At 34.9% G+C, this 72,089-nt stretch overlaps 5 protein-coding genes across 25 annotated transcripts; 2 read left to right on the top strand and 3 right to left on the bottom strand.

Annotated features, from left to right (window-relative positions):
• Positions 1-24,853: 24,853 nt before the first annotated feature.
• Positions 24,854-39,001, bottom strand: LOC105180001 (Galactose oxidase/kelch repeat superfamily protein). 4 transcript variants are annotated; one of them, XR_849446.3, is made up of 12 exons: positions 38,577-39,001; positions 37,593-37,742; positions 36,847-37,008; positions 35,395-35,547; positions 35,128-35,280; positions 33,830-33,994; positions 33,555-33,743; positions 32,982-33,168; positions 32,661-32,871; positions 31,910-32,057; positions 25,781-26,220; positions 24,854-25,182 (listed from the first exon to the last, which is right to left on the bottom strand). XR_849446.3 is itself a non-coding variant. In XM_011103662.3 (11 exons), the coding sequence occupies exons 1-10, from the start codon at positions 38,740-38,742 to the stop codon at positions 31,911-31,913; spliced, it is 1,680 nt and encodes a 559-aa protein (XP_011101964.1). In that variant the 5' UTR covers positions 38,743-39,001; the 3' UTR covers positions 24,854-25,182; position 31,910. The 4 variants fall into 4 exon arrangements, 3 of the variants coding, with proteins under 3 accessions (XP_011101964.1, XP_011101963.1, XP_088739706.1); XM_011103662.3 differs by lacking the exon at positions 25,781-26,220 and having other exon boundaries at positions 31,910-32,054; XM_011103661.3 differs by lacking the exon at positions 25,781-26,220 and having other exon boundaries at positions 38,577-39,000.
• Positions 39,002-40,249: 1,248 nt separating this feature from the next.
• On the bottom strand, positions 40,250-43,860 carry MEE50 (ARM repeat superfamily protein). Of its 12 annotated transcripts, none has more exons than XR_016066587.1 (6): positions 43,687-43,845; positions 42,389-43,063; positions 41,380-42,280; positions 40,909-41,294; positions 40,747-40,818; positions 40,250-40,635 (listed from the first exon to the last, which is right to left on the bottom strand). XR_016066587.1 is itself a non-coding variant. In XM_011103665.3 (4 exons), the coding sequence occupies exons 2-3, from the start codon at positions 42,996-42,998 to the stop codon at positions 41,403-41,405; spliced, it is 1,488 nt and encodes a 495-aa protein (XP_011101967.1). In that variant the 5' UTR covers positions 42,999-43,063; positions 43,735-43,860; the 3' UTR covers positions 40,250-41,294; positions 41,380-41,402. The 12 variants fall into 12 exon arrangements, 3 of the variants coding, with proteins under 3 accessions (XP_011101967.1, XP_011101965.1, XP_011101968.1); XR_849453.3 differs by having other exon boundaries at positions 40,250-40,818; positions 40,909-40,929; positions 41,144-41,294; XR_849454.3 differs by lacking the exon at positions 40,747-40,818 and having other exon boundaries at positions 40,909-40,929; positions 41,144-41,294.
• A 1,335-nt stretch (positions 43,861-45,195) lies between these two features.
• Positions 45,196-47,723, top strand: LOC105180003 (eukaryotic translation initiation factor 5A). Its single transcript, XM_011103667.3, has 5 exons — positions 45,196-45,424; positions 46,287-46,409; positions 46,511-46,567; positions 46,645-46,719; positions 47,400-47,723. Exons 1-5 carry the CDS (start codon positions 45,302-45,304, stop codon positions 47,499-47,501), a joined length of 480 nt encoding a protein of 159 aa, XP_011101969.1. The 5' UTR covers positions 45,196-45,301; the 3' UTR covers positions 47,502-47,723.
• Positions 47,724-49,313: 1,590 nt separating this feature from the next.
• Positions 49,314-64,405, top strand: LOC105180004 (formin-like protein 20). 7 transcript variants are annotated; one of them, XM_088883398.1, is made up of 17 exons: positions 49,315-49,986; positions 50,685-51,391; positions 51,470-51,691; positions 51,774-54,403; positions 54,691-54,811; positions 55,061-55,132; positions 56,059-56,157; positions 56,268-56,309; positions 56,958-57,038; positions 57,114-57,164; positions 57,245-57,326; positions 57,960-58,054; positions 61,562-61,633; positions 61,714-61,830; positions 62,713-62,781; positions 63,232-63,298; positions 63,417-64,405. In XM_088883398.1, the coding sequence occupies exons 1-17, from the start codon at positions 49,914-49,916 to the stop codon at positions 63,425-63,427; spliced, it is 4,611 nt and encodes a 1,536-aa protein (XP_088739524.1). In that variant the 5' UTR covers positions 49,315-49,913; the 3' UTR covers positions 63,428-64,405. The 7 variants fall into 7 exon arrangements, 4 of the variants coding, with proteins under 4 accessions (XP_088739525.1, XP_088739524.1, XP_088739522.1 ...); XM_088883396.1 differs by having other exon boundaries at positions 49,316-49,986; positions 63,379-64,405; XM_088883397.1 differs by lacking the exon at positions 61,562-61,633 and having other exon boundaries at positions 49,316-49,986; positions 63,379-64,405.
• Positions 64,406-65,899: 1,494 nt separating this feature from the next.
• LOC105180005 (uncharacterized) lies at positions 65,900-67,446 on the bottom strand. Its single transcript, XM_011103669.2, has one exon. It carries the CDS (start codon positions 67,188-67,190, stop codon positions 66,213-66,215), a length of 978 nt encoding a protein of 325 aa, XP_011101971.1. The 5' UTR covers positions 67,191-67,446; the 3' UTR covers positions 65,900-66,212.
• Positions 67,447-72,089: the final 4,643 nt, after the last annotated feature.

The following is a 72,089-nucleotide window of genomic DNA, read 5'->3' as shown; positions in this document are numbered from 1 at the left end:
TATTAGCAGGAAGGAAATCAAAATGGCTCAACACACCAAAGTCAGGGTTCAAAACTACAACATTTTGTAGTGGCCGCTGGCAACCAATTCAAGAATTGGTTAGCAGATCATAACCACCCAAGACATTTATCAGATTTTATCAATCCTCCACTCATTTTCTCTCACTATATCCTCTCTAGTAAAGTAATCAATCCAAAAACACTCTTGCTAACGAGATATATTGAAAGGAAAAAAAAAAAAGAGGGACAATGCACTCTCTCCTGTCCTGTTATTGCTCTTCGTTTCAATAAATACTCTTTCCTATCACGTAAATAAAAATGAGAATACACATCTATGCAAGCATACAAAATATTACAAAGGCCATAAATATACCACAAAGACACACAATACCCATAATGAACATAACATATTGGAAAACTAAGATAACATCCTACACGAGAAAAAAAGGGTTGTGTAGATAGAAATTAATACTTAGATATTAAAGGAGAACGGTAAATATAACAAGATGTAGATGGTATTCGTTGGTGTAGAAGATAAATGCAACACCTCTCTTCTTCTATGTTTAAAATAGAAGTAAAACATGTCTTAACGTGACACACACATACCCACACACATACACACCCTACACAAACACACACACACACCACACACACACACACACCCTAGTCAAACACACACACACACCCCACACACACACACACTACACAAACACACACACACCAACACACACACACACCCAAACATACACACACACACACACTACACAAACACACACACACCCCACATACACACACACGCCACACACACACACACCACAAGCACATACACACATACACACACACACACACACCACACACATACACAAAAAAGAAGACGCATAGATAAGGAAATGGAAAAGCCGGAACAAGAAGGGGGATCATTCAGCAAAACTTCTCAAATTTGTGGTCGATAAAATTGAAAAAGAAATGTAGTACCTGATTAGAACATATAAATTATATTCCTTAACATCATGATCTCATCAGAAACCTGCTACACCAGATCATGATTTTCAGAAAGGTTGATCCAGAAACTGGATAATGTTAATCACAAAATCATTGTCCTAATACAATTACATATATAAAAGATATTTGGAAATGCTGCAACCTTCTTTGCTCCAATAATAGCATTGGTTCAAAAGAGCAATAATAGTTAAGCTCTTCTTGATGCCTATAGGCAGGCTTCGTTCAAAGCGTCGAACAACAACCAACAAGTTAAACAACTTTAAACTCAAAAAAATCCAAAGCATTACTGCAATATTTCAACTAACATGATTGTCACATGTCAAAACTGCACATAGCATACTCAGTAAATATCAGAATTATTACAACCATAAGAACAAAGCAATTAAAATGATACATTACATCAAACTAAAAACAACAAATGCACCAACCTAATGCATTGTCCATTAAGCTAAAATGTTACCATTCAAATATGTATGAAACTGTCTATAAGTACATGATGGCAGAAAAATAACAAAAACTTGGGCAGGTGAATGATTAGTTCTTTACCTGATAAACAGTAAGCCACATGTAAGCACAAACATGTGTCAACCATCAACTACAACATACATAACTGATTAATTGTTCCTGAGCAAAAGGACCATTTTCACTCTTCCATGCGAGTACGCAAAAATCAAGGTGATGCTACAGAAACTACCATGTGATTCAAAGGTGAAAATTATAGAGACCGGTATTAGCAGGAAGGAAATCAAAATGGCTCAACACAACCAAAGTCAGGGTTCAAAACTACAACATTTTGTAGTGGCCGCTGGCAACCAATTCAAGAATTGGTTAGCAGATCATAACCACCCAAGACATTTATCAGATTTTATCAATTCTCCACTCATTTTCTCTCACTATATCCTCTCTAGTAAAGTAATCAATCCAAGAACACTCTTGCTAACGATATATATTGAAAGGAAAAAAAAAAAGAGGGACAATGCACTCTCTCCTGTCCTGTTATTGCTCTTCGTTTCAATAAATACTCTTTCCTATCACGTAAATAAAAATGAGAATACACATCTATGCAAGCACACAAAAATATTACAAAGGCCATAAATATACCACAAAGACACACAATATCCATAATGAACATAACATATTGGAAAACTAAGATAACATCCTACACGAGAAAAAAAGGGTTGTGTAGATAGAAATGAAGACTTAGATATTAAAGGAGAACGGTAAATATAACAAGATGTAGATGGTATTCGTTGGCGTAGAAGATAAATGCAACACCTCTCTTCTTCTATGTTTAAAATAGAAGTAAAACATGTCTTACCGTGACACACAAAACACACACACACACACACACACACACACACTACACAAACACACACACACCAACACACACCACACACACACACCACAAGCACATACACACATACACACACACACACACCACACACATACACAAAAAAAAAAGACGCACAGATAAGGAAATGGAAAAGTCGGAACAAGAAGGGGGATCATTCAACAAAACTTCTCAAATTTGTGGTCGATAAAATTGAAAAAGAAATGTAGTACCTGATTAGAACATATAAATTATATTCCTTAACATCATGATTTCATCAGAAACCTGCTACACCAGATCATTATTTTCAGAAAGGTTTATCCAGAAACTGGATAGTGTTAATCACAAAATCATTGCCCTAATAACATTACATATATAAAAGAGACTTGGAAATGCTGCAACCTTCTTTGCTCCAATAATAGCATTGGTTCAAAAGAGCAACAATAGTTAAGCTCTTCTTAATGCCCACAGGCAAGCTTCGCCCAAAGCGTCGAACAACAACCAACAAGTTAAACAACTTTAAACTCAATAAAATTCCAAAGCATTACTGCAATATTTCAACTAACAGGACTGTCACATGTCAAAACTGCACATAGCATACTCAGTAAATATCAGAATTATTACAACCATAAGAACAAAGCAATTAAAATGATGCATTTACATCAAACTAAAAACAACAAATGCACCAACCTAATGCATTCTCCATTAAGCTAAAATGTTACCATTCAAATATGTATGAAACTGTCTATAAGTACATGATGGCAGAAAAATAACAAAAACTTGGACAGGTGAATGATTAGTTCTTTACCTGATAAACAGTAAGCCACATTAAGCACAAACATGTGTCAACCATCAACTACAACATACATAACTGATTAATTGTTCCTGAGCAAAAGGACCATTTTCATTCTTCCATGCGAGTACGCAAAAATCAAGGTGATGCTACAGAAACTACCATGTGATTCAAAGGTGAAAATTATAGAGACCGTTATTAGCAGGAAGGAAATCAAAATGGCTCAACACACCAAAGTCAGGGTTCAAAACTACAACATTTTGTAGTGGCCGCTGGCAACCAATTCAAGAATTGGTTAGCAGATCATAACCACCCAAGACATTTATCAGATTTTATCAATCCTCCACTCATTTTCTCTCACTATATCCTCTCTAGTAAAGTAATCAATCCAAAAACACTCTTGCTAACGAGATATATTGAAAGGAAAAAAAAAAAAGAGGGACAATGCACTCTCTCCTGTCCTGTTATTGCTCTTCGTTTCAATAAATACTCTTTCCTATCACGTAAATAAAAATGAGAATACACATCTATGCAAGCACACAAAAATATTACAAAGGCCATAAATATACCACAAAGACACACAATATCCACAATGAACATAACATATTGGAAAACTAAGATAACATCCTACACGAGAAAAAAAGGGTTGTGTAGATAGAAATGAAGACTTAGATATTAAAGGAGAACGGTAAATATAACAAGATGTAGATGGTATTCGTTGGCGTAGAAGATAAATGCAACACCTCTCTTCTTCTATGTTTAAAATAGAAGTAAAACATGTCTTACCGTGACACACAAAAACACACACACACACACACACACACACACTACACAAACACACACACACCAACACACACACACCACACACACACACCACAAGCACATACACACATACACACACACACACACACCACACACATACACAAAAAAAAAAGACGCACAGATAAGGAAATGGAAAAGTCGGAACAAGAAGGGGGATCATTCAACAAAACTTCTCAAATTTGTGGTCGATAAAATTGAAAAAGAAATGTAGTACCTGATTAGAACATATAAATTATATTCCTTAACATCATGATTTCATCAGAAACCTGCTACACCAGATCATTATTTTCAGAAAGGTTGATCCAGAAACTGGATAGTGTTAATCACAAAATCATTGCCCTAATAACATTACATATATAAAAGAGACTTGGAAATGCTGCAACCTTCTTTGCTCCAATAATAGCATTGGTTCAAAAGAGCAACAATAGTTAAGCTCTTCTTAATGCCCACAGGCAAGCTTCGCCCAAAGCGTCGAACAACAACCAACAAGTTAAACAACTTTAAACTCAATAAAATTCCAAAGCATTACTGCAATATTTCAACTAACAGGACTGACACATGTCAAAACTGCACATAGCATACTCAGTAAATATCAGAATTATTACAACCATAAGAACAAAGCAATTAAAATGATGCATTTACATCAAACTAAAAACAACAAATGCACCAACCTAATGCATTCTCCATTAAGCTAAAATGTTACCATTCAAATATGTATGAAACTGTCTATAAGTACATGATGGCAGAAAAATAACAAAAACTTGGACAGGTGAATGATTAGTTCTTTACCTGATAAACAGTAAGCCACATGTAAGCACAAACATGTGTCAACCATCAACTACAACATACATAACTGATTAATTGTTCCTGAGCAAAAGGACCATTTTCATTCTTCCATGCGAGTACGCAAAAATCAAGGTGATGCTACAGAAACTACCATGTGATTCAAAGGTGAAAATTATAGAGACCGTTATTAGCAGGAAGGAAATCAAAATGGCTCAACACACCAAAGTCAGGGTTCAAAACTACAACATTTTGTAGTGGCCGCTGGCAACCAATTCAAGAATTGGTTAGCAGATCATAACCACCCAAGACATTTATCAGATTTTATCAATCCTCCACTCATTTTCTCTCACTATATCCTCTCTAGTAAAGTAATCAATCCAAGAACACTCTTGCTAACGAGATATATTGAAAGGAAAAAAAAAAAAGAGGGACAATGCACTCTCTCCTGTCCTGTTATTGCTCTTCGTTTCAATAAATACTCTTTCCTATCACGTAAATAAAAATGAGAATACACATCTATGCAAGCATACAAAATATTACAAAGGCCATAAATATACCACAAAGACACACAATACCCATAATGAACATAACATATTGGAAAACTAAGATAACATCCTACACGAGAAAAAAAGGGTTGTGTAGATAGAAATGAATACTTAGATATTAAAGGAGAACGGTTAATATAACAAGATGTAGATGGTATTCGTTGGTGTAGAAGATAAATGCAACACCTCTCTTCTTCTATGTTTAAAATAGAAGTAAAACATGTCTTAACGTGACACACACACACCCACACACATACACACCCTACACAAACACACACACACACCACACACACACACACACCCTAGTCAAACACACACACACACCCCACACACACACACACTACACAAACACACACACACCAACACACACACACACACAAACATACACACACACACACACTACACAAACACACACACACCCCACACACACACACCCCACATACACACACACGCCACACACACACACACCACAAGCACATACACACATACACACACACACACACACCACACACATACACAAAAAAAAAGACGCATAGATAAGGAAATGGAAAAGCCGGAACAAGAAGGGGGATCATTCAGCAAAACTTCTCAAATTTGTGGTCGATAAAATTGAAAAAGAAATGTAGTACCTGATTAGAACATATAAATTATATTCCTTAACATCATGATCTCATCAGAAACCTGCTACACCAGATCATGATTTTCAGAAAGGTTGATCCAGAAACTGGATAATGTTAATCACAAAATCATTGCCCTAATACAATTACATATATAAAAGATATTTGGAAATGCTGCAACCTTCTTTGCTCCAATAATAGCATTGGTTCAAAAGAGCAATAATAGTTAAGCTCTTCTTGATGCCTATAGGCAGGCTTCGTTCAAAGCGTCGAACAACAACCAACAAGTTAAACAACTTTAAACTCAATAAAATCCAAAGCATTACTGCAATATTTCAACTAACATGATTGTCACATGTCAAAACTGCACATAGCATACTCAGTAAATATCAGAATTATTACAACCATAAGAACAAAGCAATTAAAATGATACATTACATCAAACTAAAAACAACAAATGCACCAACCTAATGCATTGTCCATTAAGCTAAAATGTTACCATTCAAATATGTATGAAACTGTCTATAAGTACATGATGGCAGAAAAATAACAAAAACTTGGGCAGGTGAATGATTAGTTCTTTACCTGATAAACAGTAAGCCACATGTAAGCACAAACATGTGTCAACCATCAACTACAACATACATAACTGATTAATTGTTCCTGAGCAAAAGGACCATTTTCACTCTTCCATGCGAGTACGCAAAAATCAAGGTGATGCTACAGAAACTACCATGTGATTCAAAGGTGAAAATTATAGAGACCGGTATTAGCAGGAAGGAAATCAAAATGGCTCAACACAACCAAAGTCAGGGTTCAAAACTACAACATTTTGTAGTGGCCGCTGGCAACCAATTCAAGAATTGGTTAGCAGATCATAACCACCCAAGACATTTATCAGATTTTATCAATTCTCCGCTCATTTTCTCTCACTATATCCTCTCTAGTAAAGTAATCAATCCAAGAACACTCTTGCTAACGATATATATTGAAAGGAAAAAAAAAAGAGGGACAATGCACTCTCTCCTGTCCTGTTATTGCTCTTCGTTTCAATAAATACTCTTTCCTATCACGTAAATAAAAATGAGAATACACATCTATGCAAGCACACAAAAATATTACAAAGGCCATAAATATACCACAAAGACACACAATATCCATAATGAACATAACATATTGGAAAACTAAGATAACATCCTACACGAGAAAAAAAGGGTTGTGTAGATAGAAATGAAGACTTAGATATTAAAGGAGAACGGTAAATATAACAAGATGTAGATGGTATTCGTTGGCGTAGAAGATAAATGCAACACCTCTCTTCTTCTATGTTTAAAATAGAAGTAAAACATGTCTTACCGTGACACACAAAAACACACACACACACACACACACACACTACACAAACACACACACACCAACACACACACACACACACACCACACACACACACCACAAGCACATACACACATACACACACACACACACCACACACATACACAAAAAAAAAAAGACGCACAGATAAGGAAATGGAAAAGTCGGAACAAGAAGGGGGATCATTCAACAAAACTTCTCAAATTTGTGGTCGATAAAATTGAAAAAGAAATGTAGTACCTGATTAGAACATATAAATTATATTCCTTAACATCATGATTTCATCAGAAACCTGCTACACCAGATCATTATTTTCAGAAAGGTTGATCCAGAAACTGGATAGTGTTAATCACAAAATCATTGCCCTAATAACATTACATATATAAAAGAGACTTGGAAATGCTGCAACCTTCTTTGCTCCAATAATAGCATTGCTTCAAAAGAGCAACAATAGTTAAGCTCTTCTTAATGCCCACAGGCAAGCTTCGCCCAAAGCGTCGAACAACAACCAACAAGTTAAACAACTTTAAACTCAATAAAATTCAAAAGCATTACTGCAATATTTCAACTAACAGGACTGTCACATGTCAAAACTGCACATAGCATACTCAGTAAATATCAGAATTATTACAACCATAAGAACAAAGCAATTAAAATGATGCATTTACATCAAACTAAAAAATACAAATGCACCAACCTAATGCATTCTCCATTAAGCTAAAATGTTACCATTCAAATATGTATGAAACTGTCTATAAGTACATGATGGCAGAAAAATAACAAAAACTTGGACAGGTGAATGATTAGTTCTTTACCTGATAAACAGTAAGCCACATGTAAGCACAAACATGTGTCAACCATCAACTACAACATACATAACTGATTAATTGTTCCTGAGCAAAAGGACCATTTTCATTCTTCCATGCGAGTACGCAAAAATCAAGGTGATGCTACAGAAACTACCATGTGATTCAAAGGTGAAAATTATAGAGACCGTTATTAGCAGGAAGGAAATCAAAATGGCTCAACACACCGAAGTCAGGGTTCAAAACTACAACATTTTGTAGTGGCCGCTGGCAACCAATTCAAGAATTGGTTAGCAGATCATAACCACCCAAGACATTTATCAGATTTTATCAATCCTCCACTCATTTTCTCTCACTATATCCTCTCTAGTAAAGTAATCAATCCAAAAACACTCTTGCTAACGAGATATATTGAAAGGAAAAAAAAAAAAGAGGGACAATGCACTCTCTCCTGTCCTGTTATTGCTCTTCGTTTCAATAAATACTCTTTCCTATCACGTAAATAAAAATGAGAATACACATCTATGCAAGCATACAAAATATTACAAAGGCCATAAATATACCACAAAGACACACAATACCCATAATGAACATAACATATTGGAAAACTAAGATAACATCCTACACGAGAAAAAAAGGGTTGTGTAGATAGAAATTAATACTTAGATATTAAAGGAGAACGGTAAATATAACAAGATGTAGATGGTATTCGTTGGTGTAGAAGATAAATGCAACACCTCTCTTCTTCTATGTTTAAAATAGAAGTAAAACATGTCTTAACGTGACACACACATACCCACACACATACACACCCTACACAAACACACACACACACCACACACACACACACACCCTAGTCAAACACACACACACACCCCACACACACACACACTACACAAACACACACACACCAACACACACACACACCCAAACATACACACACACACACACTACACAAACACACACACACCCCACATACACACACACGCCACACACACACACACCACAAGCACATACACACATACACACACACACACACACCACACACATACACAAAAAAAAAGACGCATAGATAAGGAAATGGAAAAGCCGGAACAAGAAGGGGGATCATTCAGCAAAACTTCTCAAATTTGTGGTCGATAAAATTGAAAAAGAAATGTAGTACCTGATTAGAACATATAAATTATATTCCTTAACATCATGATCTCATCAGAAACCTGCTACACCAGATCATGATTTTCAGAAAGGTTGATCCAGAAACTGGATAATGTTAATCACAAAATCATTGTCCTAATACAATTACATATATAAAAGATATTTGGAAATGCTGCAACCTTCTTTGCTCCAATAATAGCATTGGTTCAAAAGAGCAATAATAGTTAAGCTCTTCTTGATGCCTATAGGCAGGCTTCGTTCAAAGCGTCGAACAACAACCAACAAGTTAAACAACTTTAAACTCAAAAAAATCCAAAGCATTACTGCAATATTTCAACTAACATGATTATCACATGTCAAAACTGCACATAGCATACTCAGTAAATATCAGAATTATTACAACCATAAGAACAAAGCAATTAAAATGATACATTACATCAAACTAAAAACAACAAATGCACCAACCTAATGCATTGTCCATTAAGCTAAAATGTTACCATTCAAATATGTATGAAACTGTCTATAAGTACATGATGGCAGAAAAATAACAAAAACTTGGGCAGGTGAATGATTAGTTCTTTACCTGATAAACAGTAAGCCACATGTAAGCACAAACATGTGTCAACCATCAACTACAACATACATAACTGATTAATTGTTCCTGAGCAAAAGGACCATTTTCACTCTTCCATGCGAGTACGCAAAAATCAAGGTGATGCTACAGAAACTACCATGTGATTCAAAGGTGAAATTATAGAGACCGGTATTAGCAGGAAGGAAATCAAAATGGCTCAACACACCAAAGTCAGGGTTCAAAACTACAACATTTTGTAGTGGCCGCTGGCAACCAATTCAAGAATTGGTTAGCAGATCATAACCACCCAAGACATTTATCAGATTTTATCAATCCTCCACTCATTTTCTCTCACTATATCCTCTCTAGTAAAGTAATCAATCCAAGAACACTCTTACTAACGAGATATATTGAAAGGAAAAAAAAAAGAGGGACAATGCACTCTCTCCTGTCCTGTTATTGCTCTTCGTTTCAATAAATACTCTTTCCTATCACGTAAATAAAAATGAGAATACACATCTATGCAAGCACACAAAAATATTACAAAGGCCATAAATATACCACAAAGACACACAATATCCATAATGAACATAACATATTGGAAAACTAAGATAACATCCTACACGAGAAAAAAAGGGTTGTGTAGATAGAAATGAAGACTTAGATATTAAAGGAGAACGGTAAATATAACAAGATGTAGATGGTATTCGTTGGCGTAAAAGATAAATGCAACACCTCTCTTCTTCTATGTTTAAAATAGAAGTAAAACATGTCTTACCGTGACACACACACACACCCACACACAAACACACACACACACACCACACACACACACACACACACACCCTACTCAAACACACACACACAACCCACACACACACAAAAACACACACACACACTACACAAACACACACACACCAACACACACACACACACACCACACACACACACCACAAGCACATACACACATACACACACACACACACCACACACATACACAAAAAAAAAAGACGCACAGATAAGGAAATGGAAAAGTCGGAACAAGAAGGGGGATCATTCAACAAAACTTCTCAAATTTGTGGTCGATAAAATTGAAAAAGAAATGTAGTACCTGATTAGAACATATAAATTATATTCCTTAACATCATGATTTCATCAGAAACCTGCTACACCAGATCATTATTTTCAGAAAGGTTGATCCAGAAACTGGATAGTGTTAATCACAAAATCATTGCCCTAATAACATTACATATATAAAAGATACTTGGAAATGCTGCAACCTTCTTTGCTCCAATAATAGCATTGGTTCAAAAGAGCAACAATAGTTAAGCTCTTCTTAATGCCCACAGGCAAGCTTCGCCCAAAGCGTCGAACAACAACCAACAAGTTAAACAACTTTAAACTCAATAAAATTCCAAAGCATTACTGCAATATTTCAACTAACAGGACTGTCACATGTCAAAACTGCACATAGCATACTCAGTAAATATCAGAATTATTACAACCATAAGAACAAAGCAATTAAAATGATACATTACATCAAACTAAAAACAACAAATGCACCAACCTAATGCATTCTCCATTAAGCTAAAATGTTACCATTCAAATATGTATAAAACTGTCTATAAGTACATGATGGCAGAAAAATAACAAAAACTTGGACAGGTGAATGATTAGTTCTTTACCTGATAAACAGTAAGCCACATGTAAGCACAAACATGTGTCAACCATCAACTACAACATACATAACTGATTAATTGTTCCTGAGCAAAAGGACCATTTTCACTCTTCCATGCGAGTACGCAAAAATCAAGGTGATGCTACAGAAACTACCATGTGATTCAAAGGTGAAAATTATAGAGACCGTTATTAGCAGGAAGGAAATCAAAATGGCTCAATACACCAAAGTCAGGGTTCAAAACTACAACATTTTGTAGTGGCCGTTGTCAACCAATTCAAGAATTGGTTAGCAGATCATAACCACCCAAGACATTTATCAGATTTTATCAATCCTCCACTCATTTTCTCTCGCTATATCCTCTCTAGTAAAGTAATCAATCCAAGAACACTCTTGCTAACGAGATATATTGAAAGTAAAAAAAAAAAAGAGGGACAATGCACTCTCTCCTGTCCTGTTATTGCTCTTCGTTTCAATAAATACTCTTTCCTATCACGTAAATAAAAATGAGAATACACATCTATGCAAGCATACAAAAATATTACAAAGGCCATAAATATACCACAAAGACACACAATACCCATAATGAACATAACATATTGGAAAACTAAGATAACATCCTACACGAGAAAAAAAGGGTTGTGTAGATAGAAATGAAGACTTAGATATTAAAGGAGAACGGTAAATATAACAAGATGTAGATGGTATTCGTTGGTGTAGAAGATAAATGCAACACCTCTCTTCTTCTATGTTTAAAATAGAAGTAAAACATGTCTTAACGTGACACACACATACCCACACCCTACACAAACACACACACACACCACACACACACACACACCCTACTCAAACACACACACACACTCACTACACAAACACACACACACCAACACACACACACACACACAAACATACACACACACACACACACACACACTACACAAACACACACACACCCCACATACACACACACGCCACACACACACACACCACAAGCACATACACACATACACACACACACACACACCACACACATACACAAAAAAAAAGACGCATAGATAAGGAAATGGAAAAGCCGGAACAAGAAGGGGGATCATTCAGCAAAACTTCTCAAATTTGTGGTCGATAAAATTGAAAAAGAAATGTAGTACCTGATTAGAACATATAAATTATATTCCTTAACATCATGATCTCATCAGAAACCTGCTACACCAGATCATGATTTTCAGAAAGGTTGATCCAGAAACTGGATAGTGTTAATCACAAAATCATTGCCCTAATAACATTACATATATAAAAGATACTTGGAAATGCTACAACCTTCTTTGCTCCAATAATAGCATTGGTTCAAAAGAGCAACAATAGTTAAGCTCTTCTTAATGCCCACAGGCAAGCTTCGCCCAAAGCGTCGAACAACAACCAACAAGTTAAACAACTTTAAACTCAATAAAATTCCAAAGCATTACTGCAATATTTCAACTAACAGGACTGTCACATGTCAAAACTGCACATAGCATACTCAGTAAATATCAGAATTATTACAACCATAACAACAAAGCAATTAAAATGATACATTACATCAAACTAAAAACAACAAATGCACCAACCTAATGCATTGTCCATTAAGCTAAAATGTTACCATTCAAATATGTATGAAACTGTCTATAAGTACATGATGGCAGAAAAATAACAAAAACTTGGGCAGGTGAATGATTAGTTCTTTACCTAATAAACAGTAAGCCACATGTAAGCACAAACATGTGTCAACCATCAACTACAACATACATAACTGATTAATTGTTCCTGAGCAAAAGGACCATTTTCACTCTTCCATGCGAGTACGCAAAAATCAAGGTGATGCTACAGAAACTACCATGTGATTCAAAGGTAAAAATTATAGAGACCGGTATTAGCAGGAAGGAAATCAAAATGGCTCAACACAACCAAAGTCAGGGTTCAAAACTACAACATTTGGTAGTGGCCGCTGGCAACCAATTCAAGAATTGGTTAGCAGATCATAACCACCCAAGACATTTATCAGATTTTATCAATCATCCACTCATTTTCTCTCACTATATCCTCTCTAGTAAAGTAATCAATCCAAGAACACTCTTGCTAACGAGATATATTGAAAGAAAAAAAGAAGAGGGACAATGCACTCTCTCCTGTCATGTTATTGCTCTTCGTTTCGATAAATACTCTTTCATATCATGTAAACAAAAATAAAAATAGACATCTATGCAAGCACACAAAAACATTACAAATGCCATAAATATACCACAAAGACACACAATACCCATAATAAGCAAAAAATATTGGGAAACTAAGATGACATCCTACACGAGAAAAAGAGTTGTGTAGATAGAAATGAAGACTTAGATATTAAAGGAGAACGGTAAATGTAACAAGACAGAGATGGTATTCGTTGGCGCAGAAGATAAATGCAACACCTCACTTCTTCTATATTTAAAATGGAAGTAAAACATGTCTTATCGTGACACACACACACCCCCCCCCCCCACACACACACACCAACACACACACACACCCCACACACACACACACCCCACACACACACACACCCTACACACACACCACACACGCCCCACACACACACCCTACACACACACACCACACACGCCCCACGCACACACCCCGCACACACACACCACACACGCCCCACACACACACCCTACACACACACACACCCCCACACACACACACACCCCCTACACACACACCACACACGCCCCACACACACACACACCCCCTACACACACATACACACCCCCCCACACACACACACCATACACATACACAAATAAAAAGACGCACGGATAATGAAATGGAAAAGTCGAAACAAGGAGGCGGATCATTCAGCAAAACTTCTCAAATTTATGGTCGATAAAATTGAAAAAGAAATATAGTAGCTGATTAGAACATATAAATTATATTCCTTGACATTATGATCTCAACAAAAACATGCTACACCAGATAATGATTTTCAGAGATGTTGATCCAGAAACTGGATAATATTAATTACAAAATCATTGCCCTAGTACAATTACATATATAAAACACACTGGGAAACGATGTAACCTTCTTTGCTCCAATAATAGCACTGGGGTTCAAAAGTGCAGCAATAGTTAAGCTCTTCTTGATGCCCGCAGGCAGGCTTCGTCCAAAGCATCGAATAGCAACCAACAAGTAAAACAACTTTAAACTCAATAAAATTATAAAGCATTACCGCAATATTTCAACTAACAAGACCGATCACATGTCGAAATCACACATAGCATACTCAATAAATATCAAAATTCTTATAATCAGAAGAACAAAGCAATTAAGTTGATACATTACATCAAACTGAAAAACAACAAAGGCACCAAACTAATGCATTGTCCACTAAGCTAAAGTGGGTTTCATCAAGAAACTCATCAACCACCAAATTAAAGATTCAATAGGGCACACTTAGCAGCAGTTTAGAGGAACCTTAAAAGCGCAAGACATATCACCTATTGTAGAAGCTAGTTCTCTTCATGGCGATGTTTCCTGCTCTTCTTCTCAAACCGCTTCTTGCCCCTACCCACTCGCGAATCATCTGAAGCACTGGCGTCGGAATCAAAGTGTGAATATGCATTCATGCTCGTCCTTTTATGCCAGATCAGAAGAATCATCATCTGAATGATGGTGACTCCTCCTCCTCCTCTTCTCTTTCCTACACTTCCTCTTTCTTCGCCTGCGCTTCAATTTCTACCATTTATACATGCAATTTACCTAATTCAAAAAAATGCGTTCAATTCCTTAAAAAGAAAAACAAAAAAAAATAGAAAAGTACCTTCAAGGTCATCCATCTACCCATACTGCTCAAAAGCAACATGAGATCAGAAAGTAAACCAAAATCCAAAATGCTATGAATACATGTGATGGTTAACAAAAAAAGCAACTAGCACTGGGTTAGCTTTGTATTTACTAAGCTGCGTAGGGAAATATTAGATGATCGAAGCACAAGAAAATTCTTTTTCCCTGTAGTGTTCCTTCGCCACCATTCTTCACTGCATCATCATCAGATACACCAACAATGGTTCATGGATCTATTGTATTCTAGTTAAAGACAACCACCTCTTCCTATAGTTTTTATTTAGATAAGCCATTAGGATAAACCAAATATTGATAAGATAATAGATTTGTGAAAAAAAATTTAACAAAATTTACTAAGTATTATTGGTTATAAAATTATGCATATATAAATTGTAGGTATAAACAAATTTGGGAAATATGAAGTGCAACAAAATAAAGTTATATAATTATGCTTAAGTATGTACAAGATTAATAAAGTTATATAATTCTGCTTAAGTATGTACAAGATTAATGTGGAGCCGAAAGTATTATATCAAACTTCAAGTAATTATGAAGTCAAAACAACAATATTTCCATTGTTTAAACATCTCAACCCATAATATTGGGATTTCCACTCGTACCGCACGGATCTTAATACTCTTCATAAGTCTTAATATATATATGTCATATAATCATTTTATGGTAGTTGTAATTAATCCAATTAAAAATATAAATTGCCTCACTTTATCTAGGATATATATCAACTTAAATATTTTATTTTATTTTGCTAGAATTAAATTATCAAGACTAACACGTATATAACCAATTTCTACTCATCTATCACGAATCTTAATACTATTCATGAATTATAATTTATGTCATATAGTAACCGTGTGGTAGTTGCAATTAATTCAAGTGAAAGTATAAGATGTCTCAGTATATCTAGGATAGATATCAGCTTAAAATAATTTTAATAGAATTTTGCTAGCAATAAGTGACCGGGATTAGCACGTATATCACTAGTTAGCTACTAAATTCAGTTAACTTAATAACTGTACTTAACATTATACTAAAGATGCATAAGAAGTTTAGAAAAAATATTAATTACATATTTTTTTTAATTTTCTGATAATTGAACAAGTCGGGTTCAAATGCAGCGGACCAACCAAGAGTAGAAGGTACATAGTAAGTAAGAAACTTGAGGTCTTCGTAAAATATCTATTTATGAAAATCTTCTTTATTTCATAAATGTTAATATATCTCGGAATAATTAATATTTTGATATAAACGATTGTATAAAATGTATAGGGAAATTTAAATAATCGAAAAATTAGTGTTACTCCGCCACCATTCTTTGTTGCATCGTTGGATATATACCCGAACATTCTTCCATGAATTCCAATGCAAGTCAACCACCTTACCCCTATGGTTTTGTTTAGATAAGTTATCATGGTAAGAAATATTGAGAAAATAGTAGAGTTGTGAAAAGTTTAATAAAATTAACGAAGTACTTATTGGTAAGATTATTCATATATATATGAGTTATTAATATAAATAAAATTGTGAAATATGAAATGCAACAAAATAAAATTTATAATATGCGGAAGTATTTAAAAAATTAATTCAGGTCAAAAACTTTATATCAAACCTCAATTAATTATATATCAACGCAAAAAAAAATTCTTTTCCTTTGTATAAACATCTCAACCTAGAATTGCACTAGTATTGCACGGATCTTAACACTATTCATAAATTATAATTGACGCCATATAATGACTTTATGGTAGTTGCAATTAACCCAAATAAAGATATAAATCTGTTTCTGTACGTATATCTAGGATAGATAGTAATGTAAAATAATTTTAATTTAATTTTGCTAGCAACAAATGTCCGGGATTAGCACGTATCACTAGTAAGCAAGTAATTTTAATTAACTAAATAATTATGCTCAACATTCTACTAAAGCAATTAATAACTACTAAAGATGCATAAGATGTTTTGAAAAAATAATTATTATTTTTACTTTTTGATAATTGCAATGGACCTACTAAGAACAATGGGAGGTACCAAGCTAGAAACTTGAGGTCATTGTAAAGTACTTATTTCTGAAAATGTTCTTTATTTCATGAATGTGAATTTATCTCAAATTAACAAATTATAATAGATTTTCTTATGTAAATGATTAAATAAAATGTGTAGGAAAATTTAGATAATTGAAAAACTAGTGTTCCTCGGCCTCCAATCTTTGTTGCATCGTAGGATACACTAACAATCTTCCACGGGTCTGATGCATTCCAATGAAAGTCACCCACCTCACCCCTATAGTTTTATTTAGATAACATGATATACAAAATATTTGAGAAAACGGTGAAGTTGTGAAAAGTTTAATAAGATTTTTGAAGTACTTATTGGTAAGCTTCTTCATATATATATATATATATATATAATATTTATTAATATAGATAAAATTGTGAAGTATGCATAAGTACTTCAAAAACTACTGCGGGTCAGAAATATAATATCAAACTTCAATTAATTATGAGGCCAAGAAAAAAAATGCATTTCCTTTGTTGAAACATCTCAACCCAGAACATATACTTCGATTATCACAACTATCGCACGGATCTTAATACTGTTCATTAAGCATAATTTAAGTGATAGAATGACCTTATGGTAATTGCAATTAATCCAAATGAAAATATAAATCTACATAGTATATCTAGAATAGATATCAACGTAAAATAATTTTAATAAACATTTGTAAGCAATAAATGACCAGAATTAGCACGTATCCTGTTCTTAGTAGGTTTGCTGAATTTGAACCTAATTTGTTCAATTATAAAAAAATTGAAAAAAAATATACAATTAATTTTTTTTCTAAACGTGTTAGGCATCTTTAGTAGTTCTTGCTTTACTAGAATATAAAGTAGAATTATTAAGTAAATTGAATTTACTTGCTAACTAGTGATGCACGTATCAATTCCGATCATTTATTGCTAGCAAAGTTTTATTGAAATTATTTTAAGTTGATATCTATCATAGATATCTTTATTTTTTCACTTGGATTAATTGCAACTACCATAAGAGGATTATATGGCATAAATTATGAGTTATAAATAGTATTAAAATCCATGAGATACTAATGAAAATCCCAGTATTATGGGTTGATGTGTTTAAACAATGGAAAACATTGTTGTTTTCACTTCATAATTACTTGAGGTCTGATATAATACTTTTGGTTCCGATTTTATAAATACTTAAGTACAATTATATAACTTTATTTTGTTGCATCTCATATTTCGCAAATTTATCTATATCTATAATTCATGTATGCATAATCTTATAACCAATAATACTTAGTAAATTTTATTAAACTTTTTACAAATTTTGATGGCTTATTTGAATAAAAACTATAGGAAGAAGGTTGTTGATTTGAACTAGAATGCTGCAGATCCAAGCATGTACTAGTGTTAGTGTATCTAATGATGATGCAGTGAAGAATGGTGGCAGAGGAACACTACAGGTAACGAGAATTTTCTTGTGCTTCGATCGTCTAATTTTTCCCTATACATTTTATACAACTGTTTAGCTATTGGGAAAATTGCATTATTAGCTTATAAGGCTATATTCTAGTGCTATCCAACATTATGCGATCGGCCCATCAATTTGCAAATGAAGCTTAATAGGTCGTGCATTATGAATAGCATAAACAAGTAATATCATGTTAGTATAACTTCATAAACCAGTCATACATAAGTTTTCTTTATATAATAAATCTACGAATTCTTTCTTCTCATCAAAATTTGGTAGGACTTTCTGTTCAGATATGGCGAATAATTGAACTTATAAACAAGGCAAAAAACGACGTGGTTAATGAGCTGGACACTTAGAAATCTCATATACTATCATGCTCTTCCTAGGAGAAAGTGAATCTTTATTGTCTTCTTAAACTATCAGACATCTAAATTAGATGTTTATGGGATTCTCCTCGAAGTTGTTGAAGATTGAATGTTGGCTTTTGTGTGTTGACAAAGCAGCTAACCCCTCTCTCTCTTTCATTTGCTCTGTTTTTTGAGTAAATGTATGAGTTTATCTTCAGTATGCATGAAGAGTCTGTAGGCCTATATATTTCAATTCTTGTAGGAAAATAATGGAATGAATATTTTCATGCGTAAATAGAGATTACATAATTGATTGGATCAATTATCTTATCAAAACTAAGTCTAAGTTAAGATCCATGCGATACTCGTGGAAAAATATTCATGTGTTATGGGCTGAGATTTTTAAATATAGGAAGAAATAGTGGTTTTGGCGTCCTTTATTTGATATAATGTTTATGTCTCCACCATGATTTTGTGAATACGTAAGCATAATTAATTATATAATTTTATTTTGTTGAGTGCCATTTTGGTTGAAATTAAGGTTATCTAAATTTGTTATACATCTTTTATATTTATTCATTTAGTAGATTGTTGAGAACATAAAAACAAAATCATATTTATTATACTTGCATTAGATGTCATAGTTCTCAAATATATCTATATATACTTCAAATATGAAGAATTTTTATGCATAAGTGTGCCATGAATCTCAATAGTTTGTTTATGTTCATTTTCAACATCAAGCCTAATTGTAATTAGATTAATTAATTGAATTAATTACCTTATCAAGCTGTCTAATTATGTTAACATCTATAGGATATGGGTGGAAATCCATATGTTATGGGTTGAGACATTCAACTATATATAGGGGCAAAATGGTTGTTTAGCTTAATAATTATTTGAGGTTTGATATATATATATATATATATATATATTAATTTGTAAATAATTTAGCATATATAGTGGTATTCGTTCGATTAATTTCTAGCAATTTTTTTTAATTATTTCAAGTTGATATCTCAATCAAATCCTCTTTTTTGACGATTGAATGCATTTATAGAGTCTCATATTTAGTAATGCCCAACTCTTTCTTCTGTATCGAGGATCGTCGAAATAAGCAAGAATACTATTTCTACGGAAAATGCCATTGATGGGAATTTCAATTGAGATACCTGATGGGGGCATTAGTTCGTTTTGTCTTAAGTACGCTAAAGTAGATTTTAATTTCACTTGGATTAAAACTACCATATTATATGACGCAAATTATGAGTCTATCTATACTTGCCAATTGAATATAAGAGTTTCTAACATTATACATTTAACATGAACATATTGTTGTAATAGATTTCATAGGTTTAAAATTTACCTATATATATACTTCAAATATGAAGAATTTTTATCAAATTTACCTATAATCTCAATAGTTTGTTTATGCTCATTTTCAACATCAAGCCTCATGGTGATTAAATTAATTAATAGAATTAATTATCTTATCAAACTGTCTAATTACGTTAACATCCGTGCGATATGGGTGGAAATCCATGTGTGTTGAGACATTCGACTATAGGGACAAAATGGTTGTTTAACTTTATGATTATTTGAGGTTTGATATGTATATCCGCATTAATTTTGTAAATACTTAAGCATAGTTATATAATTCTATTTTAACTGCTGCTATAATTTTTATAAAAATTAAATAGCTTTTACCGACACACAATAAAGCACATTTGAGAAAATTAATAGTAAGTCAATTTAGAATTCTCATTTTCTTTTTAAGAAAAGCTTAACAAAAATTGACTTGTTATCTCATTTCACTTAATGTGATTCCAAAAAGTTAAAGAACTTGAAATTTATTTCACCAGTAAAAAACTAAATATGAAATAACTTATATATATATCACAAGTTTTATCCTACAAAATTATTTTAAGTTGATATATTGATTTTATATTTTCACTTGGACTAATTGCAACTACCATAAGGTGATTATATGATATAAATTATTTTTCATGACTTGTATTATGAGTTATGATTGAGATGTTTAAACAACGGAAAAATATATAGTTTTGGATTCATTATTACTTGAGGTTTGATATAATATTTCCGGCACCAATTAAGTGTTTAAATTCTTTAGCAAAATTATATAATTTATTTTGTTGCACTTCATATCACTCAAACTTATCTATATTTATAATTCATATATGAATCTTATTAATAAGTACTTGGTGAATTTTGTTAAACTTTTCAACTCTGCTACCTTCTCTATATTTCATCTATCACGATGGCTTATCTGAATAAAAACTTAATTACAGTGATAAGGTGGTTGACTTTCACTTGAATGCAACGTGTCCATGGACGATTGTTAGTGTATTTGATGATGCAACGAAGATGGTGGCGGAGAGACACTACATGTAACTAGAATTTTATTGTGTTTCGATGATTTAAATTTCCCTATACATTTTATACAATCCCTTATAATTTGGTTGGAGTGTTTTTGCAGATATGGCGAATAATTGACCTTATACATGGGGTTGAAGATGAGTCGGATATTTACAAATCTCATATACTATATATTGCACATCATGTTCTTCCTGTAGGAGGAAATGAATCTTCTTATCTTCATAAATTCTGATACATCTAAATTTGAAGTTTATGGGGAATTGTCCTTATAAAAGTCGTTCAAAATTGCATGTTGTAATACTTAAATATCTTTTAATAGAAAGTCAATTTGGATCACAAGTAATTATTTGAAATTTTCATGTATATATCACAATTTTTATACTATAAAATAAGTAGTATATATATCTATATATATATTTTTAATCTCGCATTTATATCCATTAATACTATTAAATAACAAATTCACTATAAAAATTATTAAATAATTCCTTCCCTTATATAATTACGGAATCCTAGCAATTAATTATCCCATATCCAAAAAATGAATGAACCATAATGAATTGTTTGAGGTGTAAAATGACATAAAGTGATTATTTTATTGAAAAATAATGTACCTTATGCAATTAATATGAATTGTCACGCGTGGGCAATTCTTGCACTTAAGTTGCACATAAATAGCATAATTCATATAATAACGTAGAATCCCAAATAGTAGGTTTTCACGAATTTTACTTTTTTTTAGATAGCTACAGTCACTAATTATGTTTTAATTTTCAGTCAAATTGTTAATTATTTTCGAGCAAGATTTTTCGTACAAATTTTCTTACTTAGCCTACCAGTTTACTTTTTCATAAGAGAGCGCTAAATTTTAGCCGCTCTGAACTACACTTAAGAAGAAACATTTATATAAAGTTGCATTTATTTTGATGGATTGGGTCCGATATTCCACCTTGTTCAGCCCAATTCTGTGTTTACTTGCAAATTTCATAGCCTTTGATTATTACCTAAGGCTGGACAATATATGTGATAAAGATTGGATTGTTATCCTAGCTGAGCTAGTACCTATCCTAGCTTGATATGATAAGAAGTAAATTGACTATACTCGCCTCATATAAAAGTGAAAAATAACCAAAGAGTATAATTTTCATACTATTTAAATCATAGATTTTTTATTTCTTACCTTTTCTTGCCGACATTGCCTGCAACCACCTCCGCCACCCAGTTCCTGATGGATCCTGTTAGTTAATCGCCCATGTTGACCTTTTTTCATACTCTGATCGAGCCTCCTCTATCTTTGATTCTCCTGATTGCTAGGGCATTTTTGTGGGTGTTGGCCAACTCTTCCTTTCCCCTCAATCAATTGCATGTTGTTCACTCCTCATCAAATGGGTTGATTTTTTTCCCCCATTTTGGTCTATTGCTCTTTACATTATTCCTCTCTTTAATTGAAATAGAACGGCATGAGCCCTACTTTTATAGCTTCTAGCCCTAAGGGGATAAAAAAATGTTTCATTTATTCCAGAGCCTAATAGCCAATTAGATTGCTTCATTTGGTTCTACCTCACTCTTTTTTAATGTATTTTATCCCCTAAAAATCCATCAAAGGCGTAGTTATATTCTTGCAAGGACAAAAAAATAATAATCTATTTTTATTCATTTAAATAAGGGTAAATTACAATGACCTTTCCTGAATTTTGGCATAGTTATAAATACCCCTTGTTATTTGAAAAATTACGAATACTCCCCTGATATTGATGAAATTATGTAATCCTTGAATAGAAGTATGAAATTGTCAACTTTATCCATGTTATTTTTTTAAAAAATTAAAAACTTATAAAAAAAATCGAACAGGATAGTGAAAAAATTTTAAAAATTATAAAATAAATTATTCACTTAGTCCATAAAAAAATAATTTTTTACAAAAATAGATAAAATTTTTAATTCATAAGAGCATTTTGGTCAGTTCACCATAAAAATGGATAAAAATCTAACGGATTAGGCTAATTGTTAAACGACCGTTAAAATCAGGAGGATACAGGTAATTTTTCAAACAACAAGGGGTATTTGTAATTATGCAAAATCTCAAAAGAAGTCGTTGTAATTTACCCTTTAAAATAAATATAAAACTATATATAAATCAATATAATTAAAAAAATATTGTCCAAATATTATCCATCCTAATTTAATCTCATCCGTCACCTAATCACTCATTTATCAATTTCACATTTATTCCATCTATCAAGAAAAATTAGGCTTAAGAATATAAACACAAACACTTCCTCAGTTTAGACAGCTCTATCAACTAATAACTATACATTAGCTCTGTTTATTTGGTGGGAATGGAATCTCACGTAAATAATAAAATTGTATGGAATTCAATTACTATCCACTTGAGGAGGCCAATGTATAAAATATTAAGTAGGAGATCACGTTTAATAATCAAGTTTTGGTATCAATTTTTCTCACTAAAACTTTTTACTTACGTGTTCTTTTTCTTTTTTCAACTCTACTAATGGTCATACATAAATATTTAGAGTAATTTTTATATAACATGCAAATTCCAAATAACCATATATTTATATATTATCTTAACAATTGTTTAAGAATTGAATGAAAACAAAAACTGCAATTTACTACATCAAATGTACAGTACAAGGTAACTAATGAATTCCATTCTGCGTATAAATTGCATTGGCAACAAGTCAAGAACAACGAACAGCAAGTTCCCATAAACCAAATATATAGTAAAGAAAACGAGCTCACACGACCCTTAGCGAAACACTACCTCAAAATTGTGATTCCCTGACAAATAGTCCCATATAGGCCACGACAACATAATACCAATGCTGAGGACCTAAATGCAAGTGGTATGAGCAATCAGTAAATTGAAGTTTTACATTTCTTAATGTTGGTTGCTTTACAAGACAATGAAGCAAGGCTTTTTCTCGACCAGCTATCCGAAACAAGAGCATTGCAGTTTTCGATCACCAGACGAGGATTGTCGTAAAACCAGAAAATCAACACAGGAATACAATGCCATCGCACAGAGAATAAATTTATAATAATCTATTTTGAAGAATTAGAATGATCATATTGTAGCAAATGACAATGCCACATAAATAGCCAACGTCAGTATCTTGAACAGCTATCAACAAAACCCGAGCATTGCCTTTCCATCACCTGTCGGAGATTGTCCTAAAACCAAGAAATAAACACAGGAACACACAGGAATACAATGCCTTCACACAAACAAGAAATTTAGAATGATCTTTTTCAAGAAACTAGAATGACCATATTGCTGCAAATGGCAATACCACATAAATAGACAACATCGATATTCACAAGTAGTACAGAGACTAAACATTCGCTAGTATACAGTTTTCACATCTTGATGTGATAGTATCCTACATAACTGTACGAGAGCTCCCGAGAATGCAAAATTCGTGGAGGCAAATCCACTGGACAAAAAGGGACACTCACAAGTCACGGCCATTTTGTGTATTTCATAGTTAGGAACTGTACAAATTTAAGGGTGCAAGAATTTTCATGTGGAGACGGGGTTTGCAAGATTTCAGCCAACCTGGTCCTGCAAAAGTGAGAGCAAGTTGTCACAATGATTAGATGCATTGGCTGGTTTCTATGGAACTCTATACTGTAAAAACTTTCAGAAGGAAAAGGAGACTAGACTCATCTAAAATGCAATGGAACATAAAAGTGGCATTGTTCCAATAAGTTTATGACGTATGTAACACAAAGAGTTTGAGTATAACATAAGAAAAGCTGAAAGCTCGAAATGCAACATTGGGAACATGGTACGACATTCAACAATCAAGTTTTATATGGCATAGAAATAGTAAGAATAAAAAAAATGGCAAAATAATCTCAACATGTTTTCTATTAGATTCTTGATTTCTTTGGTTTATTCTTTATGCAACAAATATGGAGTATCACCATGCAACATATCAATACTTTTTGTATGTGAAACATTGATATCATTACATTTCTGTTCATTCATTTGTCCACTAAATTCATTTCCAGTCTGGTTCATTGCTTGTCAAAATTAATCCCTAACCTTTAGATTGTACTGCACATCTAATCCTTGCCGCTAACATGATTAAATGCTAAGTAGTTGCAAGTGTGCAAGCAACTAAAATCGTATTGATTTCAAATTTAAGTGATCAAACCTGTAAAACATTCAGATGCAAGGGACCAAAGTGGTAAATATTCCCAATGCTCGCATAGCACTCCACTAGGGCTTGGAAGTTCAAATAGGTAGAGGAACAGATTGAACCATTTGAATCAGCAGTAAACGTGAGCGACCAAAGATGAACTTATGTTTAGATCTTCCAACACATGGATGGAAACAAAAGAAAAAGCATAATTCTTCACCTTACAAGTCCAATATCCATACTGAAATTTGTAATGTTGGTGGTTTGAGAGCGAATTTTCTCATTTACAGTAGGAGCTCTAAGCCTACCATCACTATAACTCAACACCACCCAAGCCTCTGAATCAAAGTGTCTGACCTCCACGAAATCTCAGTTATAAGTAAGATCTGACATCAACTTTGCTTCCACTGGTGCAAACAGTCAAGGTGCATAGTTTTCTAGCCCACTTATGCAAACTGAAGGACACACATAGTTAAACTAAAGAAGTTTCTTTTCATTTAAACAAATAATGATGAAGTAAAAATTTCCCCCAGAGTTCAAATCCACGATAAAAAGGTTGCAAAACCTGATCGAGTTGATGATTTTGATTCTGTTGTACTAATATACAAATACTAGCTCCACAGTGCCACAGAGGAGAAGACATATGAAGCAGTTCATGACATGATAAAGGTCAGCGTACTAAGAAAAAACATACACATCTGCAACTGATGCACTGCTGAATAGATTTCTATAGCATATATAGCCAGCCGGCAAAAGTTACTTGTTCGGAAGAACTTTATACACCGAAACGATACAGTCCAAAACAGTATCTATTAAAGCTGAAGCCAGAGAACTATGACAGCAACCAGTATCTATATCATTAGCAATGATGATTTGCCAGTATGAGGTGTCTTCATTGAACATGTAAATAGTATCTAACTGGTATGCACAACTGCCCCAGACATTTTTATGGCATATTCAACCCAGTCAACAGAAGATAAAAGTTCTGGAAGATTTTATAAACCAATAACTGTAGTCACAAAATGTAATTAGTAAAGCAGAAGCCACAAAACAATGACATAAGTGGTAGCAACGAGGATTTTTTTATTAAAAGATTCTTCATTGAACACATTGTATGGATGTCCAAAGGCAAGAACAGTTTGGTTCTAATACAAATACTCTTTTTTGTTTTTTCTTTTTTTTTCTTTTCCCAACTATTTTATTTGAAAAGGAAGGTCAAATTTAGAGATGTTTGGTTACTTTCTAGTTACTCTGCTGGCTCACAACTATGATGCGAGGATTTTTTAATTAAAAGATTCTTCATCCAACATGTCTTATGGATGTCTAAAGGCAAGAATTGTCTGGTACTGATACAAAAACGACAGTCTTAAACATCATAGTTATGAGTCAAAGAATAACTGGAAAATAACACCAAACATCTCCAAGACCTTCTTTTTCAAATAAAATGATTCGGGAAGAAAACAAGGAAAAGAAAAAGAAATAAGAGTAACATTTCAGGGGGAGAAGTCAATAAGCTAATAGATTCATCAGCACTAATACTATTTTGACTACATAGTATTCAATCTTGCACTTAGTTTCAAATTACTTTTATCATACAAATAGGTTCTCCAACTTTCAGGAAACAAGCCACTTATGGAATGTTGGAGGACATAAAAAATATCCACAACCATATGACTATAAGAGTTATAAGCACTAAGTATTTCAGAGGAAACTTCCAGATAGAAGGATACATGCCGAAGTCCAGTGCAGATAAAGAAGATACTACCTAAAAGCATTTAAAATAAGAGTTTTAATTGACATATTTGTATTGAGCAATTAAATCTTTAATATAGATGCTCCAAGTTTGTATGAATGCTCAGAGACGAATGGTTGAAATAATTCCAAGAATGCTGGGAAATATTGAACTACGATGGTGAGGTCAACAATGCGGTTCATTCTTTACAACAAAGATAAGCTAGTTGCTTCACAAGATTCCGGAAAACAGCATTTTAGGAGATGGAATATATAAATATAGAAGTGTCAATGCTCAGCAATAAAGTTAACCAGAAAACAATTCCTGGAAAAACATGTTTGTTTGTTGATTTCTGTGGGTACAATATGTCTCCAAATTTTATAAGAGCAAGAAAACAAGTTCACATGGCAAAATCAGGACTGGACAAAATTTTCTTCACTGGGAAGCACCACGTCTTACTAAAACAAGAAACTATAGTCATCCAGATTTAATCTGAACGTCTCACCCCCATTTTATGAGAAACAATTTAACATCATTATCCTTTAACTCATATAGCATACTCCATTTGGCCTTTTGCACTCATCGGAAAAGACAAACCTCCATTTGGACCTTGTGAACACCCTTTGAAATGTTATATCACCAAAATTGTTTGTGACCCAGCTTTGGACACACCAGTCTTAAAATATACCGTGCTTCCAACTTGTAACACTCACGTGCCAGTCACATTAAATTCGGTATCACAATGTCAATGTTCAAAAGTCAGGAAAAAGGAAAAGTCAATTTTTACTGTTCCCAAAGTGTAATATAAACTCTTCATATGGAATGTTTTACAGATTAATAAGATAATCACACCAACTACCATTATTTCTATAATTAATTCATGCCTAGAATTAGTTAGGTCGACAAGACTTCAATTCTTTGTTTGGATGTTTAATACAACTTCTCTTTACATATTTGAAGTAAATATGGACAACTAATAATCAATGATCTCAAGTATCTCTCTTAACCTTGGAATAAAGACATTTATCACCTAAGAAATATACTAGACCTCAGACAAAGAGAGAAATTTTATTTGACGGAAACGTTTTCATATATATATATATATATATATATATTATGTAACAAGGTCAAGTGTTTGATTATGCTTGACACTTATATCTGTGAAACCCATCACAAAAGGAATTTTGAAAAGGCTTCAAAAGTTATAGCAAGACATTGGTATAAACGACTTTGGAAGTCGTTTACACCACTTAAAAACTCTACCATTTTTTAATTTCATTCTCTTTTTAAATTTTTATTTCTTTATACGGAAAAGGCCAAGTTTTTCACGTCATAAGGACTCCACCTTATTTATTAATTAGAACCTTAAGATGTTTCAATTTTGGAATTTATAGCAGTAGTTGTTTCTGCCAGAAACTACTCGAGTCAGTTCCTTCTTAGTACATAAGTTTTGTTACGAATCTTTTATTTTTCCTTTTCTTCTTTCTTGCTTTACCACCTGCACACAGGTGTTGCACTAGCCACTTTCCTCTCCCTGTTTCCAAATTCCAACCTGCAAAGCTGCAGCGTTGCAGACTTTTAAGTGCAAACATGCATCACAGGTAGAAAGATGCACAAAAATCTTCACTCAATTTGAGTAAAGAGTTCATACATTTCTCCACCATTATCATCTTCTTTCTTCCTCTTTTTCTCTTCACTTAGCTTCGTCTGCATAATGACACCGTCTTCATTTAAGTATAAGGTGTTTCTTTTCATTCTCTTTATTCTCATAGCGGCTTATCTCTTTATAGTCTTTCATGCTATCATTTACTAATACCTCACTTCAACGATAAATACTCGTCTTGTGGATTACTTCGGCGTCCAGATGAAAAACATCTAAAAAATCAGATCCAAAAAAGTTTCCTTTTCAGGAATATTATGTCATCACTCATACTCACCACTGCAGCATTCAAATATTTTAAGTTTAAAATTTATGCGCAAAAGTTAATACATAATTAGTATATATAATTAGTTAAAGTTATATTTATATATTCATTGTACATCTCTACAAATATACACTCGCGCTATTTGAAATATATACATACACTAGCATAGCACCCACGCCATGGGTATTTACTTATGAATAAATAGTATTCATAAAAATATATTGTATTCATATAAAAAAAATACACTTATATATATGTGATTATATATAAAAATTAAGTATATAAAGAGACATACGACAAACATTATATATATTAGTGACATATTCAATTTATGATTTATAAATATTAATATATAGAATATCTATGTCATTTCAAACATATATAGAGACAAATATACAGAGTTATTTGATTTAATAAGGGTCATAATTAAAGACAGGGAAGGAGGGTGCAATCATAGTTTCTCTTTTGGTTGAGTTAGTAACTACCCACTTAAGTAGGATTGTAGGAATAACCATTCCTCATGGTTAAATAAGACACTCGTTTATCTTTCCCCACTTTCAATGTGACTACTTTATCCTTGGTCTCTTCAATCCCAGTTTTATTAGTTTTACCAAACAAAAAGTTGAATTGAAAAAGTCAGTCAGTCTATCCTGGATGCCTGTTTTCCTTATGCCAAATATCAGAGCGTGTGAATTTGGTTATAGATTTGTAATTCTCAATTTTAGGGTATGGATGCAGCAACTCAAGGGAAATTTTGTCTGTCCTTTCTATCATAATTAAGTAAAACTACTTAATTTCTATGTTCTAAAAGTACCTTTATAGTATTGAGAATATATGTGTTAACAATACCTTCCATGTTTGTGTGGCATAAATGCCCACATTAATTTGACAAAATTGCGCAACAAAGTCTTCTCAGCTATCATTCTCCTTTAAAAACCTAAGGACCTATGAATGTGGCACCTCTTCTAATACTTCGTCCTACTCCGCAGCTCCTACTCTCCTTGGTCTTCCATGTGTGGTGAATTAGGTAGCACCTTAGAAATCCCCAACAATTATGTGAAGGATCCAACTCATACCTTATACCCATGTTGGTATCATTGTGTGACACTTGAGAGAATGATTGGTACGTTGGAATGGAATTAAGCTAAGCGGGAATAGAATGAAGCTAGGAAGGGAATAACAATAGGAAAGGAATCACATTTCAATAGTAATCCTATGATTGGTATACACAATAAAGGTAATAGAATCGCCGCCCGTTAGTTGATTCCATTCATATAATTGATAATTAGAAAATAATTATCAATAACGGAATGAAATTACTTTTATGAAAAATTTGGCCTTTAATAATTTTTCCTAAAAAATTCCTTATTCATATTTTATTGAATATGTTGCATTCAGTTGTATAATGTCGCATTCAGTTCCTAAAAAATTGCTCAGAGAAGGTTATAAGTAATTTATAAAACATTTCATATGTTATAATATATATATGAAAAACATTATTTAATTACATAAGAAATAATTTATTGACTTAACAAACATAAAGATAATATTTTTCTGCCAAAAGAAAAATGATTCGAACAACCAAATGGACTAATCTATTTAATCATAATGCATCTACCATTATTTCTTCACTATTGAGTGAAAGAAATATCTTGAACTAATAAAAATAGCTAAATATCAAACTAACATCACTTTTTTATTACCTAATATTTCTCAATACTAGATACAATAAGTACTTAAATTTAGTAACAATTAAAACTAAATATCAAACTAATAAAAGAAAGAAAAAAAAAACTTTCATTCGCAACATGTTGGGCATAGCATACTTATTGGGCGAGGGAATGGCTAATCCCTTATGTGAGGGAATAGGTATTCCCAAACCTAACATACCAATCATAGATGTAGCAGTGGACTAGGGAATGCCCACTACCCTACACACCAATTGAGTGTCAGCTAAAACAAGAGTTCATTCAACATAATTTGGGGAAGTTTGTTAATTCGTGACATTGTGACAAAATCCAGATTTGCCATGGAATATATATATACACATATACGATTTATGTTGCAGGCTTTTAGTTTAAGTAATCAAGACTCAGATGCATAAACAAAATATATGGATTTATTCACAGTACTAAATCAATTGGCCAGGTGAAACCAAGTTCACCTATTTGAATTTCCATGTGACTTGTAATTTAATTCAAGAAAAAATATTGAAGCAAAAAGCTAGAATTGCATTTAGCGCATCATTTCATCAAACTTAACACCAATCCAAGAATTTGCATTCTAGTATCTGAAATTCAACTTAATTTCCGAATCTATTTGTCAAGTTGATGATGCTGATATCTTGAGGTTGAAATGTTCAAAGCCTAGAGCCCTCAACAAAAGCACACAATTCATGGCAACATCATTAATTACATATGTAGAAGGTATCATATCCCTGGATTTCATTAACTTGACCAGCAAATAATTAGTGTTTTCTATGAGTACCTCAATTTGAAATGTTTTGATCCTTGACAACTGCAGAAACATTCTCTTTATGAGTTTCAGCATCGGAGGATGATGGATTATTAGTTGCATTACTTGCTGCATTAACATCAGCCGGCATAGGTGGTTCTGAGACTTCAGGAACCTGCTGCTGATGGAGATAGAAGAAGAGAATAATCAACGGAATACCTTAAGATATGTCTAAGAAAACCATAAAGCACTGTAAGTCACGACTGCCACAAAACAGGTGAAAAGACTAGAACAATCAAGGATTTTGGCTTGACTGAAAGATAGTCCATAATATTTAAAGTATGAAATAGCATCACCTTTTTGAAAGATAAGAAGTCCGGGACAAGAACCTAGATAGTATATTAACTAGTGGTGATTGCTTTGATTTGTTAAGAGGATGAAAATGCATTCCTCCCTTCCATAAACTTCATTGTGGTTGACATTTTTGGGTTAAATAAATACTTTAAGATTTTAAGATTCTCATCTCCTTTCAGATAAAACAGCTCATGTAATTTTAAGATTCTTCGACAATTTGTCTGAATAAAAAATTAAATAAATCAGAGGAAAATATTACTCAGTGAAACAGCATGGCCTAAAAAATCACCCGTTGCTGGAGTTAATAGATGATGAATTTTGGAGAAAGGAAGGGACTATCCAGCAGAGTAGGGGAGGGAGTGGGAAAACTCTCTTATGCATGTCATAGTATATTTTTCATCTAAAATAGAATTTTCATAAGAGAGATAACCTCTTGGGGAATTGAAGACTCAGAAGCTGCAGAACTTTTCATTTCTGAAGCAGCAGCTTCCACCTGTGCATCAGCTAATTCCTTTTCCTTCTGGATAGAATCTGCTTGCCTCACATCATTCTCATGATGTTTCATAGATTTCTCACTTTCTACTCCAGAATTTTGATTGCCGTGCACATTAGCACCATTACTCTTCATTGCCTCCATCTTCCTGTAATAATGTGGATTACAAGAGAGCCCATCAATGCTCATCTTATCAAAATAGCTTATGCCAGTTTGGCAAACAGATAATAACAAACACACATATACAATCTTCTTCACCTATTGGAAGTGTCAGCACCAACGTTAATAGAGCTTGGTTTGTTGGAAAATAACACTCCACGAAGAGGCTTTCCATCAATGATAGTTTCGATAGTATATCCATCTGAGAAGCTTTTAGTGACTTTAGCTTGGAAGCTCCTCTTTCCCAAAGGAGTCTGGTATTCATTTAAATAGAAATTCTGCCTGCCTGCATTTGGATTGATGTAATATCATGTGCATGGAAATATATTTGATTATATCTTAAGAATCCATGAAAGAAGATGTCCGATCTCCATTCACTCTGAAACATAACCAGAGACCCATGGAAAGGAATAAAAACTAAGAGCTGTGATGCAGTTTCAACTAAGACTTTAAACTGGCCATGTATATTTTACAGATATCTAATCTCTCCTAATTTCATGGTTATGGCATTTTAATGAATTTTTGAGTAAGCATCAGTACAAAAGAAACAGTAGATATTTAATCCAGAAAAAGTATATACTGAAGGATAATGATATTCAATAGGACATAGCAGTAAGTTAACTACATGACAGAACTGCAAGATTATATATAACATCAAACATGTTTTCTTGCCTGATGGCATAAAACTTGATATCGGCATGGGCTGGTAAACGGTAGTGTCCTGTTCATGTTCAACTCCAAAAGGAGACTTCTCATATGCTGGAGTACCTGTGCGCTGTTCCTGGCATTTCAACTTCAGCTGTTTCCTTAGAGATAGCTTCTCAATTCGTTTCTCATCTCGCTCAATTTCTCTAGAAAACCCTAGTAACAAGGTCCAGTTAATTTATGCTCCAATTCAGCAGACAACCTGCAACTTTCCAACAAAAAAACTGGGGGAAAAATAAAACCTGTGTGCAAGTAATAAATGTCATCCAGTGCTTCAAGATTCTTATTGCAGCCACCTATAAAAACAAGAACACCTCCCAACTGGGGATCCAAACTTTCGCCAGCCATGGAAAATCTGCCAGAAGGGCCCTCCCCGATAGCTATAATTTTCATCCATGAAGCATTTTCTACATAAAACCACCACATAGTCATAAAAGTTCCCACCACTTTCAGGTTCAACCTTAGCAAATAAGTAGCAACCACTTACTTAATCATTAACATCAGCATGTGTCATGCACACAACTCAGCTCAAATATGTGCATAACGTGACTGCATTTTTAACAAAGTGAAAAATAACTACTATCTACAGGGTCAATTTAATATTTATCTTTTATTGAATATGTAAACAGCAGTTTTTACAACCATTTTCCAGTCATAAACAATTATGGCTATTGTTGGGAAAATATTTTTTAAGAGAGAATTTTCAGGATTGCATTTTTGAGGGGTTATATCAGGAATGCATAGAGGATGAAACTGTATTTCATTTTATTTTGTCGTTGATGCATCATATTTCCAAAGCAAAATGCGACCAGTTTCATTCCGAAGAGGACATTTTCATGTCACATCAAAATTTATTTTTATTTTTGTATTAAGGCGAAGATGTAAATACATATACCTTTTATTGATGGATTGGAATACTTATAAAATCATATTGAAAAATAAGCATAAATTGGACTTTTTATATTCATGATTAGAGTTTTTCAAAAGTTCTGAGCCAAGAAAAGTTTTTTGGAAGAATAAACATCAAACGGCTTTTAGAATTTTCAGTTTCATTTCTTGGGAATGAAGACTTTTCCAAAAAATGATTCCCAAGTGAATCAAATTTTAATCGCTTCTCCGTCTACCCAATAAACCAAAAAGAATCTCAAAAGAGCAAGGCTCAAATTGAACTGGTCAAGTTTCCTGCCCAAAGAGCTTACTTGGAAAACATACTGTTTTGAAATGCAATCCATCTCTAATTTAAGACAAAAGAAAGGTGATTGAGGTAACATTGTACTTTCTAAGCCTCTAGTGTTTGGTAGTTATCAAGTTTGAGGATAACCTTTATAGAAAACATTTTAGACTTACAAGGCAATTTTTCTCCTCAAAGACCAGTCACCACCGTGTGTTCCCACTGAAAGCCATTCTCATAAAAATCATGGAAATAAGCCGAAGGTCGTCCTTTTCTTATTTTTTTTCTATTTTTTACTTATGAAAGTTAGTGTGGGTCCAGGAAATTGATTTACTTGCATTAACAAAGTAATAAGCATCACAAACTTACCAATGTCAAGCATATAGACATCATCATACAAGTTCTGCTCATCTGAGAAACCCCCAAAGACAAACAAATTCTTGCCGAAACCTACTGCTGTGTGACCACCTCGAGGTGGCAATAGCTGGCCAGTAGTGTTCAACTTGCACCAAACAAGAGTATCTATTTGTTCAAGGATGAAAAGAAATTAAGTTAAGACAAAATTTATATAATGAGCATAATTTCATGGATCTGCCGTGTGAATATAACATTGAAGTAAAAACAATTTGATCATACCAGCATCCAGTATATGGACATCTGACAGATAGTTATTACATGAGTCTTCACCTCCTATGACGATGATTTTGTTCTTCCAAGATGAGCAGGTATGACTGTCTCTCTTACTTGGAGGAGTGCCTGATGGCACTACACGTTTCCATGAGAAGGTCTCTGCAAAAATTAAAAGGAAGAGCCTCAAAAACATTCATTATGTTTGGTTTTGTTTTTAACTTGTTTTTGGGTATTTTGTGGAGATAGAGAGAGAAAAACAAAGATAAATAAAAATAAGTTAGAGATAGTGTGTATGTTTGGATTTGTTTTTGGAGATAATATAAAATAAGTATGTTATGTTTGATGTTGGGTAGTGGGGAGACAAAAAATACTGTTCATTGTCAAATCATGTCTCTTTTATATATATTTATATATATGTGTGTATAAAAATATATATAATTTATTTAGTTGTGAGTGGATTAAAATAAATATTATTTTCTAATTATATATGTATGGAAATGAAAAAAATAATTTATGTAAATACACTTTTAAAAATAATTAAATGCACTCTAATAATGAATTAACAATATTTTTTGTTAGTTGTTCTATTCGAGGTGATAAATTTAAATACATTATTCAAATAATATAATATATGAATTAACCGCGTAGAATAATTATATTATTTTATATTTTTTAAAATTTTTAATTATTCCAATGATGTAGAAAATATTACGTATAAAATATTACGTGGTTAAAATAAAATATATTTGTATTTAAAAATCAAATATATTTATATTTAAAAATCAAATACTTAGAAACAAGACAAAATACTTAGAAACAAGACAAAAACATGGCAAAACAAGCAATGGCAAACATTGCTTCTGTTTTGGGCCATCTCTGAGATGGCCCAAAACCGAAAACAAACATAAGGATTGATTTTGGCAAATCGCCCAAGACAAAAATAATAATAATAATTTTATGTCGTGCCAAGTCTCAAAAGTCACTTTTGATTTTGAAATTTACCAGCCAATAGTTTACTTATGGAGGCAGAAGTGAAGTAACTTTAAAGTAACTTTCATGTCGGCTAACTAGTTAAGTAGCAATAAGAAGTCAACATTGATTACCATAAGAAGTCACAGAATTACAGGATAAACAGTTGTGAAGGGAATACATATTTTATATGTGCGTGGGAAATAAGTCACCATGTTTATTTCTTTTCTTTTACTTTTCTTTTGTCTGCAGGACATGCGACTATAATCAGCAAATTCCATTTTTATGTGAGCGATTTGGAATACTTCATCTTGAAAAGCAACTTCCACTTTTACAGTATAGAACTTCATTTACAGATAACCACATTGTAACTAAGATACAGGAAACAATGAAAGCGAAAAGCTTTATCCTTAAAAACACGAATAAAGTCTCCTTGAAGATAATATCTAACTAGAGGTGGCTATAGGAAGCAAAGTAGAGAATGCATACCGGTATTCAATATGTAAAGATCATCATAGTAGATTTCACTGTTAACAGATTTGCCACATCCACCAAAAATGAAGAGTCTTTTACCAATAAGAGCTGCACTATGACCTTCTCTTGGTTCTGGCCCGTTTCCTCTAACACTTGGTAAGATCCATGTGTTGGATGCTAGCATGTGTAAAATATTCGCCAACAAATAGTTAGTTGATAAGATAATTAAACAAGGTATTGATGTTAGTTTAAGGTTCCTCATTTTGTCGTATAATCACCAACACTAAATTTATTGTTGTAATATTTAAAATGAATTGTGGTTAACTGCCAAAAAAAAAACAGTAAAAGTTCACACACTGACGTGATGACCAACTTAGGGAAAGAAGAAGAAGGGGGAGCAAAGAAAACAGAGGATACCAAAAAACAGATAAAGGATAGAATCAGTGGAAATGCAAACAAAGGTTACTGGAATTTTCATACATTGAATCATTTATCTTCACATTGAAAACTAAGGTGAAGATGAGGAAAAATTAATAACCAAGCATATGCCAATCCAACTCGGTGTAGCATAATGGAGATAAACCACAAGAATAGCAAGTCCATTCTTTTTGTAATAACAGACTGCTATAGGGGTTTCAACTCAATGCAACATACTTAATGTGGCTAATTGATAAAGTAACCAAAATCTTGTAGGAAAAAGAAAAACAAAGATTAAAGAAACAGGGAGAATACAGAGAAGGGAAATCAATAAATAAACTTACAGGTATCCAGAATATGCAAATCGTTAAGCGGCCTTCTTCCATCTGTACCACCAAATACAAACAGATTATCTCCCACTGTTGTACAGCTATGACTGTCCCTCGGTGTGGGTGCTGTGCCCTTCATCACTGGCTCACTCCAAATCATGTTGACTGATAACACCGTATTCACATTAGACTTTTGGCATCCTCCCGCTCATGTGAATGAACCGTCAATATTTATATTAAGTAAATTAAAGTCCGTGTAAAACAACAATAACTACTGTACATAAATAATTATAGTCAATATGAAAAAAAAAATTTTAATAACAAATATTAAGTATCTTAATGGAACCAGAATCCAGCCATAAGAACAGTATTTTACAGTCGAGTACAGAAAACACTGACAAAGGCAAAGTACCTTATAGAACTCACTGAGACATAATTTCCACAGTTTCAGTACAAATCACACGCAAAATTAGAGAAATTATATTGAAGATCCTAACTTTCCCAACTTTCCACGGCTAACACCCAACCTACAGATCTTGTGACTCACAATCTCCTCAAAAAGCTAAAAATTCCATAAATTTTCAACAATCTAAGGCCACAGAATATATGAACTGAAAATAAATCTAGCAAAAAAGATTCCATCTTTACAAGACAATGCAGCCAAAGACGCCAAGATCTTTTCAAAGTTCAAGAAACTTGAGAAAAGAAAAAAAGAAAAACAACAGGCACGAATTTTGTCAAAAAAAGCACAACAAATTGGGGTACAAGGCCTTCCTCCGAAAAGCCAATAGTATCATCCATCTTCAGCACCTAAAAACCAACAAAGTACATATACACAAAACAAATATTCAATCTTTCACGAGCAACATAACCAGAAAACTCAAGATTCGCCAAGAATTTAAGAAACATGAGAAACGCACCAAAAAGACTCAAAAAAATTTTAAACCTCAAAAAACATAAAGAAATAAATATGGCGGGCACAAGAGGGCAAACACAAACCAGTATCCAGAACATGAACTTGATTAGTCTGGCACTGATTCTTCCCATAGCCGCCGAAAACATAGAGAAGCTTGCCTCCTTTAATGGCGTTGCATGTGTGGCCCCACCTCACTCCGGGGCCACCACTCCCTTCTCTCTGCTGCACCTTCTCCCACCTCATAGCCATTCCTAACGTTTGCTAAGAATCAAGGGTTGCCCACTTCAAGAAATTGAACGGACTGAATGGGAAAGAAAAACGAAATCACCCGCAGCCGCAAGCAAATGAGAGGATGGGGTCAAGAAATGTGAGAGAAAGCGTGAGGAAATTGAATTTGATTCCCCCTCGGGATATGGGTTTAAGGTCTTTCTAATCAACGGAGCATTAACAGCCCACCCAGAGATCAGTACGTGTACATGGATGAATGCTTTGGGTGTGGTGCGGGTATGAACCAGTTTTTTTATTTTTTGGAGGGTTGTTTAATTCATTAATTGGGAAGATTTATACTAATTATTAACAAATATATTTAATGTGTATATAACTTAAGTTCTTGTTTTCAAGATCAAATTTCATGATTTTACATCAACCAATAAATATTTATTAACGCAGTTATCATAAAATTACAAAGTCATCCATACGACGAACAATCAAACATATACCAACTCACGATATAATATATTTAAAATTATTGTTTATTTTATTATTGTCCAGCTTAGTCAAATTGAAGTGTATCATCCAATAATCTTATTAAATATAATATACAGCATTACATATTCGTCTAATATGATATCCTCGTTTATTATTTATTCAAATATAAAATGAATGATTAATTAATTTTACTATTTGTAGAATATATAATGAGCATCACCAAATACTACTCAAGGGTAAGTGGATAGCTCTGACTGCAGCGCACACAAAGTAAATAAGGCGTGTTCGTGATTAATTTGAAAAGAGGCGTGTTAATATTTTTTAGGGATCAATTAGACGTTTATTATACACAGATTAATCAATTTGAAAGATCTGAGAATTATTACAATTTTATACTGCATTGAAATAATCAACACGCATAGCTGATCAATTGGAGTGTAATATGTTTCAATCAACTAGAAAAAGATAATAACTAATGATGCGTCTAAATGATATTACCTAATTAATTGCGTTTAATTTCCAGTAGTTTCAAAAGGAGAGTTTTTCCCTAGTGTCTCATCACCTATTGAATTTGATAAATGGTGTTGGATTGTCAAAGTTATTATCATTTTGTCATTACCTAACTCAATTTTCGAATCTAAGGTTTTATAATTTTAGGAATTATGGATTCAAACTCTGATATATGCGTGGGACGTTGTTTCTACAAAATGGTGGGTGTATGTTATACTGAATAATAGGTATTAGATAAATTTAATTTATCTTGACATTATTGATAAGAGTATGATTGTTGTAATAATTTTTGTCACATATCGATATTCACCAGACATGATTGTAATTAATTTAATTCAATTAATAATAGTTCATTGCTCTTACTTTGAAAAAAAAAATCAAAAATTGCCATAATTTTTGAAATTGGAAAACAACGACCGAGCACAAAATACTACATATAATGTTACATCTGAATTAAACGATTTTGATTTGAGGAGATGATATAGAGAAAGAGTTTCAGTTCAAATCACTGAATACGAAAGAATTTAAAATGAATTGATTTACCAATAAATATAATTTAAAATCCATTGTAATATGAAATTATTCAACAAAAATTAAAAGAAAATGTCATTAGAGATTTGAAATCCCCAACTTCAAATACATCAATCCCAAACACAAGGAGTTGTAAGTAAAAAGAGGACTTTTCCCTTCCTAAGCCAGAGGATCCTCCCCGGCCAAGAGTTTCCTCATCTTTATTTCTAGGACATTACCAAGGGGCTAACCATTCTTGGCAGCAGTGTCAAATTAGATGGCTGTTTGTAGGACTTAAGTCTCTTCAAATGTGATTCTACATGACAGCTACTGAGGCCACCGTTCTCCTCATTATCACCCTTCATCCTCTTCGTCTGATCCTCTAGCTTCAGTTTTGTTCTCTTGGTGCCTCAGCTGAACACCAAGCACTAAAACATCAGCACAGTGACCACCTACATTGTGCAGACACAATACGCTAATGCAGTTTGACATTTTCACACTCGACGTAATATAAGAATTTCCTGCCTCAGCCTGTAATGGGCGTGGTTTGCTTGTCCTAGGCTCTCTGATCTTTGACATTGCAAGTTCTAACTCTTTCTGTTTCACCATTGAATGTTTTGGTGCCTCTAAGAAACATGGAAATAAAGAAATGCTATATTATTAATTGATAGAAGTACATTGGCTTACATTTCTTGATCTGGTAAATACCTGTTCGTCAATAAAACTTTCTTGAATCAGTGAATAAATAGACACATCAATAGGATTAGCTTAAATGGCTACAGTAAATCACTCCAATTTTATAAGAACGCAGCAGATCAAACAGAACCTCGTGCACAAGATAACCTATATGTAGGTACCCATGTTCTTAGGTATGTAGACATAGAGCACCAGTGGGGGAGGGCAGGGGGTTGTGGAAAACCACCTTACAAGACCTGAATCTGCAGAGCGTGGTCAACATGTTAGAACGGCATAAGAAAGTTCAACTCTTCCAATGCAGCCCACGGCTCTGCTTGTGGATTTCCACCCTCATTCATTCCATTGTCTCCGGAGTCTTGGATGTCATCTATGGAAAACTTCAGAAATTGCAGAAGCCATGAGAATCACATTTAGCTTTGTAATAAAATAGTTTGGTAATTAATCACATAGGATAAGCATTACCAGCAGATTAGATTTCAACAACTTCATGAGGCATTAACAAGCTTTGGACGCCGAGTCTTTGGATCAACTTCTACTCGGAGGCCTAGCCCAGCTATTTCAGGAACATCGACAGACCCTTGGAGCTCCAAGTTAGCAACTAATAGTTGGTTTTCCGTATTCCCTTCCAAAACATTTCTCATTGACCAAATGCCCCACTCCCTCAAGAATGGATTATCTTCATCTGTAACACACTGTTGTAACAAGAGATGAATCCCGTCCAGTTCTCTTATTTCGTCCTGAATGTGCTTCTTGCGGTAGCTACAGTTTCCAATAATGGCAACAACATCTCTTCGGAAACCTCTGTAAGGGCAGTATTTGAATGGCTGCGAAGTTGTCCCATCTTTGGCCTCACTGTGGATCATTGCTTTCCTAATGATTGCTGGAGGCTCTAGGTCGCGAAGCAATGTTATAAGAAATTTAATAAGCCCTGCTGATACTAGTGTGTCAACAGCATCCCCTTTCTCATCCTGGTTTGCAACTTTTGGACCACCAGAAGCACTAATATCTCGTAAAATAGACAACGCGTAGCCAATAACATCAATATCAGCTGAACCAGTTGGAAGCGAAGACTTCCCTCGGGTGCTAAAGTCAACAACCCCAACGGCATTTCTCAATATTTGAAAAATGCATGACGAGAACTTGTTGGGAACAACAATATCTCCTATCCGCTCATTTAATATTTCGGAAAGAATCCTCAGCAAAAATGCTTGCTGAGCTCCAATATGATTAATTTGAGATACATTATCATCAGAATTCTCAGCTTCAGCCACTGGAGATAATTTAGAGAAAAATGTCCAAAAGTAAGATTCTTCTAGGCAAATTCTTGAGAGAAGCAATTTCACCCAATCTTCCCTAAAACCAGCTGCAGAAATCAAAACATAAATTAATGAAATGCATTAAGAATTTGTTTTATGCCATTGTTTTCTATTCACTAGCAAGAAATTAATATTAAAATTAACAAGGTCCCTACCTACTGTAACTGTCCGTATAATTTCTATTATGATATCCATCCCTTGATCTGAAAATAGATCTGCAGAATGCTCACTACTACCTTCGGAACATGTATAGATAATCATGCACAAAGGATCACATGTTTCACTGCTTTGAACTCTAGCAATATCCAGAAATCCAAGGGGGAAGAAGTGGCGCCATACAACATGGCGATGCTGTTCACCGGCTAATGAAACATTTCCTAGAACTTGCAACAACATACGAAGTATCCCATTATCAGAACCAGAAGTTAGCGCCATAGAACTAATGATAGTTGATAGAATCTCAACACCATGTTGTTCAATAAATAGGTTCTGGTTTGTTATTTCTCCTGCACACAAATTCCTGAGTAGCTTTATGGACAAAAGAAGATCTTGACCAGAAAGTTGGGATGCAGATCGGCAAAGTTCAAGGACTGGTAGAAGGACACATTTGGAAGCTAGGTCTAACCGTCCATCAGAAGATTTGGCAGTTCCAATCAGACACTCTAGCGCTTCATTTATAGTCGAGGAATGGGAAGCAATAAACAGCGGCTCAAGTGCATTATTCGGAACAGAAAAGTTTGGTGGCATTGTATCATCCATACTCATACAACAAGAGAATTTATACTGGAGTCACCGTGAGACTTAAAACTGAGTACTCAAGAAGCAGAGTCCTGCAAACACAGACATGTAAACATTTAATATACAAATAGTTCAAGACTTCTGTGCAGCAAGAACGGGACAACATGATAGAAGAAAAGTTCTTGTTTCCTTTCTCAAAATTCACACTCATAAACACACGCAAAAGCACGGAAAAATCCGTCATCCCAACAGAAGTGCTTTAACGGCCACCAAGGCATCAACAGGAGGTGAAATCCATAACTAATCTCTATCTCTACTCCAAAAGAAACACATTAAAAACTGAAAACAAATATGATCATCACATTATTGAAAAACAAATATGATCATCACATTAACATACAAAGTACGGACAACTAAAAAAGGCAATCATACTATCATTAATCATTTGCGGTTCCCAGAAGCCACAACATTTCTCGGACATTTGAAGCACGTTTTAATTTAGCATAAAAGGCCACCATTCCCAGCTCTAGAAAATTAACGCAAAATAGACAGAAGAATGGCATCAAAAGCACACATATGCACAGACAGAAATTTCTGCCATCAGAGTCAACTTCTTCCTCAATAGCTGTATCAAAAATGATCAGAAGCTCTGTTAATCGCGAAGAATAAAGCTCAAAAACATACCACCTACAGTAGAGTTATAAAGGAACTAAACCTTAAAACTATGACAAGCTCTTCTCTCTCAATCTAGCAGCCCACGTACCCGACAGAGTGGCGGCAGGAAAGCGGAGGAGAGGGGGGGCGCGACGGTGGAGGGTTCGGGAGGGGGAAGCAGGATTTTAGAATAAATGAGCAAATTAAAGAACCGTGACATATAATTCGAAGTTTTTTCAATATACACATCATTTTTCAATATCAATTACTCTTTTTTTTAATAAAAAATTAAGATAATTTCGATTTCCTATTATCACCAACGAATTTCATGGATCATAAATTATTTACTAAGAATTACTAGCAATATCATTATATTGACGAGAGGATCAAATGCAGAATATTTGATTAGCGATTCAAACACGTTGTATGTGTAATTTAAATTTTTATTATATTTATTTAATTGAATGAAAATACAGTGAAATAAGAAAGTGTTATATTTTAAAAATTCATTTAAACATTTTTCTATGTTTTAAAAAAAAAAAGTATCATTTGACTTTTTAAATATAGCATATTTGTCCCTCAATGATAGTTGAAACTAACGATACTAAATTATTTGTAAAAAGACCGTTATGCTTTTATAATTAATATATTATTTCTTATTTTCATAATTAATAAATATTTTTTATTGTACAAATCCCCCCGCCCCTCAACTTGGTTGATCGCGATGCGACAGTCACCCAAGAGAGATTTGGGTAACAACAACCGTCGCATTGTTGTCGCCCATTTTTTTAAAATTTAATTTTAAAATTTTAATAAATTTAAAAAATATTTTATACTTTTTAAAAAATTAAGAAATAATTTAAGTTAAACATTTAATATTTTTACCAAAAGAAAAATTTTAAATTTTAAATTCATAAGCCAATAAAGTTATATTAATATAATTTACTTAAATACATTTAAACTAAATAATAACTTAAATTAATCAATAATATGTAATTATTATAATTGAATAAATTTATATTCATATAGATATTTAAATGCATAATGTTCTAATTTAATTTTTTAATTTACATCATTTATTTTTTAAACAAATTATACACCTTTCTAGGAGGAAAATAAAATTAAGAAAAACCACAAAAGCACCCTCAAACTTGAAGAAACAAAAGGGTCTTATTTAGTATTATTAAGATTTGTTTCCATTAAATAATAAATTTTTTTATTAGTTAAAATTTATTATTATTTTTTCTATATTAACAAAAAAAATCTCGATTGAGATTTATTCCAAATCGAACAAATTTTTTCTGTCTCAACTAATTTTATGTCAGTGAAATTGTATTTCTTCATATATATTAATGTGATAAGATATATAACAATAATTGGATTATGAAAAATTTATCTACGTAAAATGGAAGCTGAGATTTTCCAATATAATTATAGTTCAAAGGGTTTGGAAATGATAGATGACCTATTTTTAAGTGCAAAATGAGATCTTTTGACCTAGTGGGATAATAATTAATGTTCCATTTTTTATAATCATAATATCCCAAAAATGACCCTAGAAATGAACCAGAATTATTCAGAAGAATCTGCTGCCATTCCAAGCAACAGATAGATACAAAGAGAGTCACGGGCGCACGCACACTGAGCGGTGTGAGTGTGTGTATCATCAGTGAGAGATGTCGGACGAGGAGCACCACTTCGAGTCCAAGGCCGACGCCGGCGCCTCCAAGACCTTCCCACAGCAAGCCGGCACCATCCGCAAGAACGGCTACATCGTCATCAAAGGCCGCCCTTGCAAGGTTCTTCCGTCGTCACTCGCAAAACAACTACAACCTCGCAATATATGTGTAATTATATGTGTGTCAGTTTGTGTAGAGATGAGAGTTTTTCTACTTCCTTTTCCGGGCTTGCTTTATTTTTTGATAATTTGTTGTTAATCTATGGATCTGCTTTTTAGCGTTAGATTTATGTGATGCGTTGAGGGTTTCATTTATCTGTTAAATTTTCGTCCTTATGATGTTGTCTGACATGGATTTTTTGGAAGGGATGTTGATTTGTTGTTCAGAGGATTAGATTTATTTTGTTTTTGCTAAGTCTGATTTGAAAACTGTCATCGAGGAGCTGTTACAGAGGGAAAAAGGGGAAAGGAACTCATTTTATCGTAAGAATTGTTTGGTGGTTTTTATTTTATATGATGGTCCTTTCAGAATGATATATTGTTTGAAATCTTTGGTATTAGTAATGGATTTGTTGTGATGAGGTGAAGAGAAGTACTTAATTTTGCATTTACAGTTGATCTTGAACTAAAGTATTATTGCTTGGGAGATTGACAGGACAGCTAAAAGTCTTGCTTTTTCATTACCCAAATCAAATAAATTAGTTATTCTGCCTGTAATTGCCAAACATTTGTATTTATTATGGCAAGAATTGTTTATGCCAAAGAAATAGTGTGCCTGCATTTACGGGTGTGCTGGAGTGACAGTGTTTTATGTTATTCTCCACGATTCTGCACTTATGCAGGTGTTTGGTCAAGATTCTTTTTTGGCGCAATGGATTTAACTTGTTCTCTTGGCTTTATTACATGGATTGGGCATGAAACAATTCCCCCCCCCCCCCCCATTTATGGATGATCCTAGATATTAAAGTGTTCTCTTGTGGCAGGTTGTGGAAGTTTCTACTTCTAAAACCGGAAAGCATGGACACGCTAAATGTCATTTTGTAGGCATTGATATCTTCACTGGGAAAAAGCTGGAAGATATTGTTCCCTCTTCCCATAACTGTGATGTATGTTTATGTCTAATGGCTATCATTTTCTTTCCTTTTTTTTTTTCATAACCTTTTTCCTAGTATTTGTACTGATTTCTTTTCCTCCTGCTGCTGTACAGGTTCCTCATGTCACCCGTACAGACTACCAGTTGATTGATATATCTGAGGATGGATTTGTATGTCTACTCTAAAGGACTTTTCTTGACTGTATTATATTTTGAATTATAGCAATTTCACTGCTGAAATGTTTCAGGTCAGTCTGCTGACTGAAACTGGTAATACCAAGGATGATTTAAGGCTGCCAACTGACGAGAACCTTCTATCCCAGGTATACATTATGATTCTACTTGTGTTGTGGAACTTAGGATTTATTTTTAGATTACATTTGGATTCAAAGATTTGATGTTGAGGAAAGGATTTGAACTTTAGGTTTTTAATGACTTCAGTTCTATATTGATTTGAGCTGCACAATGATGATGGGACAAATAGCAAAAAATGGGTGTGAAAGATTTAGACATCAGCTGTAACTCAAATATATCCAAACAATTGAATGAGTGCAATTGATGGTTATCATACATTTGAAATTCTTAGCTTCCAAACAAATCATTCTGGGTAATCTCAACCTCGAATGTTAGAGAGCAAAATCATAAATGCGCAGTGTGTCTTTTTGATTATTGACTGCGGTAGCAATACAAGGAAAACGATAAAAGAAACTACCCACAAGTCTTGATGCATTTATGAGGAAACAAATGAGGGAGAAAAAAAAGCAAAACTGTTGTTCATGTATGCATACTTTTGATTTGTTATGAGCCGATTTTATTGTTAATCTATTTAGACAGCAGTAGGAATTTGGTGCACCTTTACATGATTCCAGTAAGACTGTCAGACAGCGTTCAGTTATTCAAATGGCTGAGATAGCTTTCGAAGTTTTGCAACTATTACCACTTGGTAATACATCTTTCTCCTAAATATTTGATTATTGTTTGTTCCTGCATCTCATGAGTTCAGATCAAGGATGGCTTTGCCGAGGGAAAGGACCTTGTGGTTAGTGTGCAGTCTTCAATGGGAGAAGAGCAGATATGTGCTCTCAAGGACATTGGTCCAAAGTAGTCGCCTTCCGTTCTGCAATTTATCACCAAGATGTTTTCTTGTACTATTTTGCCAATCTTGTCGTTTTCTCTTACTGAGTGGTTTTATCAGCTACCTCATGATCCTGAAGGTTGTTGGACAAACTTTGTCTATGTGTTTGTGATCGTTATGGATTTAATCTGTGAATTTGTGATGTACTTTGGTCCAATCAATTTTGATTTATCGTCTTGAAAGACTTCTGCAGCTCTTGATGTGTGCTGAACCTTATATGCAAGTCCATTCTGATTAGCCTGGTGCCAGCAGCTTAATCCTTGGGAGGTACTGCTACAATTACTGTCGTTTCTAGAAGCTGGTTGTAAGCTGTGACTAAAATTTAAAGAAAACTACTTTTGGCCCTTTGAAAATAAGAAATTACATTTACACTCCTTTTGAAGATATTTCATATAATTCGCACCTTGTTGTTAGGGTTTTGGATGAATAGTACTAATGTCGACAAAGAAATTAAGTGATGTGAAATAAATTGATTATATTTGTAATATAAATATATATATATATATATTGGATGAATAGAAAATATTAAAAATTAGACTAAAGTTATGAGAAATTATTAAAAAAAGAGATGTGGATTTTGAGAAGATTGAGAAAAATAAAAAATGACAGAAAAAAATAATATTAAAAGGATATTTTTTTATTATTTAATTATATGAAAATATAGATATACGCATAGATATACGCTAACCAACCAACTTGCTAGGTTGTGTGTGGAGAGGACTTGTCAAAATCTAAGACCCAATCAATCAAATTCCTACGAACTTAAATTTAGCATAACAAATAAAGGATATATTCCTTTAATTACCATATAAATTAATTAAAGTTTCAAACTTGTGAAACTATTACATTTTGACCCCTTATATTGCATAACAATATTATATTCACCAGATCATGTAGTGAGGGTATATTTGTCCAGACTAGTTTGCACATCATTTTTTGATGAGTTTGAAAAATGCAGACATATAGTATAACAATATTAAGCAATTATCTATAGTAAATAGATAGTTTACACACACAGACACACACCTATATACCATTAATTAAAGGTGATTGGTATATGATGGCTAGTTTTATTTACAACATATGTATTGACTTAAATGTTAAATTTTTCGTAAAAATTTAGTTAGAAAATTAATTTGATCCGTCAAACTAAAATATATATTTTTCGAACACTCTATTATATACATTCTTCAACCTTATATTTTTATAAAACCATGTTGACTTATTTTTTTTCATTACGCAACTATCATTAATTATAAATTACTTTAATTTGTATTTTTCTTAGAGTTGATTTGCATCGACAATTCATGATACATAATATATAAATTATTATATTTATATGTACATTCGTACCGACGGTGTTTCATTCACTAATATTTATTAAGCGACTCTTATAATAACTACCATAGTTAACAAAATATAAATATTTTAAACTGTCCTCCTTCCACAAATAACAAAAATTTTGATTAAATTATTTTATTAATAATTTTCTATTTATGCACATCTAAAATAATTTATTTTGACAAGTTATTTGTTTTTGTTTTTATTTTATTGAATAAATATAATAAAAAATTAATAGCGGACCCACATCAAATGTGGTAATTTTGATAATTTTTAGGGGTGTAAGTATAATTGTGGCAAAATTCCATAGAAGCCAAAAGTCAACTTTTCAAGGTAGTTACATGCGGCCGTACGTTAGATGTTGTGAGCACGTGCATGCGTTGACCACGTGACGATCAATCCCTAAGAATTAAGAAAAAGGGGAAAAAGCAAAAAGAAAGAAGAAAACAGACAAAAACGAAGCACAGTTGGGTCGTAATCATTCATTATCCGGGTCGGGTCTGTCCGCCTGACGATCACATTTTACAGCCCCACTGCATGTCCTCTCTCTCTCTCTCTCCTCTTCCCTCGCTCCATTTTATTATCCTATATTTTTTTTATTTGATTTTTGTGATACAATGATCAACGGGAATGTGGTATGATATCCAATCACAAACGGGAATTAATTTGTCTCCCTCTCATTCTTCTCCCTAACCTCAAACCCTGAAACTCTGGATTAATCAATTGACTACTGTCTCACTTGCTTCCTAGATTCTCTGTTCTTGAATTAATTCTTGGCTTTGTTCATTTCTTGAGCTGAAATTTGGGTCAAGAAAAGCAATAATTTACTCTTGAGGGTCAAAACCCTTTGCTGGGATTGCGATATTTGATCTGGGTTTGTTGAATTGTTGCTCGTAGCAGTGAATTTATGATTGCATTATGGCTGATTGGTAAATTGCGGGAAATCTGTTTGTTAGTTAGGTCTAATTGAGGGGAAAAATTGGGATACTTGATGCGGAGAAGGGGTTTTGGATCCGATCAGGGATAAAACAGCGCCATTAGATGGCGCTGTTCAGAAGGTTCTTCTATCGAAAGCCGCCGGATCGTCTTCTAGAGATCTCTGAGAGGGTCTACGGTATGCTTCAAGCTAGTTTTTCTTGTTTAATTATGACTTCGATTCTTGAGTGCTGGGAATTTTGAATTATAATGTCATTGTAATGGCTTGGTTTGTTGGACGTCTGAGCTATGATGGGTAAGTCATGGGATTAATTAGCTTTAACTTGTGCGGAATTCTTGCTTGAGTTGGGTTGGCTTTTGTGGGGTACATGCATCATTACTGTTTCTTGGATGCTGCAACTAAAAGTTGAAGTTTTATGTGCCCTCCTTGGCTGGAATGCAAAAACTATATCATAACTTCTTTTGGAAGTAAAGAGGCTTCTGAATATTTTAAAGTCTGGGCATTTCAGTTTTGTTTGGGGTCATCGTGTAAATGTAATTTCAAACAGAAATCAATGTTTTGTGTTTAAAAAGTTGTTTTGGATCTCTAAGCATATTATATGATTTTAAGTGCTATGCAAGATTTGTTTTCAGAGTCATCGAAATTGCATGATACTTGACAAGAAATTTATCTTGGATTGCCATATCGACGCTCATTTTCTGATTCCCCCCTAACATACTATTTGCCGAACTGCTAATAAAGTTAATAAGGTCAACATTCAACAAGTTCTTTACCTTGCATGTCGGGAACACTTTGAAGTGCATCATGTTAAGGATGCTTACAGACTTGTGAATTATGACTTTGTTGCTACACCATTTGTTTTGTTCTCAATGCAGTGTTCGATTGCTGCTTCTCCAGTGATGTGCTCGATGAAGATGAGTACAGCACATACATGAATGGGATTGTAGCTCAGCTACAGGACCACTACCCTGATGCTGCTTTCATGGTTTTCAATTTCAAAGAAGGGGACAGGAGGAGCCAATTATCTGATGTATTGACTCAGTATCCTATGAAAGTCATGGAGTATCCTCAGCAGTATGAAGGGTGTCCACTATTACCTTTGGAGATGATGTACCATTTCTTGCGATCTAGTGAGAGCTGGTTGTCACTTGAGGGCCAACAAAATGTTCTTTTAATGCATTGTGAAAGGGGAGGATGGCCTGTCCTTGCATTTATGCTAGCTGCCCTTCTGCTGTACAGAAGACAGTATACTGGTGAGCAGAAGACTCTTGAAATGGTATATAAGCAAGCACCGAAGGAACTTCTTCATCTTTTGACTCCTTTGAACCCGCAGCCATCTCAGCTCAGATATCTTCAGTACATCTCTAGAAGAAATTTTCGGTTGGATAGGCCACCATCAGATTCACCTCTGGAGTTGGATTGTATAATACTCAGAATCCTTCCTCTATATGATGGTGGAAGAGGATGCCGGCCAGTAGTCCGTGTGTATAGTCAGGATTCTCATTCGAAAACATCCAGTAGAAGTTCAAAGCTTTTGTTTACAACTTCTAACATGAAAAAACATCTTCGTTTCTATCAACAGGTAGAGCCAAATTCTTAAACTTCTGATTTGATAGGTTCTGCTAAAATGTTGAGTTGTTCTTATGATCTGTGGCTGCAGGAAGAGTGTGAACTAGTAAAAGTAGATATCAATCGGCGTGTTCAAGGAGATGTTGTTCTTGAGTGTGTTCATTTGGAGGATGATCTAGTAACACAGGAAATTATTTTTCGAATTATGTTCCATACAAGATTTGTTCGGTCAAATGTTTTGATGCTAAGCCGTGATGAAATTGATCTACTTTGGGATGCCAAGGACCAAATTTCAAGGGAATTCAGAGCAGAGGTAAGGTTTTGCATTACTTTACTGTGTTTCTTACTTTTTGGAATGTTACCAGTTGGATACGTGTTTGTGTTTGCCGTATCAGGTACTCTTTTCGGATGCAGATTCTGTTCCATCTATTATCACCTCAGAAGCGATAGATGAAGATGATGATGAATCAGTTGCGTCACCTGAGGAATTTTTTGAGGCAGAAGAGATATTCAGCAGCTTGTTGGATGGGAAGGATGGCAGGGGGGAGTTTGATAACCATACAATTCAAGTTAGAGCTCAGGACGATGAAAGCTATCATAAAGTAGCCAGGAAAGATGATTTGCAACATCATGCATTTCAGGGTTATCCAGCAGATGAGGCCATTCACAGACATGATCGCAAGATGGAGCCTAACAGTAATTGGCTGGGCAAAAGGATTCTTCATTCAGAGTCTAGGTCTGTGATAGCTGATGTGTCCAGTAATGCAGAAACCAAATCGGAGGATGCTGGCATATGCAAAAAGTCTGAAGAAAAGGAGAATAAGCAAAGTCCAGAAGTGCCTACTTTAATGAAGAAGATTGACAAGCAAGGTCCACAACAGAAGTTTGCCTCTGATAATAATAAGCAGAAGTTGGATAAAGGGCTATCAACTGTCCAGAAGAAGCAGTCAGTTTCTAGTTCAAAATCTGCTTCAGATGCTGTTGGTGCCAGCAAGAAAACTAAGCAGCAAGACTCGCAAAGCTCTCCAGCAAGACTGGCAAGGCCCAATTCAGTATCGAGGTGGATACCTTCTAATAAAGGTTCTTACACTAATTCGATGCATGTATATTACCCTCCGTCAAGGCATAACAGTGCTCCAGCATTGCTAGCTCTTAGCAAGGATTCTCCATCTGGGGGGAAATCTAAGCCCCAGTTGGTTACTGCGGCTTCAGAAGCAATAGCCACAGCTGGCAGAAACTCTGTTTCAGGCCATGGGAAGCATGTGTCTTGTCCATCATCACTAGATTTGTCACTGGCCCAAGAGGCTTCTTCCCCAACTTTTTCTTCAAATCCACAAGTTGGACATGAGGTCCAGGAACTTATTCCAGATCAGCTGCCACCTTCACCTTCCTTCCCGTCTACTTCTTCTCCACTCCCTCCCCCTCCACCACCACCACCACCACCACCACCTCCCACTTCCAGATATTTAAATGAACCTGCTTTACCATCTACAACAATTCCACAGGCCAGAGAGCTGAGTGTGCCTCCACCTCCACTCTTTTCATCTGAAAGTACTGTTACTTCTTTTCGTCCAAGATCACCACCATCACCCCCACCTCCACCGCCCAAAACTCTATCTTGTGAAAATGTAAATTTTACTGATTTATTGCCTTCCCATCCACCTCCACCTCCACCTCCATCTCCACCCTTGCTGTCTCTAAATGCAAGCTTAAGAACAACTCTGCTGGGAACTCCATCTCCTACCCCTCCTAGTGCGCAGAATATTAGTAGAGTTTTACCGCCACCACCTCCACCTCCACCACCACCTTGGGATGCTGGAATTTCTTTGCCCGGGGTTTCAACAGTATCAAGTTCTCTACCTCTTTTTCCTCCTTCGACACATTCTGCTCATGTCTTACAAAGTTATCCTACTGGGGTAATGCCCCCTCCACCTCCTCCACCTCCTCCACCTCCTTCTGTCCATGAGGTTCCTTCTTTCTTTTCGCCTAGTACCCTACCACCTTCACCTCCTCCTCCTCCACCTCCTTCTGTGCATGGGCTTCCTTCTTTTCCTACGCACAACACTCTACCACCTCCACCTCCTCAAAATGGTGCTCCACCAGCACCAATATCCCTTTCTCATAGTACAACACCACCGCCATCCCCTCCTTTGTTTGGAACGCCTTCTCCTTCGCCTCCTCGTATTCATGATGCTCCACCGCTGCCACCCCCTCCTCCATCTGGCATGACACCTCCACCACCACCCCCTCCTCCTTTACCCGGAGCACCACCACCACCACCTGCCCCTCCTTTATTTGCATTGCCATCTCCACCGCCTGCTCCCATTCATGGTGGTCCACCACCATCACCTCCATTTCCTAATGGTGCACCACCACCACCACCACCACCACCTCCACTTCCTAATGGTGCACCACCGCCACCCACCCCTCCTTCATTTGGTGCACCACCTACAGCCCCCCCTCCCCTATATGGAGCTCCACCACCTCCACCTCCTCCTATGGGTGGCCCACCACCACCACCTCCACCACCTTCAATTGGTTTCCCTCCTCCCCCCCCTCCACTAATGGGAGGTGCACCACCTCCTCCCCCCCCTCCACTAATGGGAGGAGCACCACCTCCACCACCCCCTCCACTAATGGGAGGAGCACCACCTCCACCACCCCCTCCACTAATGGGAGGAGCACCACCTCCACCACCCCCTCCACTAATGGGAGGAGCACCACCTCCACCACCCCCTCCTCTAATGGGAGGAGCACCTCCTCCACCACCCCCTCCTGGAGGTCATGCACCTGGCCCACCCCCACCTCCCGGAGCTCCTGGACCTCCAGGAGGGGGACCACCCCCACCTCCACCATTCGGTGCAAAACCTGGAGCAGACAGTAGGGGGATGGGAGCTGGCAGAGGGCGTGGCCGTACTGGAACACCTCGAAAATCTAACTTAAAGCCACTTCATTGGAGCAAGGTGACCAAGGCATTGCGAGGAAGCTTGTGGGAAGAATTGCAGAGGCATGGGGGAACTCAAATGTATTGCTCTTTCTCTCCTGGTTTAGTTTCCTAGTAGACTTAGCTAGCTCTTGTGTTCGTTTATTATATTCAGTAATTTCTTTGACTGTGAGCCCCCTTCTACCTTATAAAAGAAAATAATTTTCTGTTATTACCTCTGTCACTGTTACTTAGCATGAGTCTTTTACCTCTATGAATTGAATATGTATCTATACGCATAGGCCTTTTAGAAAATTTATCATTTTTATTTCTCTTCCTTTTGCTTCTTGTTTCCTTTAAATTACTGATATGTTGCCCTCTAATTCTAGTGCACCAGAATTTGATGTGTCAGAAATTGAGACTCTTTTCTCTGCCACCCCAAAGACAAGTGCAGCTGGCAAAGCTGGAGCGAAAAAGCCTGCTGAATCTAAGCCTACCAAAGTCCAGCTGGTAATGTTGTATGAAACCAATAACCATTTCTCTGGTAACATTTGTTTGGGGATAATTAATTGAAACTTTTAGAGGAATTCTTTAGAATCTAAAAGAACAATGAGAAATGAGCACATACTTGTGAATTTTGATGTGTTATATCATTTTATTAGTCATTGATGAGCAAGAAATAAAATTTATGTAATCGTATAAAATCTGGTTGCACTTTTTCATACTACTGTTTTCAATTCCACCCATTCTCTTTTGTAGATTGACCTAAAGAGGGCCTATAATGTTGAAATCATGCTCACAAAAGTGAAAATGCCACTTCCTGACATGATGGTAAGCTAAGGTAGTGCATATTGTCTCAATTGTTTTGCTCTGCTGTTCTTGGTTATAGGGTTTGCTTCTGCCGGTTAAATCATTCATGTGTTTGATGTGTCCAACATTTTATTAGTTTGCATTTATTTGTGGATGACTTTTAGCTTTGTGCCTTTGTTTTCTCTGAATTGTTTTGTTATTTTTTCTTTCTGAAACTGTGTTCTTTAATTCTTCAAAATGCATCTGTGGTTAAAACCGACTTCTCTGCTTCATATGGCTATAAGTGAGAAATATTCTGTCTCTTTATTTCATCTTTCTTAGCTATGATGTGTATAAATGGAAGAAAGCAAATATGATTTGTTGTGAATGGTGTGTCCTTATTTCTTTTTTTCTGTCCATGCAGCAGCTAAAATAATGCAAGGATGTAAAAGATTTATTTAAAATTTTTGAGGGATGAATAGTGTGACACTAGAGAGTTTCCAGCCCAGCCTAGGAATTCTCAAGTGACAAAACTCAAAGATTTCATTGATTGTTACACTGACTATTAAATTTTTGCTCAAATTTCCGTAAAAGTAGGAATAATTGAAGATGACTACCATATACTTGCATATCAATGTACCTTTCAGAATGAATTGCATATCAGATTTTCTATCAGATGCCTCTTGATGTTAAATAGATTTATCAATCCACTGCAAACCTTTTAACATATTTTCATTTTCCAAATTGATGAGATCTATTCGATATTCCCATGCCCTTGAATAGTTAGCTAGTGACAAAGGCTTATTGAGTAATACCTACATCCTGAATTTTTACTATGGTGTAAATTCCTTTGTTTCACCCAATATTGTATGGCTGGAGATGGTCATATCTCCCGGGTGTGTCTAGTCCTATCTTGTTAATAGTTTGTTTCCTATTCTTATAACAGCATGGATGTTTCACTCTGACAGGTTGCAGTTCTTGCAATGGATGATTCAACATTAGATGCTGATCAAGTGGAAAATCTCATAAAGTTTTGTCCAAAAAAGGAAGAGATGGAGCTTCTCAAGGTGACACTTCACTTGCTCATGTATTCAGCAACTTGTAATATTTACAGTATTTTCCACTGATCCAAGGAGCCATTACTTTCTCTTAATAAATTTAGCATTATGAATTTTAGGGCTACACAGGTGACAAGGAGAATTTGGGGAAGTGTGAACAGGTCCGTGAACTGGATCATTATTTTCACCTTTCTGATGATGATATTTGTGCTCTATTTGTTGATGATATATGTCCATGCAAGATGTGAATGAACTAACTTGTTTTGATGATAGAACTTGTAAATTTCTCTTGTTTTATGCACTAATTAGTCCAAGAGGTTGAAGAGTATTGGGTTAAAGCTAAATGTGATATCAGGCTAAAGGGACAGAATCTCCATTTCTTATGAAGAGCCTGTGTCTGTTGCTCTTTTAGTGAAATGTTCTTGAACTAGGAAGGGGAACTGAGCATTCCTTCTACTGCATTCTCTTGTCCATTGGTCCAGCTAATTCAGAGAAATTATTCTCTAAAGTTGCTTGTAGAAGATTAATGCTAATAAATACAATTTACCATCAAGTACTGAATAAGATAAGGTTCATTCATTTTGCTCAATTGGAATTGGTGAGATAGGTAGATTCAATAGGCTGAGTCATCATTGGCTTAATGAGTTGGAGAAAAATGCATCATGCAGCTATTGTTGCAGAAATTCTGTTTCTGAGACTGATTGTAATTAACAATTATGTTGATTTTTCTTTTCCAATTCTAGTTTCCCCTTCTTTCAGAGAACCTCATTGTTGTGGACTCTGTTGGATGTTTGACTTCTATCTTTCAGTTTTTCCTGGAGCTGATGAAGGCACCAAGAGTGGAATCTAAACTAAGGGTTTTCCTATTCAAGATTCAATTCAACTCTCAGGTTTGCTTGATTTTAAATAATTTCCTGAAGTTACTGTGATGTGCTAGTTATCAAAATATGTGCGCTCTACTGTAGGTTTTTGATTTCAGAAAAAGCTTGAATGTCGTAAACTCTGCTTGTGAAGAGGTACATAAAGGATTCTAGTGAATATTTATTTGTTGTTTTCTTATTTACTTGAATGACTTTACTCTTCACTCTTGCACCAGGTCAGGAACTCCCTCAAACTGAAAGAAATTATGAAAAAGATTTTGTACCTTGGAAACACACTGAATGAGGGAACTGCCAGAGGTATGGACCTTTATATCAAAATGTTCAAAATTATGATTTTTCAGGAACTCGCAATGCAGGGGTTACTTTTTGACTCTTTTGTTTCAAATCATTAATGATGGGTTAATTCAGAACTTCAATTGCTTCATTGTACATATCGAAGATATATAATTTAAGAATTATACTGGCAGAGTCTTTTGGAAATCTTTCCTTCAAGCATGGCCTGGTGCATTACAAAATATGATTTTCTTTCAGAAAATTCACCTCATGTCATAGAATCAATTATAACTATATTATTGAAATGGTAAGCAAAGAGTGATGACATCATCTTCAAGTCTTGACTTGTCTACTCTAACAAAACTCCCTCAGTCCCAAATGCGGGGATAATTTTATCAAGGATGGTGTTCTAGATGAGAGTGGTAAAAAGTCTTAAGTTTTGTCTACTTTTACATGTTAGGTCATAAATACTTAAAAAGAGAGGTTAGTTGTGGAAAAACAAAAAATCCATTCTAGGAAATGGAGTAACTTGCCGAAGTTACAGAAAGGAAGTGGAGCAACAAGTCTCGCAAAAAAAAGAATCAGTTTTATTTTACTTATTGCAAAAAGCATTTCATGTTTTAAAATGTACCAAAGTTCAAACCTTTCCTGTTTCAGGTGCTGCAATTGGATTCAAATTGGATAGTCTTTTGAAACTGACAGATACACGTGCAACCACAGGCAAGATGACACTCATGCATTATCTTTGTAAGGTATCTGCCATTTCCTTTTTGCCCTTTTCTCCTCCAAATATCTTTGTGCAGCTTGCAAAACTCTTTTCTGACTTTGAATTAATCAACCATATCCCTGACCAAGGCATATGTCAAGTTTGGATCAGCTAACCCATAATTCCCCAGTTTTAAGGGTGAACCAGTTCACTGGATCCTACCAGGTCAATAGGATAGACCAGGTGGCTTAACGATGTGAAGTGTACCATGGACAGTAACTCTAGGAAAATGAGGTTGTTCATGTAATTGTTGTATAGGGGATAGGTGGAATTTAACATAGTGATTTTATGGCAAGGAGAAAAGTGCTGAAGAAGAACTACTGCAAAAAATAAAGAAAAGAAGATAATGGGATCAAAGGAGAAGCAATAGAAACAACAGAATTAAAAAGTTTTACCTCACAATAGTTGAAATAAACCCTTGCAGAACAATATTAATTTTACATAATAATCAAGAATATTGGAATAAGAAGATTACAATAGACCTTAAAGACAACTCCTCCCTAGAAAAGGATTGAGACTCCAACTAGGAGATCAGTAATTCATTAATTCTAACCTTAACCCTTGATTTATTGGGACTCTGGGTATAACCTGAAAAAAAAATTATAACTAACCTGAACACCCTTAGCCTAGAGCACTTCATAGCTACAGACTAATTAGTAGAGACAATTGAAGTTGAGTACTCCTTTTTTTGCAGTAAATTATCTCCAAATGAAAATTCTCTTGAGCTGAAAAGGTTAGAAAACAAAAATCTCCATTGAATTTGTCTTTTGTTGGTCGCTCATTGTCCTGCTGCCTATGAAGTGTTGAAGCATTTGGTGTATTGGAACTTTGCCTTGCTTCATAAAAGATGCTTCAAACACATAGAAGCTTCCACTCTGTGCATAGGGCATGGAGATTAAGATTAGGACTTTCACCCTTCCTTTGATCATGGTACTTTTCTCTGCTAAGTCGATTGTCGGATCAAACTTTATGGTCATCCTTTGTCTATATGTGAGATTGGAAAGATCCCCATGTCTCAGCACATTGGCTTCATTTGTTCCTCCAAGCTTCCATCAAATTTTGTATAACACTCATTCTCTGGATGTAAGTCTTTCTTCTAAGCCGTGGCCTGGGCAGGCTTTCTAGTTAGCTTCCTCTCATGGACTTTTTATCCATGGAGTCAGCAATGACATAACTTTCTCTAAATTACAGGTATATTATCATCTTGGGAATTTAACGTAGGGCTGGTGGAGTCAAATCTTACCCATATTACTATCAACAAATATGTATATCCATATCAGGTTTGAGATGGGGAACTAGTTTCTTTAGAGTTCTTAAAGGATGCATGATTCTTCACTTTTGGAACTTCATAAATATATTCTGGTCAATTGTTTAAATGATGATTTGCTACTTTCAGCGTTCTGATTCATATTAGGAGAAGACAACCAAGCTTGACAAGAAGGAAAATAGGTGTCATTATAGAAAGAAATAGATATCTGGGCAAGGCTACTTTGAATTTCCTTAAAAAGAAATACCGTCAAGTTATTATGATTTAGAATGCGATCTAAAATAAGCTTCAAATGCTTAACCACAGATGCTGAAATGCAGAATAAGTGCCATGCCTATCGGTTTCTTTGTTTGGTACCATTATGGTGGTTGTAGAATATGTCCTGGATCTTCACCTCTTGAAGCTGCTTGTGCGTAACTAGTGGACAGAATAATTGATATCTTCCTCGTTATATTGTGAAACGCTTGTTGACATTATTGATTTTCTGAGGATGATGCTAAACTGATGTTGGAGAACCCTAGTCACCTTAGAAAGTACCCCCATCAACAATTTTGGCAAACAGGCTATTTTTGGGTTGTTCCATAAGGATGGGATTTTAAACTAATGTGGTTTTTTTACAAGAAGAAACTAGTATAAACTAATGATGAAGGATTGAAGTATCGGAAAAAGAAGACAATGATCAAGCAAGCAAAGGAGAACAGACTGAAGTGAACACATGTTACCCTTGGAAGGGGAAATTTAATAGATCCACATAGAGAGTATATATTTCTATGAATGAATGTATTTGATATTAAAAATAAATTTGATTAGAAAGAAAGAGAAATTACAAGGATGAGTACTAGTAGTCCTTAATAACACATGAATAAGTTGCACAAAAATTGCTTGCCAATCTCTTTTCGATGGCCTGAAGGTAATCCACAGAGAAAATTATTGCCTTGCACCGAACAGAGGCAAGTTATGTAAGTTTCTGCCAAATGCAGCTATTAACGAGTAATAGTTCCTAAAGATACGGGCGTGACTTTCTACTGAAATATACCAAATCACAGCTGGAACAACTGTTCTTCAGAATATCAGTCTCCTAAATTTTCTTTCCCGTCTGGAAAATTACCTGTAGACCTTTATCTAAAAGCACTGTAATAGAGAAGATCTATTTTGTGTGTGCCTTAGCATAGGACCTAGTCACAGGTCCAGACACAGAGAAGAATCCTATTGTGACCTAGAGTGAATTTGAAGAGAGACAAACTCGTCCTGACAGAGCTCTCTCTAAGAGTAATTAAATTCCATTTATTGTATACTGAACCATTTTAAAGCCTGCTAATAACAAAGGAAGAGATCCTCAATGAAAGGATCTTAGGTAGAAGGGGAAAGAGACCCCTAAACACATAATCATGACTGGCCAAGGAAACAAAATAAAACAAATAAAAGAAACAAAATAAGACACTCATTGGGTAAATTAGGCTGTACTACTGCTGCTTCGTTCTCTGATATTGCTGTCCCACTCCCACAAAAGCATCCACATTATTACTTCCCATCTTGTTGTTGAGCTTGCCACAAGCTGAAATCTGGATAAGCTTCCTGGTCAGAAGATTCCATGAGGCATCTTCTTGAGGGTTCTATTTTCGGCCATTGAAGTGTAATTTGACTTGGATTATGTATTTTTATTCAAGGTGTATGTGGATAATTATGGGCGATGAAGAGGTGGAGTTGTCCTTTGTACTTTTTGGAAGATTTGAAGCCTTTTCTTTGTTTTCTCTTTAAATATAAAGTGTTCCTGAAGTGATCATTTCATTATGCCATTTGGCTTTGTAGCAGAGAAACCTTAGGCAGAGCTTTTTGTAGTCTCAAAAGAGAGAGGGGTATAATTAGTAATTAATTTAAGCTATTTTGAAGGAGGTGATCAATTAACCATGGATTTAACGATATACAATTGCCTGAAGCACAATGTTTTTTGGATCTCTTTTCCCCTTTAAGGATTTAAGTTATAGATGTTCTTGAATAGGAAAATTTCAAAAGATCTATTGCACCGTCAGTAAGTTTGTCAACTTTGATTGTATTATATAATAGGTAACTCTCAAGTACCACAACGTCACTATGTTCGAACTGCATTTGCAATTGCTTTCAGTGAATGTTGCTACTTGGTGTAGGATGCATTATATAGGTCTTAGAAATGGAAATATGCAGTAAATCTCAGTTGTGTGTTTGAGTCCTTCTCTTGTATGTTTTTAGGTGCTTGCCTCTAAGACACCAGATCTACTAGACTTTCACAAAGATCTTATTAACTTGGAAGCTGCCACAAAGGTTCCTATCTCAGTTCTACTACTAGATGATAGTTTTTAAGTACTGTCAATGGGCTTGAAGAGAAATGAGTTGTTTTGCAGATACAATTAAAACAATTGGCTGAAGAAATGCAAGCCATTATCAAGGGTTTAGAAAAGGTGAAGCAGGAATTGGATGCTTCACAGAACGATGGTCCTGTATCTGAAATCTTTCACAAGGTATTCTAGCTTCTATGTTACTTTCAGTTACTATTGCATTGATACATGATGCATATTATGCACACTGCATCATTTCTCAATTACACTCGGAGTCATGCTCGAGTTAAACTTTCAAAAAAATTCAGATTTAGGCTCAAGCTTAATGCACTTTAGAAGCTTGAAATCAAGTTAGCGCCTTGCATTTAGGCTTGATCTCAAGCTCTGTTAAAAAATATCGAGCTTGGTTTAGTTCCAGTCAAAGTTCAGCTTATTTCAACTCAAGCTCGAGCTTGCCTACACTTAAATTAAATCAGCTACTATGATGTGAATAGTATTACTCGTAGTTATTTAATATAATTATTTCCTACTGACTACCATTAATTCTCTTGTTATAATATATCATATAAAAAAAAAACCATACAATCATGTGTATTTCATTATAGATTTATTAAATTAAAATATTATGTAATATGAATGATTTATTACCTTATAATTTACAATATAATGCATATTCTTTTCTCGTCATTGTTATTTTTTGTTAAGTATAATATTATTATTATGACTATTGTTATTATTGAAATTATATTATAAATAAATTGAAAACATAGGGAAAGCTCCCAAGAAGGTTCGTGAGCTTTCAGAAATTTTTACTTCGCTCAAGCTCCTTGTGAAAGAGCTTGTGTTAAAAATTTTGAGCTTGAGTTGAGTGGCTCGGTTCACCTTACACCTTTAATTGTTACCTAAATTTGAGAGATGAAATCCCTCCCTTTCTTTTTTTCCCTCATGTTGGCACGTGATTTTCAACTTCATCTGGAGATTAGCTTTTCCTTTTTTCTCGATTAGTAAAAGATCGCAAAGAACATTTTGCTATGTCCTAAACATAGATGTTTTTGCCATTCACAGACATTGAAGGAATTTGTTGGTGCTGCCGAGAGTGAAGTGTCCTCTGTGACGAATCTATACTCTGTTGCGGTAAATATTTACCTGAATCCTCGTGTAATAGGTTATAGGCAGTGACCTTCCCTAGGTGTTAGTGTAATACTAACCATATCCCTTTCCCTTTAAAATTTCCAATTTTCTTTTTCAAGTTTACAATATTTACTTATTACTCCATTCCATTTTAACAGGTGATGTTAAGAAACTTTGATGAGATGTTAATATTCTATTCTCAAAAACTCAGGGTTGTAATTGTTCTGTATCTAATATCAGAAGGATGCAATTTTAAGTTTTTCTCAAATGCAGAAATATAGGAAGTTTTGTAATTTTAAGAGGAGGAAGCTGTAGTTAGTAATTATACTAATTTTGAGGGGAAGTTGTTGTAACTATCATCAGGGGAAGTCACTGTAATTAATACTCTGTAAAGTGGTAGCATCAAACTATTTTTCCTTGTAATAGTGATTAATTGTTGAAATTGTTTGGCAGGGAAGAAATGCGGATGCACTGGCTCTATATTTTGGTGAAGATCCTGCGCGATGCCCGTTTGAACAAGGTAACATGAAAATCTGCTTTTTTCTTCTGGTGACATTTGACATTGCAGATCGCTGAGTCAATGTCTTATCATGTATCCAGTTACTGCAACCCTCTTAAACTTTGTGAGGTTGTTCCAGAAAGCTCATGAAGAAAACTGTAAAGAGGCTGAACTAGAAAAGAAGAAAGCTCAAAAGGAGGCTGAAATGGAGAATGCAAAGGGAACAAATCTAACAAAGAAAGAAGTGAAAGACTGAGTTGTTCAGTGTTTTACAGGAAACAATGATTCTTCCACAATGGTCAGCGTACATTGGGTTTAACACTGTTGGCCCTCAGACACTGCTGGATTGACAACACATTGGCCTTGGTACTGCTGAATATTGGATTTATGGGTTCCAAGAAAATGGAGCGAGGGGTTGCTTTCACTGCTTTGCAAAACCTGTTGTTCTGCAGAGAAGGCAATGAGAAAGTGGTTCATGGCTCTTTTCAGCTGAGCAAAACCTGTTGTTCTGCAGAGAAGGCAATAAAAAAGTGGTTCATGGCTCTTTTCAGCTGCTTCGAATGATGCAGGCAGCTGTTTTGTTGTAAGTAACAGGGTTGTGCTTATTGGAGAAGGGATTCTTCTCAAAGTGAGATTTGTAAGAGGTATGTCTTGGGCCCTCTTATCTGTCTCGACAGAAATGTCTCACACGGGTTGGATTGATCCAGCGAATCTGGCTCGCCTTTTGTTTGAAGGACACTGTTCATTGGTTTCTACAGCTGCACCGCATTGGCACATCAAACTTTTGTGAGGATACCCTGGAAATGTAATGCAGATTGCGGATCACTAGAATGTACCGTGACACGTGTACAGAGCACTAACATGTATTTAGATTAACACTAATTCTTTGTTGTAGCATAGAAATTGGTTTGGTTCCTTGTACTAGTCAGGTACAGATGTGGGATCTTCCCCAAATTTGTTGTATAGCAGTAAGGATTAGAGAGGATAGAGAAAATAGGCTGTGTTAGTGAATAGAGATCTAGTCAGGGTACAGTGTTCAAATTTTAGAAATTCTGATGTGTTCCATTAGATTCAATACGTGGAAAGTACTTGGATATATCATTTATTGATGAAAAAGCATTTTTTCCAGCTCTAGTGTGCTTTTATAATCATTTCCTATATTAGTCACCTATTCTATAGGACCATTGCAGCATCTACTTTCTTAAATCTGTTGCTTGTAACATCTTTGGAACAAGTTGTTTATGTCATGTTCCGGTAAAAGTGTGTTTCTTTTCTTAATAGGTTATAAAGGTTATTCTTGAGACATCATCGCCATTCACTGTACGGGCTCTAAATGTGAGACTTACGCACGAATGACCATGATGCCTTGGGCAGTTGGAACTCTCCAAGAATGCATCTATCATAATAGCAAGGATGCCAACTGATGCATGTAATGAGGAATACAGTTTATAATTGTTCGCAAGTGCATAACATATTTGAACCATTTTCATTTAATTGTTGTAGTTTCAATTACTGGTCGACAAGTTTGGAATGCAACTTCATTAGTTTCAGAACAAATTACCTACAATTGTATTGACGATTGCAGTCAAATTAACAACAAAAGAACTTCAACTACATCATCTGTCTGCTTTGTCGTAGATATAGCCCTCTTGCTGCTGAAATGGAAAACTATTTGCCATTTGCATGCAAACTTTTGGCTGCATTTTCTGAAACTATGGTCCAATTTAATTCTATGTATAGAGATGGGAAGAGTTCTGGTCCAATTCAGTTCTACGCATAGAGAGCAGAGCGGTTGCCTGGTGGGCGATTTTCCTGACAGAACAGCTTATATAGCTCAGGGGATCACAAGAGGTTCAATATTCTTAACAGAGAATTGCAGTCCTCCAGACTATTGACATTCTAAATCAAGTCGACTCTAACTTCTGTAATTCTCGAATTTTCCTGCATTTTATATACTCGAAAAACATGCTTTGTTTCTTCTACCTCAAAGCCTTGTGTAAAGGTAAGGTTGAACAGTCGCAAGTGTTATCTAGCACTGATATCTTTTATCTTGCGTCTCAACTTTCCCAAGGAAATAAGGACCCTCGGACGAAGGTTAACTTCCTTGTTCTAATCTATTAGTTCAAGAAGTCAAAAACTTGTTAAATAATGTGAAATGCGATAATGTTTTGAGACTGATAAAATACAAAATTTCCAGGGAATGCCTTCTTAGTAGGCAAGCAAATATCCAGTTACATGTTTAATGGGGAATAAAAATAGACGTGGCGACAATAAGGATATTTCACCTCCAAGAAGATTCATATGCGAATTATGAGTTTGCTCTCGCCATAAAGAGAATTGAAGGATGAAACAAGCACTTTCTACCATAAATAGAGCTTACGATGTACATAGATACTGGTAAAAATTTTGAAATGAGGGAGTTGGTTGAAATAAAAAGAAAGCCTAAAGGGACTCTTTTTAGACTTCAAACCACCTTAATTGTGCTCCAGCCTGATTATTCCCTACCCCTTTTATCTCATTTATAACCACACCACATATGTATGTGTTAAAAGAACCAGTATGAATCTTGATCGCATAGTGGAAATAATGTCTATTATATGCTTTGAAGTTGCTAATAAGCAATTCTTGAAGATATGTTGATTTATCATTATCAGTGCAGTTTCAATACAAATTTGGCTAAGAAAATTACTTACAAAACCAAATCGGTTTTCTGGACTATGTATCAAAAGCTGCCAATTCCCATTTGGGAAATAAGCTGAGAGGAATGAAGAGGACTGATCCAAGGTTTGCTGTTCTCTTTCCAACTTCTGGCGGACCTATTACATCCCTGTTCTCAGCAGTAGACAAAAAATCACTTTTTTTACCAGCTTTATTTTGTATGAGATGTATATCTTTATACAATCCTCTTGATCACTGAAAGAAAAAGAAGAAGAATTCAAAGAAGCCCGTTAAACGCCTCCGTTTTTGCAAAAAACTTGCCATCTATCTCTCTGATTTCTATCCGGTGAGAGTACGCTTCTTCCCGATCAGTGTGGAAATCTGTTTTGCAGCTTCTCCAGAACACACAACCGACGACCGTATCAAGAACAATTAGTAAAGCATACAAGTAGCCGACGAACATTCCCTCAAGAAGCATGGCTGAATCGGGACCTTTAGCTCGATGATAAGCACTCATGACACGATACTGAAAAAGGGCTTCAATGGCAGCTAAGGCCATGTTGATAGGCACAGCTAAAGATAATGCAGTTGCTGTTCTGCCCTGGATCAGAACACAAGCCTTGAGTATTGAGATAAAGCCACCACGCTTTTCGATTCCAGCCAACACCAACGCTAAGTTGCATGTAATGTAGGCATTGGCAAGAATGATGGAGTAAATCACCGCTCCTGTGGCCGAAAGCAGCAGCTGTGATCGAGGGGACAAAAGGCCCAAAATGTCGAACAAATTGAAAAAGATGACTAGGAGGAAGAAGCAAGTGGCGTTTGCCGCAAGAATGACTAATGAGTTGCAAAGTTGGGTGATGAGAAGGGGACAGAAAAGTGGAATCCATGAAGAAAATGAAGGTTGTTCTGCCGGTTTGTGGGGGCCGACGGCCTTGATGATGGACGCCTTGGCGAGGAGGAGAAAGGAAAACGTAAAGGGACAGACAAAAAAAAATGTAAGAATTGTTTGAGACAGCTTGAGACCGAGAACGGTGAAGAGCTCCGAAGAGGGAGGGAAGCCTGCAGCAAGAAAAAGAGAACTCAAGCGACCATGAACCAATGGGAAGAGGGACGATGAGGAGACGAGGGACTGCGATAGCAGAGTTGAGACAGCAAATGGGAAGGCGAGGAGTGCCGGCGTTGAGGTGAAGTACTGATAGTTTTGCAGGAACGAAAAGATTGATCTTCTGAGAACTGCGCCGGCTTTCCCCATAGGAAGAGATGAGTGGTATTGTTGCACAAAAGTAATATCAATTCTTGAGGGTAGATTTGTGTATGAGATGGCTGTGTTGTGAAGATTTAAATGATGTTGAAATGGAGATGTGGATGCTTATTTTGCATGGTAGTTTTGAGGGTGTTGGAGTTGGTGTTTGGTGTCTGTGGAGGAATGGATAGGCCAACAACAACTAAAAATGCCAACAGCAGCAGCAGAAGAGGTGGAGTTGTTTCAGCTTTGTTTTCACCAATGTCTTAGTTTGGACTCTTTTGCTGATTTCTGCCTTTGTGATCTCCAAAACTCCCCAATATTAGTTGGATCACATAAATTTCCACAAACAAGAAAAAGGAAATCAAGATTATATTATTTTGTAAGAGGGGTAATTACAATGATCTACCCCAAGAATTACTGTAATTACAAAATATATTTCTCTCCTTTTCGAAAATTATCAAAATCATGAATTAAATTAAAAGTATGTTCTATTGATTTCAATTTATTACATATTACAAACTTTTAGAATTGTAATGATCTAGTAATATTACATAAATCTATTCTTTTTAAAAATATAAAGATCATGAATTAAAGTTTCGCTTTAAAGTGTCTTTTCTTTTTTATTTTGAAGTATGGGAAATTTTCGAAAATATTATAAAAAAATTGTACAAGTAAAAATAAACATGGAATGAGAAAGAGATTATTGTTGATTTTCATTTATCATTATAGTAATATTCAGAAATATTCTTGAGTAGGATTTTTGTACAAGAAATGTAAGAAGATGGAATTAGGTGGGAGATGAGCTTAGGAAAGAAGGTAGGCTTTTTGGTAGATTGCTTGAATTTCAAAAGAGGGCCTTTTTGTGATGGCTTGGAATAGACTCTTGGGATCAAATAATATGACTTATTTTTACTTTCCAATATTAAGACTTGTGTGTGTCCTTTAAGTGTAGGTAAAGTTATTAGTATAATTGATGCACAACACTATCATGTATGTGTGTATATATATATATATATATATCTTGTTTCGTTTTTTTTTAATGTGAATTACCTATTTTTAAGGAAAAAAAAAAGAATACAATTTAGATTGAACTTCTTGTTAAAGAATGAATTTGTAAAAAAAAATAAACTTATAAGCATTGCAATAAAAAATAAAATTAGTAAGAAAATAAACTTATAACTATCTAATATATATATATATACAAACATGTAATGAAATATCTATTGATGAGATACTTAGACATATATATAAAAGACAATTGCAAAACTAGTCCGGTAAGTATAGGGGGTGGCAAAATTAGTCCTGTAACTATTGGATTGATAATTTTAGTTTTATAGATTTTAATTTAGTAGCAATTTTTGTTCTTCCCACCAAAATTATCCAAAAATTAGTTGGATAAATTGGGGCATAGGGTTATGACTGTCATTGGTCTCAAATTAAACACGTGGTGTCTTGCGTGGCTGCTAACATGTCAAGGGGCTGGTAATTTGGCCGAAAGGATAAGAATTGTCGCTGAATTAAAATATATAGGACAAGTCAACTGATGAGGAGGACGTAACGTGGATGGTGCCATTGACATAAAATGCTCGGAGGATGTATGCGCCATGGGGAGGTAAACACTGGGGTGTTGGTCCAATCACCGACAGAGGAGATATGATTGAAAAATTAGTGGGGGAAATAAAAATGAAGAGAATCAGCCGGATAGTGGACGAAAATATATGGGTCTGGGTGCAACAAACTCACTGGATGATGCGGAGTTGATTGGTGTTGGTCTCGAACAATGGGTAGGTAGGACAACAGCGAATTGAAAAGAGAGAAAATGAATCTAGATTTTAGGGCAAGACTGTAATCAGCAATTGGAGGTGCATTCGAACTCCGATTGGAACACATGTTGTAGGGTTGGAATCAATGTCGGACGACGTCTTCAGTGGTGGTGCGCGTGGCCAGAGACGCGCCGGAAAAAAGTTACGGCTACCGGCTGTGTGGTGGGTGGTAGGTAACTATTTTTTGTCACGTTATTGATGTTGACTGAATAAGTAATGTCCATTTATCGTCAGAATCCTTATTCCCAATTTGATTTGTTAATTTCCGATCACTTTTGGTCAAAAGAATTAAAATTGCTACAATTTAAAATATAAAGGACTAAAATTGTCAGTCTCTATTATGGAACCAATTTTATCAATCCCCTGGACATATAGAATTAATTTTGTAATTTTACCAAAAGAAAACATCTCACATAACAAAATAAATCAAAACTCAAAACTAACTCATCCATTTCCTAACCACTTAGGAGATAGATGGAACAATAAAGTGTTATTCTTTTTAAATAATATAATATGATCAAGTCAACAAAATTTGCTGATTACCTAACTCATATTTTCTTTATTATAATGATTCAAATTTTAGCTAACCAACACTTAAGAAGGGTTAATTAGATTTTTTATCAATAGTAATGATAATTATATTAATATCAATGTTTTCTTAAAGGGGAGAGATTCTTACACTTTAAATCTACCAAAATCAGCCCTTACAAATATATTAGAGTAACTCCGAACTAACATTTTAAAATGGATCGAAAACAACCCAAAATATAAAATGAGTTATTTATTTCTTTTGATGAGGCTTTCAACATTACAAAAAAATCAATAAAAGATAAATTTGTCCCTCAATAATAAGATATCATAGACATGATTTGGATCCACGTGCAATATTTTTACAGCCCAACCCCACATGATAATTATTGATCATGCTTCATATGGGGGGTCGAAATCACACCATGTCGATCCGTTTATTTGTTAACATATAGGACCCTCTATTAAATTTATTGAATACAGTTATAATAACTTTACGATTTGGTTATCCTTATTAACCAAACTGATGTAAGCATTGAGAGATCATTACTAAAGACATCCAACAAATCTTACAACTTTGTATTTTTATCTCGATCGAATCTATCCGTGTATATTTATTGACTAGTTTGGATACGATATTAATTCAAATCAGCCTCCCCTCTCCTAATTATTTGTCACATAATTTTTTTTCTTTTTTATTCCAAAAAACCAAACAAGTTAGTTTATTTATGTGATTTTATTTTCTTTTTGTGTTGTCATTTCCCTTTTATCATCACACCAGAAAACTAAAGAAACCCTTTTGAAAAACTAATGTTAGAATGGTTAATTCTTTGTCTTGTTTGTATTATTGTACCTATGTTATATTAACAAGATGTCTTGTCTTCATCATATGATTAATCACAACACAAACTTCAATATATTTTTTCATAATTAATCATAATTATTTTGTGCAGCTGGCAGCTTATATTGTTTTTTTTATTATTATTACAGGAGAATAAAAGTCAATGCTAAATTAATAAATAATCATTGGATTATCCAACCAACTATAGAAATATTCAATTCTATAATTGAGGATTATTTTATTTCAGATGCAAATAATGAGTAATTATGTATCAAAGTTTAATTATTCAAAATGAAATGGATATAAGTCTAAATGTTAATTATTATTAAAATAGATTAAAACACACACACAGAGATGTAATTCAAACTTAAATTCTTATTAATCATAAAGTGTTGGGACTTCAATTTTACCACTCTAAAAAATATCATATATTAACCCTTAATTGTTTTCTTCCCTCCCTTTCTCTTGAAGCCTTTACTCACAAAATTTTAATAAATATTATACATAGGAAGGAAATTTTTTACCAAAAATAATTATTTTTTTCTAAAAATAAAAAATATTTTTGTTACAAATTTGCCACAAATATGGTACTTTGACTTTAAGAGAAAATAGAATGTCTATAAAGCTTTTAAATGATTCTTGAATATGAATAATAAGATACTCACAGTTCCTTGAGCCTTAGATATTTCATGGGCTCATTATTTTGGGCTTAGGCCCAAGACCAGTGGGTTGTGGGCTTTTGTACTTGTTTGATCTTCATGGCAAGTTTATGCGTTTTTTAAGTTTTTAATTTTTTACTTCAAATGTTATGGTTGAAACTTAGTATCCAAAATGTCTTAAATTTGAACTTATATTTCGCGCGCGCATGCGGGGCTGCCTGCACGTGCGCCCGTCTGCCTGCGCGCGCCGGCAGCATCCGCACAGGCGCGTGCGCACACGTCGGTAGGGGCTTCCTGCATGGGCACCCGTCTAGTGCCGTCTGCCTGCGCGCGCGCACGTCGGCAGTGGTCGGACAGGCGGCGTCTGCCGCCGTCGGCAGTTTTTTCCCAATTATTTTTCAAACATTTGGGACGCACAATATAACTGAATATAATAAAATAAATATTTCGCGATACAAATACGATGCGTAAAAAATTAAAATATTATTCTATTGTGTCTTCATATTTTTCCCTTTTATTTATTATTTTTTTAATAATTAAAATAATTAAATAAATATTTTCATAACTCAAAAATTAATTATTTCAACAAAAATGAATTAATCATGTCATTTTGAGGTGACGTGCCAATTTTCATGCAGTGGTCGGACAAGGCGCGCGCGCGCGCGTCGGCACGGGCTGCCTGCGCGCGCGCGCAGGCCGGCGCAGGCCGCGCAGGCGCGCGTGCGCGGCCTGTGCCCGCGCGCGCGCAGGCCGGCACGGGCCGCGCAGGCCGGCACAGGCCGCGCAGGCGCGCGCACGCAGGCGCCCGCGCGCCCGGCAGTGCCCGCACTGGTGCCCGCGCGCAGGCCGGCACAGTCCGCGCAGGTGCGCGCGCGCCCGCCCGGCAGTGCCCGCGCAGGCGCGCGCGGCCACGCCCGGCAGTGCCCGCGCAGGCGCGCGCGCGCCCGCCCGGCAGTGCCCGCGCAGGCGCGCGCGCGCCGGCAGCGTCCGCGCAAGCGTTATTTTTTTTTTAATAATTAAAATAATTAAATAAAAATTTTCATAACTCAAAAAT

Source organism: Sesamum indicum, linkage group LG8, assembly GCF_026168435.1.
Source record: "Sesamum indicum cultivar Baizhima isolate 11 linkage group LG8, ASM2616843v1, whole genome shotgun sequence".
In the NCBI taxonomy this organism is placed as follows: domain Eukaryota; kingdom Viridiplantae; phylum Streptophyta; class Magnoliopsida; order Lamiales; family Pedaliaceae; genus Sesamum; species Sesamum indicum.
This window is presented reverse-complemented; position numbering and strand designations above follow the sequence as displayed.

Bases quoted from the DNA above. Each gene is read 5' to 3' on its own strand.
- MEE50 (XM_011103665.3), bottom strand. From the start codon at position 42,998: ATGAGTATGGATGATACAATGCCACCAAACTTTTCTGTTCCGAATAAT. The intron at 42,281-42,388 runs GTAGGGACCTTG...TGATTTCTGCAG, and splicing joins TATACGGACAGTTACAGTAG to CTGGTTTTAGGGAAGATTGG.
- LOC105180005 (XM_011103669.2), bottom strand. From the start codon at position 67,190: ATGGGGAAAGCCGGCGCAGTTCTCAGAAGATCAATCTTTTCGTTCCTG.
- LOC105180001 (XM_088883580.1), bottom strand. From the start codon at position 38,742: ATGGCTATGAGGTGGGAGAAGGTGCAGCAGAGAGAAGGGAGTGGTGGC. The intron at 37,743-38,576 runs GTTTGTGTTTGC...CGGTGTTATCAG, and splicing joins AGTTCATGTTCTGGATACTG to TCAACATGATTTGGAGTGAG. The intron at 37,009-37,592 runs GTAAGTTTATTT...TACACATGCTAG, and splicing joins TTTGCATATTCTGGATACCT to CATCCAACACATGGATCTTA.
- LOC105180003 (XM_011103667.3), top strand. From the start codon at position 45,302: ATGTCGGACGAGGAGCACCACTTCGAGTCCAAGGCCGACGCCGGCGCC. The intron at 46,410-46,510 runs GTATGTTTATGT...GCTGCTGTACAG, and splicing joins CCTCTTCCCATAACTGTGAT to GTTCCTCATGTCACCCGTAC. The intron at 46,568-46,644 runs GTATGTCTACTC...GAAATGTTTCAG, and splicing joins ATATATCTGAGGATGGATTT to GTCAGTCTGCTGACTGAAAC.
- LOC105180004 (XM_088883396.1), top strand. From the start codon at position 49,914: ATGGCGCTGTTCAGAAGGTTCTTCTATCGAAAGCCGCCGGATCGTCTT. The intron at 57,039-57,113 runs GTTTGCTTGATT...GCTCTACTGTAG, and splicing joins AGATTCAATTCAACTCTCAG to GTTTTTGATTTCAGAAAAAG. The intron at 63,299-63,378 runs GTAACATGAAAA...TCATGTATCCAG, and splicing joins GCGATGCCCGTTTGAACAAG to TTACTGCAACCCTCTTAAAC.